Source organism: Typopeltis vanoorti, chromosome 9, assembly GCF_054136105.1.
Source record: "Typopeltis vanoorti isolate ZY-2024b chromosome 9, IOZ_Tvanoo_1.0, whole genome shotgun sequence".
Classification (NCBI taxonomy): domain Eukaryota; kingdom Metazoa; phylum Arthropoda; class Arachnida; order Uropygi; family Thelyphonidae; genus Typopeltis; species Typopeltis vanoorti.
Genome location: NC_143557.1, coordinates 102,529,999 through 102,602,087, shown reverse-complemented (window position 1 = coordinate 102,602,087; position 72,089 = coordinate 102,529,999). Strand labels below are relative to the sequence as shown.

Sequence of the window (72,089 nt, the reverse complement as noted above, 5' to 3'; positions counted from 1 at the left end):
CGACATCTCCATATTAAAAAATATACACAGTGCAACCACACACAACAGATTCCTTAGCTTGTACAGGTACACTATTATAATGCCATATATTAGTGTTGTAATTCAGAAAGTTAACAATATCACTTTCGGATGGACGACCTAAGCCATCGAAAAAATTGCCAGATAGCTTGCCAATGTTGTCCTGGCAACCAGGTCGAATCTGTGTTCACGACGAACATCGACTGTCGTTGTCTAATCAGATGTGGCAATTCATCACGAGCACAAACTCTTAAATCCACTTTACGTGTGGTGGGTTCTAATTCTAGTATGCTTACTAATTGTTCAGTGTTCATAGTCCAGTAATACAGAGCGTTATATACGTTAGATCATTTTGAAGTAAAATATATTTTCAAACATTCTATCCACCTGCCATAGAAGATATTAATATGTGTTCATATTAATGAACACACACATATTAATGATGTGTGTCACCGTTGTCAACAATTATAGTACTAGGGATATTCTCATGTAAACCTAATATTCAAAACCAAACTATTAATTACACAAAACAATTTGTGTGTGTGTGTGTGTGTGTGTGTGTGTGTGTGTGTGTGTGTGTGTGTGTGTGTGTGTGTGTGTGTGTGTGTGTGTGTGTGTGTGTGTGTGTGTGTGTGTGTGTAAATCTATTTTGGAGTTTTTGTTCAACAATACTCCTTTGTTAACCACCTTACCGATCATTAGGTATCAATACCCATTCTCATTCGCTTAGTATCCATCATATATTTCAATGTAATATCAATGGTATTACAATTTTAATATGCACTTCGAATCCATGATAACTTTGCTGTTTAATAAACGTCTTGGCCGGTAGCTTGGTTAAAATATAAAAATATATGGAAAGATTATATGAGTCCATCATTTTGCTGATAAAGATATAGGAAATATATGAAGAAATAAACTTATCGTCCATCAGTCTCCATCAATAATCATGTCACAATAAACATCAAAGTATTCACTCAATACGCGATGTCTAGCCAGTATCTTGTATGTTCCACTAATGTTATATCCGTCCTCTAATATTTCAGCGCAGTCCACAGATTTGTAATTATATATTTTTGCAGTGAACATCCACTGCAAAAATGCCAAAAAAAGAAAAAAAGGCAGTTATTTGGTCAAATCTGAATTATAGCAAAAAACGAATATTCCAGGAGCGTAATTGTTCGCCTTTTACTTGTATTTGTCATCAAGGTTTCACTGGTCTGATAATAGGTTCGAGCTATTCGTTCTCAACAAAGAGCCAGGTAATTCAATTGTTCAAATTGCAAATCCCAAAACGAACTTTTTTTGTCCATAGTGATATGCCAGAGGGGAAATGTATTCTCATAGGAGCATTTTACTGACAAAACTACGGATATCGGTTAACTTATTCTTCAGCCGACTCGTTCATATATCAGCCCCTATACAATACTGTATTTTGAAGACAGAAATCTATCTGACAGACTATTCCTGGATTCTCGGGTAGAATCGGAATTAATTTGTTTCACACACACACACACACACACACACACACACACACACACACACACACACACACACACACACACACACACACACACACACACACACACACACACACACACACACACACACACACACACACACACACACACACACACACACACACACACACATAATAATGCCCCAAGGAACACGGCCTTTTCGTAGCGGTGGGGCTTGCGTGCTTCACTCATATTGAGAGCTATGCTGGCATTAGCTTAGCTACCAGCAGATCACCCTTGTCATGTAGGCCTGAACTGAGGAGCCAGACTAACGGTGTTCCATCCTGATTTTAATGGTGAAAAGCAAGAATAAATCCATACCTGATCACTCGTCGTGCGAGTCATCGAGGACTGAGTAGATGTTGGGGATCCTGGGTATCAGGCGACCAGTGAGGTACAGGACTCGGCTTTACTTGCTGGGCAATCAGAGCAGGAAGCTGAAAAGCGACTGGAAGAAACCAAATGTAAATAATGCACTATAGAAGAAAACAGAGAAGTTATCAAATGGTTTTGTAGATCAACACCAGAAAAACGAGGTTTTTGAAAGCGTATGCATTTAATTTGGAAACAAAAATTCCTAGAATCTAAAATAAGAACAAAGACTCATGGACCAAAAGAATTACATTTTTTTAAAAAAAATCCTTAAAAGTCTGAACTTGAGCTGCAAGAGTTAAGTAATAAACCAACAACTCCAGTAACATCAAGCCATAAGGAGCTTACTGTATCTAGCTTGGGAATTCAACTCAGTAAGCATCAAACTAAAAACATATCTCGGAACGTTTTGACAGAGTATAGTGTAAAATGATATCAGGGATATATGAATATATGAACTTTATAAATCACCGTAAAAGACTACCAACATGAAAAGCTTTACATAAATCTAAGCTGAAACAGCTCCTCTCAGACACAAATGCAGCAATAAAAACCATCACAACCAACAGTATAAAGGAAACAAATCAGTTCCTACACAGCACAGCCTACATTATTACAGTGAAGCTTGGTTGCAAACCGCAAGAGCAAATTCCGACGAAACATTCTCCACCATGGAAAATTCGGTTGGAATGCAAAGTCAAAAAACTTCCAGGTGATCTGAGCAACATAAAGAGTGTTAAAGAAATACAGCTGAAAAATACTAACATATGAAAGAAACGGAATAACACATTATTTGGCCAACAAAAGAATTACTGAAGGGCTGAAACAAAAAAATATTGCGTGTGCACAGAATATTAAAATACATGAAGCAAGAATAAACCAATATGTACAAAAATACAAACGCAAACAATCATTCACCAGAAAAAAAAAAGAACCACTGAAATTTTTGAAGTCAATCTGGATAATCCTATGGAACATAATAAAGATGCCTTCTGGATTAAGGAAATTGAAACAGAAATGAAAGAAAAACAAATGCAAAATGTCATTATGACTAAAGAAATAGTCAGTGTGCGAGCTAGAAAATTAAAACAAAACGGAGTGCGCCTAGCAAAGAAGAACTACATGGATTTTGATTAAAGCATCGAACCAGTTTACATGATCGATGGGCAGAACAATTTAATTATTTGTTGTAATCAGACTCGGTGGAAGAGTTGATAATATCTGGGCGTTCTTTTCTCTTCATGAAAGATAAGGATAAGGGTGCATGCCCAAATAATTATCATCCAATAACATGCCTAGCAAATATGCTTAAGCTGTTCACTGCAATCATAGCAAATTCCATATACCACTACTTATCAGATAATCAGATTTATCCGATTGAACAAAAAGGCAATTTTCAAATATCTAGAGGAACAAAAGACCAGATCCTTGTTAATAAAATGATTCTCAGAAATTCAAAGTGGAAAACCTAACTTAAACATGGAATGGATTGAATTTAAGAAAGCATTAGATTCCCTGCCACACTGATGTATCTTAAAATCACTACACATATTTAGAATTAAGAAAAACATACGTTCGATACGTTCGTTTCTGGCTGTTGCTAGGAAATCACGGAAAACTACTTTAGTAGTCAATAATCTACGATTTGGAAAATTTAGTTTTAAGCGTGAAATTTTCCAAGGTGATTTCTTGTCACCAGTGCTCTTCACCATTTCTTCGATAACTTTGTCTATGATTCTGAAGAAAATAAACTTTGGATGCGAAATTCCTAAATATAATATTAATCTTTGCCATCTGCTGTATATGGATGACTCGAAGTTATATGAAAAATCGGCCCAGCAAATAGACCCTTTACTGAACACAGTTCGTATTTTCAGTTCCATCAAAATGAAATTTGAGTAGATAAATGCTCAATTTTATCTATTAAACTAGAAAAATTAATGACACTAGCAATTTTAATTTTTATCAAAAGAAATATGTGAAAGCAATTTCATTAAACCAACACTAGAAACATTAGAAGCCAGTGACATTCTCTACATAAACGTTGAACAATAGGCAGCAGCCGAATATTCCAGAGAAATTAGAAATATTCTAGAAACAAAACTAAATCGATTAAACACAATTGGAGGAATAAATTATTAGGCTATACCAGTTATCGGATACACAGATTTCATAATAGACTGGACAAAAGAATACCTGGAAAAATTGAACCGAAAATAGGAAACTAATGACTATGCATCATACATTACATCCACGAAGTGACGTTGACCAGTTGTACCTACCCAGAAGAATAGGTGGACGGGGATTGCTGCAAGTGAGACAGACTGTGGAAGAAGAAAAAATTATTTAAAAAAGTTACATCGACAATTCTTCTGAATCGTGTTTCAAGAAATTACACAAGAGGGCTTTCGAAAAGCAACAGGAAACAAATCCCATTATAAAAAGTAACAAAAACCCGATATGTTCGGTGGAAAAATTACTTGGTCAAATTCTTCGAGATACTGAGGACAAAACTGACGTGAGCAAGACGAGACAATGACAACAATATGGATGTATTATACATCCATATTGTAGTCATTGTCTCGAAACAGAGACATAAACAGAGGACTTTATTCTAGCAACTCAAGAAAGATGATAGAAACTAATGCAATGAAAGGAAAAAAATCTGAAATCAATTATAACAGCAAATGCTTATGCTCCGATCAGCAAGTTGAGTCTGTAGAACATCTAATCAGTGCCCGCAGCAACATAGCTCAAACCGCCTATAAATACTGCCATGATGAAGTGGCCAAAATAATTCCTTGATAGGTATTCAAAAAAATATGGCTTTCTTACCTCTGATAACTGGTGGCATCATAAAATGGAGACAGATTTTCACTCTCCATTTTATATAAAATTTTTCTGGGACTTCAGAATACAAACTGATCGGCGTTTGGAACACAATATACCTAACATCACAATTATCGAGCATGAAACAGGTTTGGATTATTGATATCGCAGTAACCAGTGATTAAGAACAATAACAACAAAGAACTGGAAAAAATTACTAAATAGCGAGATCTGGCAATCGAAATTGGCCGGATGTGGGTTTACACATACCAAAGTCATCCAAATAGTTAACGGTGAACTTGAGGCAATTTTGAAGAAGACAACCAACTATTTAGAGCAATTAAACGTCAACGAAGTGACCCCCCCCTATGCACAACAAAAAACGGCATTACTTGGAATAGTCCATATTTTACGACGCTACCTGACAGACCGAGATTCATGGATAGAGTCTGAATTGCTCTGTATCACCAGTCAAATTGTTATTTAAATGATATCTTGCTTTAATTTTTACTCTGTATCAGTTATGTGAATAAATAATAATGATTTTTTCAATTAATATCATTGGTCATTATTATACAGCGTATTTACATATATTGAATTCTGTATACTACTTACTTTTCAGATCATCATCGGATACATATATATATATATATATATATATCACAATGACTTTTACGTTTTTTTCTTGTTTGTATTTATTAAAATTAAGTGGAAATCCTTGAATTACAAGAAATATAAGCGCTCAGTGGGAAGTGGTAACGATATATATGTATAATTTGTTAAATTTATTATTGTTTGTTTGTATACCGTAATTTTTCTCTTTAAAATATTACTGAAATATAGGTGTCGCTGCTATAAAACAATTCTGCCTTATATAGCGTATTTATTTTTGAGAAGCGCCCTCTATACAATATATTACTTGATATTTCTACGATGTTGGATTTCTAAGTATTTTGGATCAAGTGAAATTTATTTAACGGTTGATGATGTTGGTTTACTCTGTTGTTAAAAGAGAAGAAACGATATTTTCCTTTCAAAGAAGAAAGATAGTCTGTAACTGAGAGGAGGTATGTATAAGGTTTTCCTAATGATTTTCTCGTTGTACTAATCTTTACGATAGTTGTGTAATTAGGTTTAGCGAGCACAGATATAACGAATAATGTAAATGCTGTGTCGTAATTGAAATTATTCTCTTGAAAGTAATATATGAGAAACTTAAATAACGAAAAATAAAATTATACATTTCAATAATGTATGCATATTTGAAAGAAGTTGAGCTTCGTGTTTGCTGTATGCCAAGTGGAAATTTTAAAATGAGAAGCCAGGTCACGTTCAGCCATATTTTGTAGTGTTTGTGTGATTACGCTTCGCGGAAAAGTTAGACTTATGTGTTTCGTTTCGTAGTATCACTAAATTTATACATACAGGAATTCTCAGCATGCCATCTTATATTAAAAGCAATCGGTGTTTACGCAAACCAAGGAATATTTTGGAAGATAAATTACTAAATGCGTTTCCTGATTTAATTAAATTTTAGATATGTTCTGACATGCGGATTTTAAGATGGAGTCGATTGTAACCCTTTAGAATTTTGCCATCATTATGAAGAGATGTTTATATTTTAACAGTCGTTACTGCTAATATTGTTAAATTCAAGAATAGATCTGCATAATAATTTTTTCGATAACCTTATCGATTTTTCTATGCCTTTTGCGAACAGTATTTGATATTTGCATGCTGATTGTGTTATCCAATCTCTTAGTGTGTCCCGGTTCCCGACTTATTCGATCTCTGGCACGGGAAGAGGGTTTTGTCACCCGGAAACTCGGATTTTCCGTCCCATAAACTCAAGAAAATCGACCATAGAAACCACACTATTTTAGGCATTAAATAGATTGTGTCAGGATTAGGGATCACGAGATGTCGGCACTTGTTGAGTCGTCTCTTAACTGCTTGGTGATTAACTTAGTGATAGCCTTGGGCCAACCATCTGATTGGCTACTAGTGGAGACTGAACTCCCCACTCAGTCTCCAAAAGTTAGATAGTGCAAAAACGGCCTTGCCTGCCATACAGGAATAAAAAAGGCATTAGTTTAGCTAAGCTGATAATTTTATCCTTTAATACAATTTTGTTTATTTATGTTACAAAAAGAAGTTAACATTTAATTAGGAAAAAAGTAATGAACTTTTAAACTTGTAAAATGACATCTGTACAAACACCGCTTGTGTATGTTTGGTGACAAAGGAATACATGGAACCTTTAATAGAATCTTTAACATAGGTGAAAATATTCATTGAGTTATATATGTGAAACGATTATTGGAAACAGGGATTTCTGATTAATTATGCATGCAAAAAATATTTAGATTGAAAAATACGAAATTGTGGTGTATATACTACAGTAAAATTAATACAGTAATGAAGAAAATGGGAGGGGGGGGGGGACTCTGATATCCAGTAATTAATTACGTTAGAAAAATATATATGCTGCTACCTGTTGAAAAAACGTGAATATAAGAAAATGTAGTGATATATCTTGACACTTAACTAAAAATTCTTGTAGTCTGAATTAGGAATGAAATACCACACACACACTTAAAATACCAAATCGTAGTGACATCTTTTAACACCACAATGAAATGAACGAAGGGAAAGAAAACAAATTGTGCGAGTTTGGGAGGAGGACCACCACTGATATCCAGTAATTATTTTAGAAAACTGCATACTGCTACCTATTGACAAGAAAACGTGAATGTAAAAATAAAAAAAATAAAAAAAAACTTGTTAAATCTCTACACACTATATTGAAAATTCCTATAGTCTAAATCAAGGGATGAAATACCACCCGCTTTAATTATTTGAAAACTCTTGCTGCCACCTATAGACATATATTTTCTCCCATAATTCCACACTCGAGCCAAAGACTCCAACACGTGAACAATTATGCTCACCCAGAATTCTGCACTCTAACGAAATCCGCACGTATCGCCATTAACTTGCATCATTGTTAGGGCATAGCCCAGAATTTTAAACTCTAACCATTACCCAGAATTCCGCACTCGAACCAAATGCACGTTGTGACGTCATAGATAGCTGGGATCCCCATGGCACTTCCCAGGATTATATACTCTAAACATCACTCAGAATTCCATACCTTATTTTGTTCATACTGACCGGGCATCTTCTGCCCTATGATGAGTTATTGATAAAGGGATGCAGACTACTCGCCTTCGGGTGTATAGGCCTACTTGTCCCAAACGTCTTCACGCAGTTTGTCGAGATATCCATGTATCTGTGCTTGAATAGTCTGCTTGCAAGCTGATCTCACCTGGCGCGTTGATTACGGTTTGCTGTTATAACCAAAAATCTGTTTTCATGCTTTGTGGAAGAGCGAGGGCAATCTCTTATAAATCCTTTGGAACAGAATTCATTCACTGCCGAAAGCCATATGAGCACGATACAATGTAAACCTGAATTCTATTCGAAGTTGTTTCCTTCTGCGTTGATAAGTATTTAAATCCGGTTTTCTTCACTTTCAGTGCGTTGCTTCTCTTAATATATGTTTTTCTAGTGAGTGAGGCAACTTACTGAAGCAATGTTCGTAGCGGTTTGGATCAATGTTGCATTTCCGCTGTGTCTTCAAAAGTGACTTCAAATATGACAGAATCATTCTATTTTTAGAGAGATCAGTGTATGACTGGACAAAACCGCAGTTAACTGTAAATATATTGTCCTATAATCTTCAATTATTCATGTGGTGGCTATTAGATTTTGATGTCTGTTAACTTTTGGTGATTTATCTTATATTTTATATGAGCACTCGCCAGTGTGTGTGTGTGTGTGTGTCAGTGCGCGCATTGTCCACAGTGCGCATATTACACGGAGCTTCTAAGTAACTGATTAACATTTACATTGATCTTTTTGTATTAATATTCATATTTTTATTTTTATTTTTACAGATATATTCACGTATTCGCATGTTAACATTCATATTTACATATACTGTATTTACATTTATTTACTTTTATACCTACATATTTTACGTTATACGAGTATAATCCAACCATTATGAGAAGTACATTAATTTACAACGAATATAAGTTGATACTTTTGAAAAAATTAAATAATTCTGAGTACTTCTACCCACTCGTCTCCAGAAGTGATTAGATGTTGTGTTTAGGGCATCCGAATGGAATCCAATAGAGTATGTGAGAGACAAACTCTTCAAGCTGTTGATAACAAATACTACATGACAATTCCAGGATATTAAATCTATTTATATAATATCTAATTTTCCATTTCCCATTATTAGTGTAGTTAAATATAAAGAGGTGACGTGTATTTTCAGCCAGAGTCCGTTTCTGATACTTGGCAGGAATTGTTTTGTTGTTGATCTGTTTTTTGTATGTGTTCAGTTCTTCCCACAGCTTAAGATCATTCTTCTGCTAGTGTTTGTATAGCTGATTCGGCTTCTTATTACTAATGTTCGTTTATAGCCTCTTTAGGCAGATGATCGCACTTTGTTTCCTGTTACCCCAAGTATGCGTATTCACCCATTTGAACTCGTATTTCTCTAGAATGAGAATCAACATCATATTTCGTGTCTTCCTTTATTGACGCTAGGTGGTTGTTCTGGTTTTTATTTGTCGCCATAGTGGCTGTACTGTTATTTTAAATTGAGAGGTGTTCAGTTTTAATTTCCGGAGATATAAAAGTGAATAAACTATAGCAAGTTGTTCTACTTGTTTGTTGGAACAGATGGAATGTAGCCTAAAAGAGCATTCTTCGTAATGGAATGTGTGTCTGGAAGGGAACAATCGAAATTCCCTTCAGGTTTACTCCCGTAAGAGAGTACATATGTGTGCTATTCGTCACTTTTAACACTTTCCTTCTCTTTAATATATGTTTCCTGTACTGGGTGAGACTAATTACTGTACTGAAGTGGAAGTTTGCTATTTATTAATTCTCTTGAATAGACTAAGTGCATTATTCGGTTTATCAGAGGTTTTTCTGGTACTTTATCAGCGAAATGTATGAGACTACTTGGCTTATATGTACTAATACCGTTGGATGATTCTTTTCCTGGTTTGCGTATGGATACAACTTTAGATCATTCCCATTATAAAGAAAACCGCCCTTTTTGATCCATTCGATGTAAATTATTGTTATAAATTATGTTATTCAAGAAACGTTAATAAGATTATGTCGCTGATTAAGCGGACGTATAGTGGATAATGTGGTTGTTGCTTTATTTTTGTTTGGCGCTAATTTATATATACAGTTCCAACGATTCCATGAGGCCCACATAGTACATTTTTCTCATGATTCTGTTTCAGCCTTTGTAATTTTGGATTGATAGCTGTATTTATCTTTATAACAATTCTGTTGTATCTCCGCATTAATTCTTCAGTGGTTAAGACATTTTATTAGAATCCTTTGAGTCATTCACGCGTTTTTAAAAAGAGGAAATGGGGAATATTAATTCGTCATTCCACCTTCTCTCTCTCTCTCTCTCTCTCTCTGTGTGTGTGTGTGTGTGTGTGTGTGTGTGTGTGTGTGTGTGTGTGTGTGTGTGTGTGTGTGTGTGTGTGTGTGTGTGTGTGTGTGTGTGTGTGTGTGTGTGTGTGTGTGTGTGTGTGTGTGTGTGTGTGTGTGTGTGTGTGTGTGTGTGTGTGTGTGTGTGTGTGTGTGTGTGTGTGTGTGTGTGTGTGTGTGTGTGTGTGTGTGTGTGTGTGTGTGTGTGTGTGTGTGTGTGTGTGTGTGTGTGTGTGTGTGTGTGTGTGTGTGTGTGTGTGTGTGTGTGTGTGTGTGTGTGTGTGTAATCAATTCCAACAAGTAGAAACTCATAATGCGTGTGTGTTAAAACACGAACTCTGGAAAATATATCAACAAAGTTAATATACTATTAACACTAATATACACAGCACAAATAACTAGCATCCCATCCATAGACAGTAATAACAGCATCATAATTAGTGAAGGCTAATCCCACTCTCTGAATAAAAGCTAACCCAAGCTTCGAAGTAGGTGGGATTAATCTGCCTCTTTCATCTACACGTAATTTACATAATCAAAGACGGCAAGTTATGTAACAATACAGTCTGTACGGTGCATAATAATAATTAAGATACTGAGATAAAAAATTATTATTATTATTATTATTATTATTATTATTATTATATTATCTATATATATATATATATTATTATTATTATTATTAATATTATTATAGAAAAAAGTTTAGAAAATATAAAAGCCAGCTTGTTAGATCTTGTCCAAGAACTATTTGATAAACAGAATAAAGAAATAACAAAAAAAATTAGCGAATATGAAGAGTTTGTTCAATTTAATAAGTCAAAAGTCGAAGAAGTCTTACAAACGGTAAAAGACATTAAAATCAGCATTAACGCATTAACTGACAGGCAGCACAAATTGATAAAAGACACATCGGAACTCCGTCAAGAATTTAATTCCCTGATACTACAATACGAAGTTTTAAACCAACAACAACATAAAGAAGACCTTGTCATAAACGGTCTTCCGCAAACGGAATCCACAGAAAATCTCAGAGACGTAGTTTTAAATTTAGGCCATTCAATTGACATCTCCCCTACAGCATAATGATATTCAGACCATAAATCGATTTCCCAGGAAGAACAGAAAACAAGGCTCGCCACGACGCGCCCCAGTCATAGTTCGTCTGACAAGCAAGGCTACAAGAGACAATCTCATAAAAGCTAGCAGACTGAAAAAAACCAGTAGTCAAGGATTTAAATTCAATCAAAATCTTTTGTACCAAGCAAGAAAAAAAAACAGAAAAAAAGTATCAATTTTTATGGATCAAAGACAGCAAAATATTCTTTAGAAAGTCACAGCTTCAAAATCTATACAAATAAAAAGCTCGGAAGATATAGACAGGTTGCCAGAGTGAAACAAAAGACTCCAACTTAGTTCAATAAGAAGATCTCAACACAACAAAAATGAATGTGAACCATCAGATAGATGTAATTACACAAGAATACATCAGTAATTGTACTTTCGAGTCGCTTGATGCATGGAAACAAAACACAATACAAGTGAGAGGTCTCTCAATCTTGCATATTAACAAAAGAAGCATCCAAAAACATTGGTTGTTATTACAGGCTTATCTGAGGAATTACTCTGCTTTATTGATGTAATGATTCTTACAGAAGTATACATAACTAATGAGGAAGCGACTGCTTTCCAAATTCCAGGCTTCCAACAACATAGATCATGCCGCCAAACAAAAAGAGGGGGTGGAATATTAATATTTATCAATCAAAAATTAATAGCAAAAGAAACGGCTTATCAGTTTGAGCATGCTGAAACCCTTTGCCTCGAAATCAGTAATACCACGAATACAGAGCATCCCATAATACTAAATGCTATTTACAGACCACCAAACCTAAACATGATAAAATTCTTACACGAACTCAATTGCTGGCTTTCAAGCCAAGAAATATGCTCAACCGAACACCTAATGATAATTGGTGACATAAACATAAATATTGCAAATGAAAACCAGAACTACACTGTACAATACCTAGACACACTATCCATGTATAATCTAATACCAACAATAACATCATGTACTAGAGAAGAAATATTCGGAAATACTATCAGTGCCCCATGTCTAGATCATATAAACGTCCGGGCACCACCAAATAGTTACACTGCATCAGTCATAAAGTGCAATGTAGCAGACCATTACTTCACCGCTCTAAACCTGCACACCAAGACAATACCCATGCAATGTCCCACAGAAGAAAAGCGACAGAAAACAACAATAGACGAAGAAATAGTCAACCACAAAATAAGAAAAACATACTGGCATCAGATTCAGCAGATATCTTATATAACAACATTAAACTCACACTGGAGGAAATATATAAGTAAGCTACAAAGAAAGTCGGAATTCGTTCAAAAACAACACAAAATCCTTGGATAACACAAAACTTAATCCTAGAAATACACAGAAAGGACGCTTTATGGAAAGAATTAAAGTGATATCCAAATAACACAGCTTTAAAAGCTGAATATAAGATAATAAGGAATCGCCTTACAACACAAATCAGAAATGCAAAAAGAAACTACTACAGAGACAAACTAACCTCCGCACAAAACAACATGAAACAAACCTGGCATCTGATTAATGAGATGCTAGATTGTGTTCCCAACACCATCGCCTCCGAAACAATAAAACACAGCTTCATGAAAGACGCAAAACCTATCCAACAACTAGCAAATGACTTTAACCAATACTTTGCAGACTCCATCTAAGAACTTCACAGAAATATTCCCCCAATCACAAAACGAGACCCTCCACTTGGACCACAATCAAAACAGACATTATGGTTCCCAACCATAAAAGAAGCAGAACGTCTCTCAGCAATACATCAAACCAAACAAAGGCCCAGGAATAGATGGTATCAGACCTAAAGATATAAAGCAACATGCAACTAGTTTAAGTCCTATCCTACTAAAACTAATAATTAAAATATTTAAAACAGGACAGATACCAAGTATGCTAAAGGCCGCCATAATCACACCTATATACAAACAAGGAAAAAAAATTTAAACAGCAATTGCAGACCCATAGCAAATTACCAATTACACTGGCCAACACAATTTTTGCTGACTTTTATATGAGACTTGTGTTTTACTAATTTGGGTGCGCTGATTTCAAATATCAAACCCATTTTTCTCTATCCCTTCAGGTTTTCCCTCTATGGCATTTTCATTTTGCTAATTTGTAAGTTTTTGATAGTTTTAAGGAGGCAGCACTATTTAGAGGATCAAAAAAATCGATTTTTTAATATTATTTTCTGAAAGTATGTTCGTTTAAAAATCTGTTCCTAAGTTTTTATCAAGAAATTCGAAAAATTCCCGAAGATATAGCCTATTATTCAAAGCGGTGCGCAGATCAGAATCGGAGCGCTCACCGCTCTCGCTTGTTAGTATACGACCTTTATAAATTGGCACGGCTATTTCATTGGAATGAGCAACTGGCCGAATTGCTGAGTCGAGATTTGGATACACAATTTTTCTCTTATTGTCACTGTCGTCATAGACGTAGTTGCTTCGGTTCTAATCTCTGTTAAACAGAGATTAGAACCGAATTTTACCAAATGTCAACGATGATACACTTCTCTGTAAAGTGAAAGTGTTTTACACTATGCTAAGATTCCACTTATACGTAAGGAGAACTCTGCCTCCCCTTTCCTTGCTATCTGCTATCACTGATTTTCTAGAAATATCCGCTCTATACTCACCCACTGTTTTGTGTCAGTCTTAGTAAATCACTTCACTAATTAAATTTCTATTATATCTCCTCTTTTTCGTCAATGCTTCTTGACTGTGAATTGGCGGTGACAAATGTCCTCACTTTGTAAGCACAACAGATACACATGTCTTACATCTAGATTTTGTCTATCCTCGATTTCAATTCACTGTCCAATATCACATTTCGTTTCAAATTTTCTCAATCTCAGAAGGCATTTGTTTTCTCGATTTGTGTAAAATACACTCTTACTCTTCGCCAAATTTATCTTGCATCCGTTTGCCATTCTATGTAATTCTCTTCTGTCCAAATCGCGTGAAGTGACACGGTCAGACTGCTCTTCCTTAACATGCATCATTACCAATGAACCCCTGTCGTGTTAAATGTAAACCTCAATTTAAATGCATTAAATATTGTATGAAGTATAAACTAGTTCTGTTAGAATTTATGCTACTCAATATGCACTATTTTCATAAATAAAAGAACGGGAATGATGTGTTCTATTATAATGCTTTTCGAAAGTGCCTACATTATTAACCATCCTAGATCATTTGGTAACAGTTATGGTCGTTTCTCTGAGGAGTTTTTTTTTTTCTTTACAGAAAATCGCTCGAATAACATGCATATTATTTAGAAATGATACTTCCTCTACTATAGTATCACGCTTATGTAAAACCAAATTACTTGACTGTAACAGACCACTGATGACCAAAATACATTTAAGGGAATAAGAGGAGATGAAATAAATAAATAAATTTCGAAAACTAAGGTAAAAATAAAACTACGAATTTTAAAGTTAAGATCATCAATTTCTGAACATCGGTAGTTATAGTTGACTAGATTGTACTCAAATTACTATAAAACTCCATATCTGTATAAACACTCTTTGAAATAAATATACATGTATGTTTTAAAAATTTCTTATTATTAAGCTTTCGTGAGTCGCATTAAGTTTTATATAACCAAATTATGGTACAAGCAAATAATCCTCTCAGTCTGTTGTACGTGGGCACAAAATAAATTTTCTCACAGAGGTAATCTCAAACGGCACTTAAAGGTTCATACTCGTGAGCAACCTTTCACTTGTGAAGTATGTGAAAAGAAATTTTCACATATAAGTAGTCTCAAAAGGCACTTGAAGATTCATGCTCGTGTTAATCGGTTCACATTGTGAGGTCTGTGAAAAAATAGCAGAGGCATGCAGTCTTAAGAGGCACTGAAGGATTCACACTTGGGAAGGTTCGTCGCTTGTCGCATCTTAAAAATATCACCTGACAATTTGTTAAATCTCAAAAGGAATTTTTTAGCGAATTAATTCTGCCATTTTCCTTGAAATGCACTGTCAGGATTCCGTTCTTGTGAAATTTAAGAAAAGAATTCAACGATTTCCCAGAAAAGGTTTAATAAAAACATTCAAGAGACACATCGTTACTTTCAGAATAAATAAGAATAGCTTGCAAAATGACTCCATGTTTCACAATCAGCATAATCCTCAACAGAATGAAGCTGCAAAGAAACCCTTCTCGTAATTGCTTCCTTCGCATTCAAGGATTCATAAATATCATATTTGTAGTTGTAAAGTCTATGAAAATATTTCAATCGTTGCGGACTCAGCATTTCATAGCTCATATTGAAGAAAGATCTTTCTGTCAAGCTATCTGTCAGGAAAACAGTAGAAATGTATTACAAATGGAATACCATCCACACATTTTGGTATTCTGCAAAATAATCTGTAATATTCTATGAACGTTGAACGTTTTTGGTTTGGTTTAAAAATAAAATTTCGGAATGTTTTGCTTCTTGTGGCGCTATTTATTGTATGAATATCCTAAATATATTTCCATTTAATATGTGTAGTCTAGTTTCGTTTTTTAATGGATGTCTGACGTTTACATATTAAGAATTTCCTTTAGATATTTTATAAGAATTAAAATATCTGAATGTCTTAGGCTAAATGATAAATTACCCGCTGTGTGGTCAGGTGTATACATTTAAAAAATTTTGAAAATATTGTATTTACATATTTTAATGATGTAAATACAATATTTACGAAATTACTTACATTATTTTAATACTGTAAGTAATTTCGAAATTTGTGAATGCCATGAATTGTATTTAAGTAATATACTTGAACGATATTACGAATAATGAAACTACCGAAATAATGTTTACATGAATACTCTTCTCTGTATCCCAAATATGAGTTACATTTTTGTAAGAAAACATTTTATTTTACAAATTTTATGGCTTTGCTAGCTTTTTCTTCGTCTATATTCTTCATGTTTCTCTCTATTATGAGAGGACATCGTAGTGTAGAAATAGATCCTGTAATATCTTTGGACTCCATGGAGAATTAGTAACAATGATTATTCGGCTACGCTTCAGCTGTAACTCGAAATATTAAATCATATTTGTTCACCTGAGGCTCTTCGAGATTAGAAATTGGTAAAGATGATCCTGAAGCTAGTGACAGGTCTGTCGACTGTCTCCTATGAGGGTAGGCACAACTTGAAGTTGCATCATATGGATAAAAGTAGGATAAGTGGAGATATAACAAAGATTTTTGAGTAGAGAATTTTGATAGAGAACTAGGTTTTACCCCTGAAGCTGAGTGATATTTTTTGCTTATAGGGAGTAACGATTGAAAGGATTGCTATAGACTGTTGCCAGTGCCTTGACAGTGAATTAGTTCAAGGGAAAATGCGATAGGTTCTGCATATATATTGGATAGTGTGGTTCACCTATAATGCATCTTGTCTCTATGGAGACAGCCGTAAGAAGAGTAAGTGCTCACTAGTTTTAATTTGTGTAATATTTATTATTAACTTACTTTCAACAGGTGATCTGCAGGTGATAAAATAAGCAAGCGATTTATCCATTCATCCACATATTCAACTTTCAGATTAAAATATTCCGATAAGCATTTTTTATCATATCATCTTGCCTATAGTGCTATATAAAACTAACATGTTCATACATTTAAGTGTATATCGTGGGATATTAAGAGACCTCAAGGATTTTCAAATAGGATGGTTTTATCATAGGATGACATATCAGCGCATATCATGTCCTATTCAGTATTAACAAAATCAATCACCTAAATCTGAATCAACATTATTATTCTTTCGAAAATACTTAAAGAGTCAGTACATTACATGCAATTCCTTAAGCCAGAGAAGATAGGACTTGCAAAGTAAGCTATCTCTTACAAACACCCAATAATCTGAAAGAGGATTAAGGACTTTCCAATAAAAGTATACGAGGACTAAGTAATTGATGGATAAATGAGGATAACTGCAACAGTTTGCAATAAAAACACGCTAGGATGAAAGTGAATAACACTCACCTAAAACATTCTTTAAAACACAAGAATCCAACTAACGTCTAACATTAGAAACGCAAAGAGACTCAAAAATTCGCAGAATTCTGTGTAAGCATGAAACAAACGCAGTCTATTCTTAGGTAACTATTAATCGACAAAAAGAAAACCTGACAATATTTTATCACCAAGAACTTCAGCCAAGAGAAGAACTAAAAGGAACTCGCATAATCCTTTAAATATTCCTTCACCAATATTATCGCACATCTCAAAAAAGACAATTATCACATTAGTCCCAATAGAAAACTATTAACTAAACATTAACTGAAAACCATATATTCCTCCCTAATGGAAATTGGAACCGAAAGAACCCGTACCATATTTAATACACTAAATAATGTAATTCTGAACCTTGTGAACATTATAGTCGATACTGACGCTATTACCAAAGAACTAAATACCACGACAATTACAGCTACTTACAAACTGGGAAAAAGAAATGATGTTCAGAACTACAGGCTTATAGGTTAATTGACTGACATCTCTAGACGTTTTGAAAAAAATAACACATAGGACTACAAAACTACTTACAGAAATATAACGTCATCTCAAAAATGTAGCAGCAGCATTTCCAGAAAACGAAAACCAGAAACATGTTATTAGATAACATTACAAATAAACTAAAAAAGCACTTGATAAAAACAAATTTACTCTCCTCATAGGTCTTGAATTAACCAAACATTTGAAACACTTGTCCATTGTCGCTTTCATTCGAAGAAACATATCCAAACTGGTTCAAAAACGAACCACCAAAAAAAAAAGGAAAAGAAAAGGTGTTTCCCTATCTCTCCCCGTCGTAATGCGAAGAGCCCGACAAAAGTTAACCTCATGAAAGCTAGCAGAATTAAAAATCCATTAGCCAATAGTTTGAATTGAAATCATGACCATACTCCAATCTCCCTGTCAAAGTACATAATATGGTATTATTAGAAATATTCTAATATACAAGGAGAGAAAAAACAGTTTATATGAATAGGATATGGCAAAATACTCCTTAAAAAACACAAGTCGCAAAGCCAACCCACCTATTTTCCCATCGCAACAATTTCAGCTTATTGAAATTATTCTGTAAGTAATGCATATCAACACCAATCCTGATTCGTGTGGACAGACTTATGTGTTCGTCGAACATGTTGTTTATTATTTTAACGGTATAATAGAACACAGAAACTAAGTAAATAATTAATTTATTGACTTGATGCTGATATTTCGCTGGTATTATAACCAGCATCTTCAGAGCACAAAAACACTGTTTGTCACAATACGCGAGACTAAAACAACATGGTGTACTTAACCAAAATTGTAGCAGCAATACAAAGACTAGAGTCCTGATTTTGGCGCCCTCTATCTGAAAAAAAAAAACTGCTATCATATATTACTAGAGTCCTAGAAAAGTGCTAGTTTTTTCTTAATATGACTGTCTCCCAGATCTTCGGCAAGTTAATACAGCCATATTTGTTGAGATTTGGAGTGTGTTTTAGGCTTCTGTCGCCTCTAAGAACAATCTCTCTGATTTATATGGGTTTCTGTGTAGTACTTTTGTGTTTTTCCAGTTGATCCTGTGTGCAGGGGTATCCAGAGCATGGTCTGCTAGGCCCGACTTCCCATAATGATATTTCCGGACGTATCGTTTATGTTCGCTGATGCGGATATTCACAGTTCTTCCTGTTTGACCGTAGTAGGCTTGATTGCATGAGCAGGGTACTTGGTAGACTCCTGGATGTGATAAAGGAGGAATGCTGTCCTTGGGTGAGCGGATGAGGGTGGCTAATTTGCTATATGGTCTGAATGTAGTGCGTAGTTTATGTTTATTGAGAATTCTTGAGATCTTTTCCGATGTGCCTTTAATGTAAGGGATGGTGACTGTTTTGTTGTAGTTCTCTGTGGTGGATGGTGGGAGGGGTTTCTTGGGAGTGTTCAGTATTTTGTTTATTTTTTGTGGATTGTAGCCGTTGGCCAAGAAGGTGTGGCGTAAGTGAGTCAGTTCAGCAGTCAGAGCCTTGTCATTTGAACAGATTGCTCTCGCTCTATGGGTTAGCGTTTTTAATATGCCATATTGTTGAGAAGGATGATGGTGTGATTGTTTGTGTAAGCATCTGCCTATATGTGTGGGTTTTCTGAAAACTGAAAATGATAAGGAACCATCTGGGAGACGTGTGATGAGTGTATCCAGGAAGGGCAGACAGTTGTTGGCTTCCAGTTCCATAGTAAAGTGGATTTTTGGATGTTGGCTATTTAAATGTGCTAAGAATGTTTTCAATGTCTCAGGGCCATGTGGCCAAATAGCAAGCACATCATCAACATAGCGTAGCCAAAGTGTTGGTTTGAGAGTGGCTGTATTGATTGCTTGTTTTTCAAGGTGTTCTATGTAAAAGTTGGCTAGGGGGGGAGAAAGGGGGGAGCCCATGGCTGTCCCATCAATTTGTTTGTATATTTTCCCTTTCCATGTGAAATATAGCCGCTCTCAAATACAGCCACTCTCAAACCAACACTTTGGCTACGCTATGTTGATGATGTGCTTGCTATTTGGCCACATGGCCCTGAGACATTGAAAACATTCTTAGCACATTTAAATAGCCAACATCCAAAAATCCACTTTACTATGGAACTGGAAGCCAACAACTGTCTGCGCTTCCTGGATACACTCATCACACGTCTCCCAGATGGTTCCTTATCATTTTCAGTTTTCAGAAAACCCACACATATAGGCAGATGCTTACACAAACAATCACACCATCATCCTTCTCAACAATATGGCATATTAAAAACGCTAACCCATAGAGCGAGAGCAATCTGTTCAAATGACAAGGCTCTGACTGCTGAACTGACTCACTTACGCCACACCTTCTTGGCCAACGGCTACAATCCACAAAAAATAAACAAAATACTGAACACTCCCAAGAAACCCCTCCCACCATCCACCACAGAGAACTACAACAAAACAGTCACCATCCCTTACATTAAAGGCACATCGGAAAAGATCTCAAGAATTCTCAATAAACATAAACTACGCACTACATTCAGACCATATAGCAAATTAGCCACCCTCATCCGCTCACCCAAGGACAGCATTCCTCCTTTATCACATCCAGGAGTCTACCAAGTACCCTGCTCATGCAATCAAGCCTACTACGGTCAAACAGGAAGAACTGTGAATATCCGCATCAGCGAACATAAACGATACGTCCGGAAATATCATTATGGGAAGTCGGGCCTAGCAGACCATGCTCTGGATACCCCTGCACACAGGATCAACTGGAAAAACACAAAAGTACTACACAGAAACCCATATAAATCAGAGAGATTGTTCTTAGAGGCGACAGAAGCCCTAAAACACACTCCAAATCTCAACAAATATGGCTGTATTAACTTGCCGAAGATCTGGGAGACAGTAATATATGATAGCGGTTTTTTTTTTTTTTTTTTCAGATAGAGGGCGCCAAAATCAGGACTCTAGTCTTTGTATTGCTGCTACAATTTTGGTTAAGTACACCATGTTGTTTTAGTCTCGCGTATTGTGACAAACAGTGTTTTTGTGCTCTGAAGATGCTGGTTATAATACCAGCGAAATATCAGCATCAAGTCAATAAATTAATTATTTACTTAGTTTCTGTGTTCTATTATACCGTTAAAATAATAAACAACATGTTCGACGAACACATAAGTCTGTCCACACGTTTAAGGATTCTTCACGGAGACGATATCGTACGCAAGACACGACGATATGGTAAGTGGAAGTTGAAATTGGCGCGGCAACTAAACAGGTTAGCCTTCTTAAAGAGGTGCCGAGACACCAAATTAATACCGAACTGTTTTAAAATCAAAAACAAGTTCCACTCGGCCAAAGCCCAACGCATCTATAAACGAGCGAGTGTAGCGCTTTTACGGGAACAAATTAACACCACTCGTCGGGAATTAGCACAAGCAAATACAACCATCAGCGAATTACGAGAATCACTGCATAATATTCTAAATACGGAACTTTGGCAGATCTTAGAGAACATCACCGACGCAACGGCAAAAAAAGAATTCGACAGAGTCAAAAACCGGCACCAAAAGAAGTTCGAAAATCTACAACAACGGAACACCATACAACGACCACAATTACAACAAGACCTCGTCGTCGTGAATCTATCGTCACTCACCTTAAGCAAAGAAGCCACGACTGCTTTAAGTCGAGGGCACAACTTTGCCATAACTCCCAAGCAAGTTCCAAAAGCCGAAATAATGGCGTCCATCGAACGAGGAATTTACGACCTGCCTCCAACAATAGCTAACAACATACGTTTAGATGTGGCCAACATCCTAATCAAGTCGAAGCCTCCAAAAAATAATATCCCACATAAGGAATTCATTGCTATAAAAGAGCTACACAACAACAGCCAGATTACCATAACAAAAGCAGACAAAGGAAATGCAACCGTGGTGATGGACACAACTGAATATGAAAACAAAATGCACACACTATTACAAGATCAGTCAACATACAAAATTATAGATCGCAATCCTACCAACACACAAAAGAATAAGGCACGAAAATTATTAAAAAAAGTCACTTCCTGGCCCAAAGACACAGTTAACAAACTCAAACCTTTCCATGTTAAAACACCGAGGATCTATGGATCACCAAAAATTCACAAAACAGGCACACCCCTACGCCCAATTGTGGACAGTATAAATAGTCCCACATAAAAACTGGCTAGACATTTAGCGAAGCTACTAGCCTCTCTCACTAACAATTCTCCCTCCTTTATCAAAAATTCAGCACACCTAAAAAGCATCTTACAACACCTCACCCTAAAAAGCTCAGACTTAATAGTAAGCTTTGACATCACTTCACTATTCACAAATGTACCACTAATAGAAACCCTCAATCTACTGAAGTCACACTTCCCCCCTGATATATTTGAACTATTCAAATTCACAATACATGCAGGATATTTCACATGGAAAGGGAAAATATACAAACAAATTGATGGGACAGCCATGGGCTCCCCCCTTTCTCCCCCCCTAGCCAACTTTTACATAGAACACCTTGAAAAACAAGCAATCAATACAGCCACTCTCAAACCAACACTTTGGCTACGCTATGTTGATGATGTGCTTGCTATTTGGCCACATGGCCCTGAGACATTGAAAACATTCTTAGCACATTTAAATAGCCAACATCCAAAAATCCACTTTACTATGGAACTGGAAGCCAACAACTGTCTGCCCTTCCTGGATACACTCATCACACGTCTCCCAGATGGTTCCTTATCATTTTCAGTTTTCAGAAAACCCACACATATAGGCAGATACTTACACAAACAATCACACCATCATCCTTCTCAACAATATGGCATATTAAAAACGCTAACCCATAGAGCGAGAGCAATCTGTTCAAATGACAAGGCTCTGACTGCTGAACTGACTCACTTACGCCACACCTTCTTGCCCAACGGCTACAATCCACAAAAAATAAACAAAATACTGAACACTCCCAAGAAACCCCTCCCACCATCCACCACAGAGAACTACAACAAAACAGTCACCATCCCTTACATTAAAGGCACATCCGAAAAGATCTCAAGAATTCTCAATAAACATAAACTACGCACTACATTCAGACCATATAGCAAATTAGCCACCCTCATCCGCTCACCCAAGGACAGCATTCCTCCTTTATCACATCCAGGAGTCTACCAAGTACCCTGCTCATGCAATCAAGCCTACTACGGTCAAACAGGAAAGAACTGTGAATATCCGCATCAGCGAACATAAACGATACGTCCGGAAATATCATTATGGGAAGTCGGGCCTAGCAGACCATGCTCTGGATACCCCTGCACACAGGATCAACTGGAAAAACACAAAAGTACTACACAGAAACCCATATAAATCAGAGAGATTGTTCTTTAGAGGCGACAGAAGCCCTAAAACACACTCCAAATCTCAACAAATATGGCTGTATTAACTTGCCGAAGATCTGGGAGACAGTCATATTAAGAAAAAACTAGCACTTTTCTAGGACTCTAGTAATATATGATAGCGGTTTTTTTTTTTTTTTTTTTTTTTCAGATAGAGGGCGCCAAAATCAGGACTCTAGTCTTTGTATTGCTGCTACAATTTTGGTTTAAGTACACCATGGTTGTTTTAGTCTCGCGTATTGTGACAAACAGTGTTTTTGTGCTCTGAAGATGCTGGTTATAATACCAGCGAAATATCAGCATCAAGTCAATAAATTAATTATTTACTTAGTTTCTGTGTTCTATTATACCGTTAAAATAATAAACAACCAATCCTGATTACCCTGCCTATCTTTGAATCACCAGAAAATAGCTGTAATTCGCTTGTCAAATCCATCCCAATATCATTAATGTACAGATTGAATAACAGTTTACTAAGCACTGACTACAGTGGTACATCACTTGTTACCTTAAATCATGGAGACTCACATCCCCCTCCCCCATACCACTTTTTGATATCTGTCACTCGCTAATATTCTATAAACCAAACCCATTTATCCAATTTATGCACGTCTACGATGCTGTTTTCTGTCAAAAGCCTTTGCAAAATCCAAAAGTATCATGGCTTATTTATTCCCCTTGTCTAGTTCAATGATAATATTTTTATAGAATGTGATCAAATTGCTAAAATATGACCTTCCCTTAGTAAACCCATGTTGCTTATTGCAAAGTAGAGATTCACTGTCAACCAATTTCTGAATGCGAGTTCTAACCAATTTTTCCAAAAATCTTCACCACCAGTCCTGTGTTACTAATTAGTCGATAGTTAGATAAATTAATTTTTGCGTCACCCTTGTGCAATGGAATTACCATACATTCCTTCCATTCTTCCCTTTTCTCACTCGTATTAAACAGCCTGGTGAAAGGAATGGCCAGTTCAGCTTAACACTCTTTCAGCACACATGCTGATATTCCATCAGTCCCTATTGCTGAATTCTTTAAATTTGTGCAACAGCTCTAAAATCTCCTCCTCAACTACTTACGTTTCTTCATCTAATGAAGAGGAAATAGTGAGCTCGATAATGCCTGCACCAGGTTGATAACTTTAAAAAAAATGGGCACTGATTAAATGAACAGCCTTTTCTGTATCTCCAACTCTCACAACATCAGCATTTAGAAGAGTTATCCTTTCATATTCATTCTTTTACTTGCAGGATATCGATAGATTTCTTGGGGGTTGTCTTCGCACGCCCAGCAGTTTCTTTTCATACCCAGACTTTACTTTCCGTACAACAGTTGTGACTGTTCTAGCCTGCTGCTTATAAAGATCATAACGAATATAATCCTTATGCAAACAGTATTCTTTCCACATCGGCCTTTTCTTAGGAATCTGTTGCTTAATTGCACATGTGCTAAAAGAGTGTTCAGGTGATCTGGCCATTCCTTTAACCATGCTGTTTGATATGAGTCTCAGAACAAGGAAGATTCCTCAGAATGGAAGGAATGTATGGTAATTCCATTCCACAAGGATATGCAAAGATAGCTGTATCGAACTATCGACTATATCCATTTGACCCCTACTCTATTTATACTTCGAACTCTCGAGATACATTCTGATATCGTTTAAGTATTGTTTAAATGCTTCCCATGCACTGTCGATATTCTTTCCATCCATAAAAGAATCCCATTCCTCTGATCTCTCAGTGTACTTCTCAGTTGGTCATAATTTCCTTAATAATTGCATTTTCATATTTCTTATGACATTCTACTGCTACCTAATCAAATTTGGATAATTAAATTCTCCCATTATGATTACTCCTTTCGCACTAATCCTTTCTATTTGTTGATGCATATCTTCATCACTAGCAACCGATCCACGTCTGTAATAAGTCCCCACTATGTAATTGAATTTGTTAGATTCCCTTACAAAAGATGGCTTCAAACTCACTTCACTTCCATATGAAATATTGATAGTAGTAGTAGTAATACTACATTCATAGGTCTCAACTGTTGAAACTCGATACCAGTTAATGTACCCATGACACTCGATACCAGTTAGTAGGTCTGATTCTGATAGCCAGGTCTCACTAATACCTACAATCTGAGGTCGCAGTATATTGTCTATGTGCTAAAAATCATTGACAGTATTTAAATAGTTACATTTGAATGTTATGAAGTTAACGACATCACTTACGTTCTAGTTAACAATCAATCCACTCATGTGGTCTTATTGGACTCTCTCTCTCTCTCTCTCTCTCTCGCTCTCTCTCTCCTTTCCGCTTCCTGAGTCGGTGTTAAATCTCTATGGCATCTCTTTAAAACCAAGTAAGAGAGAAATGGAGGTGCTCAGATCCAAACGCAACTGCCAGGTAATAACACCTTCTATTTTAAAGATTTGTACTCCTGCGAGAAGCTTTTAAGTTCGGTAAAATTAATAAACCTAACTTCTGCTTACTCTTACCGTTCAAGAACATAAAACTGTAAGTAAGATGATAAAATATCGGCGTCTTTCTGACCCAAAATCCCAAAATGATTACGACCCCTCAGTTTTCAACACAGTTGTTCAATGTAAAAGTTGCGTTACTAAAGTGTGGATTGTGCTTATTTTTCTAATGCTTTCAATCGCTACTGATTTTTAATGCGTTTACTAGTTGGTAACTTCTGGATGGCCTAGTATGACTAACGGTTACTTAAATGAAATATGATCCATCATATATCTCGATAACTGACTATGGTGTGGTAGTATCCATACACTGACAAATGGATGGTGATCATTCACACAAAATATATTATTTGTATCAATGGAAATGTTATAGACGAAAGAAGTATTCCAGTAGCCGCAGGAATAATATCCCGATGTTATTGTCGTGTGGGATTCCTCCAATTTTGCTCCCTCGACCTTCAGACCGGTTGAGCCATCCAATGAGGGCCGTTTAACCTCCCAAACGGCAAGGACGTCTATAGACGCTCAGCTAAATCTGGATATGATTCAGCCCACCTGTTTAAGTATGTATTTTTGACTTTAGATCGTTGTATGTTCACAGGCCGGTTTGTTGTTCTGAGGAACGAAAAACCCGAGTTTCTGGGTGAAATCCCTCTACCTCCGTATGAGACGTTTGGTCGAAAGAGACCAAATACAGGTTCCTCACATCATGGACGGTAATCAAACTAAGGTCTTTCGACCAAAGGGGTTCTCCTATACCGACTGAGTTGCGGAGGCTCTCCGTACCCCTATGAATACAACATGTTAGTGTGGTATACGGTTTACAATTTCAATCCAGAAGCAGTACCATTTTTGTCTATAAAATATGTAACGGAATTTTTCCCCAACAATTGGGATTTTCTCTTTTTAGCGGTAATTATTATTACGAACAAATGGGTAAACAATTGATAATTTTCACACCTTTATTTAATGTTTATGCATTGAGGTAGATCGACATAGAATAATACCAGGTGAGTAATGTATTATACGTTTCCAGTTTATCGTGAGTGAAAAATTACAATTCAGTGCTGTAGGTTTTTCTTGGATTAAGTGGAAACTCTTAAATCATAATTTATTTTTAGAGAATATTACACAAATTCCTGAAACGTTACACTACCTATAGAAATCAGAAAATTGCAATGAACAAAAGCTAGCTATTTTCATTACATAATAAATATGTATGTTAAAAATATAATAAATATAGTAATTTTTTTCTTACAGAAGCAACGACTTCCGTTTGAAAAAGTGTAAAAATTTTTATAGAAAAATTCATGATTAGGAATAATCATTTGGTTTCTTTAAAAAATAAAAATTAAAAAAAATAATTAAAAAAACAATTATTTTTAAGAACAACAGCAAAATAACAGAATTTCGATATGGCAAACATGCAACTTCTTAAACAGAAACTGATATGCTCACTTCGTATCACTTTTCCCTTTCTATTGCTAAGCTGAGTGGTTTTACTTTACTATTCAACAAAGTAATGCTTCATTTTTAACATAAATTATTAATAGTTTGTTGCTAGTATTCCTTCAAATAATTCGAAGCAATTCAACTTTATCTCGAATGGATTTTATTATCGCTTTATGATAACGTTCAAAGTGTTGTCTATAGCCACCATAAGGAAGGTTAAATCATATTCTGAGAAGACCTTAGCCAAGCAGGTCAAAAGATACAAAAGAATTCTTTCGCTACGTGGCACGTAAACGGAAGAATGGTTTTGGAAGGATGACTTTAGTGAATAACTTAACTCTTTCACACGAACGAGTATATTTCACTTCTACTGATGAAAAAACTGATATGAGAATTGAAGTTAATCAATCAGAGGTACTTAGGATCTTGCAGAAGAAATTTAAATGAATATACGGCTGTAGGTTTGGGTGGATTATCAGCTCGGGTAGTACGTGAATATGCAAAGGAATTGTCAATGCATCTTACTTGACTGTTTAAGTCCGAGCTCTGGTAAGGTCCTAATGAGACGAAGGAAGGTAATATGGTTCCATAAAGGAGGCTATAAGACTGCGGTAGAAAATTTCAGATAAATCATCGTCTCGGGAGTGGTGTTAATTGTATTGAAAAAGTTAGTTAAAGACAAAATCGAGGAATCTGTGGATTAGAATATACTGCTCTATGGGGGACAACATGCTTTTGTTAAACGTCAGTTTCGCCTTAGTAATTTATTAACTTTTCATAATCGAGTGATAGCTGAGTTCGACAAGGGGATTGGCCACCCAGTGATACTGATGGGTTTTGCTAATTCTTTTGACAGGACACCCCATGGAATACTGTTAGGAAAATTAGAAAAATATGTGTATGGATATTAAACTGGTGATGTGGATATAAGAATGGCTAACGGACATATAAAAAAAGTAATGTATGGAGGAGCCGATTCCAGAGCAGGTGATCAGTGGCGTGCCTCAAGGCTCTGAACATGGACCATATTGTTTAATGTGTACATAAATAATATAGGAAATGACTTCAAAGGAGATATTTAAATTATACAAGTTTTGGTCATAAAGTATTACAAAATAAAGATTTATTGTTACATAGACCATATATTTACAACGTACTTAAGCTCTTACAAATTGCCTACCGTTTTCGCTAGTAACTGACCAGCTTTCTCAAGGCTTGCATAGTACAAAAAAGAGGTAAATGCAAAAAAGGTTTCAAAATACAAAGCACCGTTAGTACCTGTTAGGTAGCTAGGGTGACCCGTTCGCGTGACATAACTACTCAGCATCATGAACACGCGTTACATGCAAACGTGTAATATGATTATTTGCGTACTGTAGCTCTGTTGAACTGAGGGAGTTAATTAGATTTTTCCAGGTATCGTTCAGAATGGCCCCTTGATTTCTGTTTAGGTTACTTCCCGTACGTAGTACAACTGCCGCTTCTTTAAATACTCGATGCCTGTAATCCTCGTCTACGTAGGGCATGGAGCTGTTATTCCAGTCTATAGTGTGGTTCGAAGTTGAAAAGTGATGTGGCAATCCTGAGGTGATCGTTCTGTTGTGATTAACATCGCCTATATGTTCTTTCTGTCTTATTTCCAGGCTTCTCGAAGTCTGTCCGATGTAGGAAAGACCGCACGTGTATGGAATATTATACACACCTGGATATTTATAAAATGGCACACTGTCTTTAGAGGATCTTAAGACCTGTCTTATGCTATTTGTTGGTTTAAATACAACCCTGATGTTATGTGTCTTTAACAATCTTTCAATTTTTGTTGAAGTTGAACCTATAAAGGGGATGACTGCTGTTGAGATATGCTGGGCGACTGTTCTTTCTTGTTGGTTATCTTTGTATAGAAATTTGTTGATGATGTGTCTAGGATAACCATTTTGTGATAGAGTTGTAGCTATTTGAGTCAGTTCTGTTTGAACTTCTTCCTCGTCAGAAATAAATTTTCTAGCTCGATTTCTTAGCATGTGGATAATGCTGTGTTTCTGTGACCTATGATGGTTAGAAGAGTAATGTAGATATCTTCCAGTGTCCGTTAGTTTTTTGGAAATCGATAGTTTGATGCTGTTTCCTTGTCTTTTTACTAGTAAGTCCAAGAAGTGTAGCTGTTCGTTATTTTCTACTTCTAGAGTAAATTTTATTTTGTTGTGGAGTGCATTGATTCTGTTAACAAACAGATGTAGGCTTTCTAAGTTGTCTTTCCATATGATGAAGATGTCATCTACATATCTCCACCATATAGAAGGTTTAGGAGTAATGCTGGTGAATATTTCATCTTCAAATTTCTCCATGAAAAGGTCTGCACATGGTGGCGACAGAGGGCTGCCCATGGCTAGGCCTTCTAATTGTTTGTATATCTTGTTGTTAACTTTGAAAAAATTTGATTGTAGGCATTACTCGAACATCTTTGTGATATCTGCAGGAAAGATATCTTTGATAATGTTCATTACTTCTTCTACTGGTACATTCGTGAACAAGGACACTTCATCTAGGCTACATCTACAGCTACAACTCTATCACAAACTGGTTATCCTAGACACATCATCAACAAATTTCTATACAAAGATATCCAACAAGAAAGAACAGTCGCCCAGCATATCTCAACAGCAGTCATCCCCTTTATAGGTTCATCTTCAACAAAAATTGAAAGATTGTTAAAGACACATAACATCAGGGTTGTATTTAAACCAACAAATAGCATAAGGCAGGTCCTAAGATCCCCTAAAGACAGTGTGCCATTTTATAAATATCCAGGTGTGTATAATATTCCATACACGTGCGGTCTTTCCTACATCGGACAGACTTCGAGAAGCCTGGAAATAAGACAGAAAGAACATATAGGCGATGTTAATCACAACAGAACGATCACCTCAGGATTGGCACATCACTTTTCAACTTCGAACCACACTATAGACTGGAATAACAGCTCCATGCCCTACGTAGACGAGGATTACAGGCATCGAGTATTTAAAGAAGCGGCAGTTGTACTACGTACGGGAAGTAACCTAAACAGAAATCAAGGGGCCATTCTGAACGATACCTGGGAAAATATAATTAACTCTCTCAGTTCAACAGAGCTACAGTACGCAAATAATCATATTACGCGTTTGCATGTAACGCGTGTTCATGATGCTGAGTAGTTATGTCACGCGAACGGGTCACCCTAGCTACCTAACAGATACTAACGGTTCTTTGTATTTTGAAACCTTTTTTGCATTTACCTCTTTTTTGTACTATGCAAGCCTTGAGAAAGCTGGTGAGTTACTAGCGAAACTGGTAGGCAATTTGTAAGAGCTTAAGTACGTTGTAAATACTGTATATGGTCTATGTAACAATAAATCTTTATTTTTTCAAAGGAGATATTCAATTGTTTTCTGATGATGCAAAGTTCGGAAGCGCAAAATTTATCATGCCTATATAGAGAGCTTGCAGGATGATTTACATAATTTGAGTATGGGCAAAAGAGAATGGATATCAATTCGATGTGAAAAAGGTAAAGTTATGCATTTTGCTATTGAAAGATTATTAGATGTGTATCACATTTATGGAACTTTACTCCAAGAGATTGATGAGTAGATGGACTTGAATTGTTAGTGTATAGAGAGTTGAAGCTCAGAGGGCATATTGCTAAGGTGTCAAAGATGGCTCATATGATTACTATGTTATTGAAGAACACACTGACATGCAGAGATAAAGAAATTATTCCTCTTTATAAGGCGTTGATACGTCCTTATCTGGACTATTGTGTTCAGGTTTGGTTGCCTGGATTTCTTGGAGATAACGAATAGACAGAAATGATTCAGATGCGAGTGACTAAGTTGGTGAGTGGTGTAAGGAATGCTCTCTACATTGATAGATTGAAAGTTTGTGGGTTACAGATGTCGGTTGACAGGCATAGAAGAGCGGATACGATAGAAACATTTAACTTACTAAGAGGCGTTTATAAGATTGATGGAGGGGAAATATTTCAGCAGTTGGATAGTAGTGGAAGAACAAGAGGTAATTCCTAGAAATTAAGTAATAATGTGGTAAAGAAGGGTGTGAGGTATAGATTTTTCGCTTTTATAGTGGTGAATGAATGGAATTAGGACTCCACGATGCTGTCCATTATAATAATAAATTATTATTTAATAATAATAATAATAATAATAATAATAATAACATACTACACTTTAGATTTTATTGAAATTAATAAATAATCTAACATTTATCTGTTACATAATCTACGAGTATATTAACAAACATAAAATCAACATTTTCCAATATCTATTATTTTTACTGAATGTTTAATGATATTTCAACACGTGTTTTGAGGGAACGTTCCTGGGTGTTAACAACAGCAGCTTTTAATAAAAACAAGCCAAGTTCCAAAGGAATGGAAAATGGTAAAATTGTTCCGATTCATAAGAGAGGTGACAAGACTAGCACTTTGAATTAAAGACCAGTCTGTGTGTTTGGAAGTGTGGTTAAAGTGTTAGAGAGGTTAGTCAGGACCAAAATTCTGAATTGGGTTGACAGAAAAAAATACTCTTTGGTGGCCAACATGGGTTTGTTAAAGCAAGATCGTGTTTTAGCAATTTGTTTACTTATAATAATGTGATAAATGCATAGAATAAGGGTGCTGCATACACAGTGTATATTTACATTTGCAAAGCTCTTTGATAAATTGCTACACAAGCTGGTAATTAAATTGAAACGGTGCGGTTAAGCAGTAGATTAGTTCACTGGATTGGAGATCTGCTGTCTGACAGGCATCTTCGTGTTGTTTATGGAGGAGCGATATCCCAGAAGAGGGAAGTTACTAGTGCTGGAACTCACGGGTGTGTGTTTTGGATCCATTGTTGTTTAATTTGTATTAAATGATAGGTATTAATGGTGATAGCAGTTCCTTGCAGATTATGTAAAGTTAGGGAGAGATCAAGAGTAGATCGGATGCTGTGGCTTTGAAAGAGGACTTGAACACATTGCCTAAATGAGTAAATAAGCGGAGTTTTCAATTCAATGTTGCAAAGTATAAGGTTTGAAATTTGGGACGCAGAGAGGGAATTGAGAGTACGCAATCGATGGAAATATCTTGGAATAGGAAGAGAAGACGAGACACTTGGGACTACATGTGGACAAGAATCTAAAATTTTTCGGAAATATTGCTAAAATTGTGAGGACAGCTCAGCAGATAATGATAATGATGCGGAGGGCACTGACTTGTAGATGAAAAATATTATGCCCTTGTATAAGACTTTGATCAGGCCACACATAGCGTACTGTACCCAGATTTAGATCACCTGTTCAAAAAGATAAAGATATATTGAAGACGTTCCAGAGGTGAATGATTTTGGTGGTATCTGGTCTCTGGAATTCAAAGTGTGAAGACATACTGAGAGAATTCAATTTGCAAAAATATATGGATAGTAGGAGGAGAGGGGATATGATCTAGATATAAGCTATCAATTGAGTTATTAGCAAATTAATGTTAGGATGTTTTGTACAGAATGGCTGTGTGGATCAGGATTTTTGCATGGAGAGTGGTTAGTGATTGGAATGCATTGCCGTAGAGTTGGTGAGCGCCGAGACAGTGAACATATTTAAGACGCGTTGTGATAAACTGCATGGGTAAGGGTGGGACTTCCAGCGATTGGTCTTTGATTCCATGGGGGGTTTCATAATAATAACAATAAAAGCAATAAAATGTATTTCATAATTTATATGATTTGATATTGAAAAACATGGTATAGAATGAGAAATAATTAAAAACTTCATTGAAGTAAGAAATAGCCCACTCGTTCTTGAATCTGAAACTAAGATTCAAGGTGACATTATTGTACACTACTGTACATTTACTTTATTATACGTATTACTGAATTAAATAATCACTGTCTTTACATTAGTTTGCAAATATTGAGAGCATAGCATGCATTAATTAATAATTTTAAAATAAGTTGGAACTAATTTTATTCTGACAAAATAGTCTCTCTGTGTCGCAAACACACACATACACACACACAGACACACACAAAGGACTTTATTTAGCACGTGAAATACATTAAAGCATTACTTCAAATGACAGATTAACTGCCATTTTACGTACATCTCTATGAACTGTCGGCTTTTTGAGGATTAGAGCGGTAGGACACAACGAGAGCCTGCGCCATGTGATAAAGCAAGATTAAATGACAATGTTTTGAAGATATTCATGAAAAAGAGCAATAAAATATCTGTATAAATAGGTTTTATTTTTTATAAGGTTATAATCGACGTGACCTTTTAATATTGTTTAGCTGCATATTTGTCTGATATCTAATTATCGTAAATTATTATCCCACCAAAATTATTACAGTTTTCTCCACCCATTTGCTACTGCCGTCAGTGTAACACGACACTTCAAATTAAACGTTTTCATTTCTTGTTTGTATTTAATTATTGTTTTATATTTCCAAAATCGCTAAGGTTTGGAGTCTAGTGTATATTATTTTAGCTGAATAGGTTTGTGTATGCTAATGACGATTTAAACTTGCAAATAAATTGTGGGGTTAATTTTAAAAATTTTTATTTATTTTCATTTTTTATTAAGCCCGTAGCAGTTAAAACTATGGATTTGAGGGATGCAATTTCTGATATTTGGTCTTGTCAAATTAGAATTCCGATTTGTAAACGAATGTAATCAACAACAGTGAGCTGCCCAGAAGACAGCGAAAAACAAATTAAATAAACTTACATTAAATCCAGTTGTGGTATGTTTCATTTTTGATTGGCTAGTTTACTTGGTGAGTAAATAGCAAATCAGCTCTCAGGCTGCGGGTTTGAATCTCACCATCAAGATGGTTATTCTTTAGGCAGTGACGTTTCCTACCTGGTATGCCACGATCATGGCATACCAGGTAGGAAACGTTTCGCCGACAATTCATCGCGCGAAAATTGATCGCGGGGAAAATTAATTATCGCAGGGAAAATTCATCGAGAGGAAAAATCATCGCATGGAAAATTCATCTTGAGGGAAAATTCATCGAGAGGAATTTTTATCGCAGAGAAAATTCATCGAGAGGAAAATTCATCTTGAGGGAAAATTCATCGAGAGGAAAATTTATCTCAGGGAAATTTCATTGCAGGAAAAACTATCGACGAAAAATTTGCTGAAAGCTTATTCGTTAGAAAATTGAAGTCAGTTTGGTTTAACACGTGTTATGTAAACGTGTGTGATATTTAATAATAAATTGTATCTGAGAGATACCGCGAACTCCGATGTCAGTATAGTATTGTTTTAGTTTTTTTTTAATTTGTTTCTTTTTTTTTCAATAATTTCTAGATTGTATCTGAAAATAAATAAACCATCATGTATTATACAGGGTGTTCGGGATAAATTTGACATATTTATAATTAATTATATTTTTCCGTAAGTTACATGTATTAACACACACTTCTCTTCATTTAAAAGTTTGGACCCTTCTTCATTCATATACAAGATGTCAGAAAGGATGGATAGCTGGAACCCACCTGAATCATGGAAGAGAATAACTTGTATCATGATGATTCGTGCCCGCCATCAAAATAAGGATATTACGACTGCTGCCCAATGCTCCCTGAATACAGTAAAAACAATCAGGCATGAACTAGAGACTTGCAATGGTGACTACGAGGATGTAGCAAGAAGAAAGATCCCTAGCAGACGATCTGATTGCGTTCGTACAGCAGAATTCCTCGCAAATCTGCAGGAACAGGTGTTGAAGAACCCTGGCATTGGAATTCGGGCTTTGTTCGTGGAGTTGCTAACTGTAGTCAAGCCCTGGATAACAAGGGTAGCCAATGGTAGGCCGTATGTATGGCAGCAGGATTCGGCCCCTTGCCACACCTCTGGGAAAAGTCAAAAATGGTTGTCTGAAAATTTCTACGACTTCACCAGTCCAAATGTTTGGCCTCCAAACTCCCCAGACCTTAACCCCATGGATTATTTTGTATGGGGCGCAGTTGAAAAAGACACCAATCGCACTTCCAGTAATACAAAAGCCCAGTTAATGGATAAAATTAAAACAGTTTTTGCGGCCCTTCCCAGGGAGACTGTAGCATCAGCTTGTTCGAGGTTCCGAAGCAGAATTGAAGCTGTGATCGATGCTAATGGTGGTTATTTTGAGTAAATCTTGTTGATAGTATTGTAATTAACTCTGCCTGTAATGTTTTTTTGTCAATTCATTAAATTTAATAGATACAAAGAAGATTTTCTTTTTCCTTACGAAACTGTCAAATTTTTCCCGAACACCCTGAATTTGTAGTGTTTTTTTTTTAAGTTTTATCGCATTTCAACACCTACTATTATTGAATGTATCTCTCCGATACATGCGACTTAAGCTACAATTTTTTCGATCGCGACTTCCGCAGGTTTAAAGGAGGTATCAATGTACTTATTCATAGTTGAAATACCGTACTTACTCGAACATAACTCGCCCTGGCGTATACCTCGCACCACGCCTGATTTTACTTTTCGAAAAAAGAAATCAAAAAGTTTCGCATATACCTCGCACATGAAAAAAAGCTTAAACACGTACACGTAGGGGCGATAGTAACTGCTCCTGGGGTAATCAACACGCCCCTCCCCAATAGCTACTATATTGCAGAGGCAAGAAAAACAATTGCTTTTATTATGCCAGTGAATAAGGTATGAGCTGTCTGTGTAATATATTTCTCGACAAATAGTGTAATTAGGTAAAACTTGGATAAAAACGACACTACTGAATGAATCACATGTCCCCTCATACAGAAACTATGCTGTATAGACCCAAGAAACCGTATGGCAAACACAGTATCTAACTAAAAGCTATTGTTATTAATTAGATGTGTGTGAGTTCGCATAGCAGCAAAGAAATTCAACCGAACGTGCTAAAATTCGTAAACGTATTAAAACGTGTTAAAATATACATATAGTGAATATTGTTATGGCAGTTTCACATATGGAATTCGGTTGAAGAGAGTTAGCATTTCAACTCAACTGGCGGCTTGCTTTTATCTTTCGATCGCACAATCTTTTGTTAATACCGCGTCAATCATATGCACGTCATAATAAACTGTCATTGCTGTCTGTTTCGCGTTAGGCTTAATTACCGTAAAGGGAGAAAAATCAAAAAACTGAAAAATGTTCCGGGTCCGGTGCATAAAAAAGTTCAGGGACTCTGACCCGGAGTGCCCTGGTTAAATTTAACCACTGGTTCCCAGAGTATAAAAGATGCTGTTTCACTACTACGTTGGAGCTTCTACTGTGAAAAAATTCCTGCTTAGATATTTGAAAGTGAAGTTCTGCACTGGAAATTTCAAATTAAATAGTTTTACGTCACGTGTTCTCAGAAGTCCGATCCCAGACATATTTTTTCTTTTGATAAGTGTTTAAAAGTTCGAACTGTTTAAGAACCTATTTATAAATTAATTACAATTATTGCGCGATGCCTCTGGAATTTATTTTAAGCGAGAAGATGAAGCGTAAATATTTTGATAATGGTCATTTATTTATAAAATAAAATGAAGAAAAGATTTTTTGGAAATGTGATCAGTTTCAAAAAATTCATTGCCATGCGCATATTCGAACAGCTGGTGACAACATTATCTAACGAATTAACCAACATAATCATGCTGGTAACTTGACACGAGTTGAAGCAGCGAAATTATTTAATGATATTAAAGATCGAGCCGTACAACTAGCGATAGGACTCATCGAATTATCACGGAATCCTACACAAAAATATCTCCTGCCGTCATCGACCAAATGTCGAGCAATGCCTATGTAAAGCAGTCTATTCGAAGAACCTGAAATCAAGCAGGACAGGTACCACCAAATCCAAATTCATTAAGTAATTTAATTATTCCACCTATTTATAAAATCACCAATGGAAATGAGAAATTCCTTTTGCTTGACAGAAACGGTGGCAGCAACAGACTGCTGATATTTTCTACTAAATGAAATCTACAGTTATTGTCGCAATCGGCAACATGGTATGCAGATTGCACTTTTAAAACTACTCCACCTCTTTTTGAGCAGTTGTACATAATTGATGGCATTATAAACAATAACTTGATTCCTGCTGTATATGCATTGATTCCTCGAAGAAATGAAGATACATACCGCAGAGTTATAAACGCGTTAAAACCTTTGGAACCAAATTTGTCGCCAAATTTAATCATGAAATATTTTGAAGTGGCTTCTATAAATGCGTTCCGTGAAGTAATTCCAAAGATTCAGCAAAATGATTGCTTTTTTCACTTTTCCCAGTGTATATTTCGCAACATTCAAGCAAATGGTCTTCCACAACGATACGAAACTGATTTCGAATTTGCAATAAAATGCGCATGATATCGACAATTACTTTTGTGTCATCTACAAATATTGTACGTGCTTTTGAAGTGTTATGTGAAAATAATGACTATCCTGCTGAAGCTCAGTCGGTTCGACACTTCGTAGAAGAAACCTGAATTGGCAAACCTGATCGTCGATCACTTCGTCGTCCACCTTACTTTCCCCATGCCTTATGGAATTCTTACCATGCTGCTCTGGAAGGGTTACCAGAGATAAAAACAACTCATGCGAAGGATGGCATCGTGCGTTCAGCGAACTAATTGGTGCTTCTCATTCGACAATATGGAAGTTTGTAAGAACTTTGAAGGATGAGCAACATCTCAATGAGGGAGAAAATAGAGAAAATGGAGAAAATATTGCTGGCAGTCAACCTCCTCCTGGTAAGAAACGCTATCGAGATACTGCAAAAAGACTTCAGCTCATCGTTAGTGATTATGATAATCGTGAAACTCTTGATTACTTAAGAGGAGTTGCCCATAATGTTTTATTTTGAAAAGTTTATGTCTGTGCATTCACTTTTTTGTTTCATTTTATTTTTTTCCATACTGCTCAATTTTGAATAGCATGAAATAAACAGTGTTCCTTTTCATGACTATTAAAACAGTCCTTTTCAGGATTACAAATATTAATAGAGAGATGCTTAATTGTACTGGATATATATTTCGTGCCATAATAACAACAGGATAATTACTGCTCCTTCAAGTGGCTAATAGTACAAATTTGAAGGAATAAAATGAAAACAGAACATCACGGCATTCATTCCTTCTTGGTGCACAACACTTGTTTAACGTGTTTTAGCGGATAACAAACAGTTCAAATAATTTTAATTTTCACTAATAGATTTCATGTTATCTTTTCATGTATAACATCGTTTCCGGTGTTCCTTTACCTTCTAAAAATAATTCTCGATTATTACAACTGCTGATTGTTGTCAGAAAAAAAACTGCTGATTGTTGTCAGAAATCTGACAACAATCAGCAGTTAGTTGGATATAACTATTCTCCCTAAATATTCTTAAATATGGTGTTCTTTCTCCCTCACCATCCTATCCCAGTTCTGTAACAATTAATATTCCATCTACATAGCCTGTAGTAAAAAAGAATATGAATAACTTTATATGTAAATTAAGAAAAAGTCTTTGAGTTTCTTATTCGGTTTTAAAACAATGTGGGATTTAATATTCCCTTAATTTAAATAATTAAAAAACATTTTTTTTCACATATATCTGCGATGAATTGTTGTGCGATTAATTTTCCTCACGATTAAATTTCCAGCAATGAATAGTAGCTGCGATGAATTTTCGTCCGCGATGATGTTTTCCTCGCGATGAATTGTCGGCAATCAATTTCCCGCGATGAATAGTCGGCGATGAACTGTCAGGACACGTGGTCGTTCCCCACTGGTAGCACTTGCAGTTGATTTCCTGTGCTTCCATCTCAGTACGGTATCACTGACTGTTGACCTGCGCTGGATCAGTTTATCAACAATTTGCCGCACAGTTTGTTCTACAACATGACATCCTAACACAATGTCCCTTTTAAGATCCGTTAGTTTTCTTCTCCCAGCCGTCTCACACAAACACAGTTGCACTGAGTTCGGAGCATCATATTCCTCCAATATATATCGGCTACAAACGCATGGCTTGTTACATTGCATGATGCGCTTTGTCCTTGTGGATGTCCGATAACTTATTTCCAATCAGTGTATTTGCTTTGCAAGTACAATGTAATGCTAATTGAATTTCTGTTAAATGTTGGATATATACTTTTTGATGATATTATTGAATACTTTCAAATAAAATAGAACAGTGGTTCCCAATCTTCCTCGGCCCGTAATGTATCAGGATTTTTTCACGGCGCCCAAAGTCAGGCAGGCCTACCTAACAGTTGCAGTTTGCAGTTGGTGCGGTTAGGTTGGTTAAGTTAAAACATAAATGAAACACTAATTTCAAATTCGCAAACTGTTTATTTATGTAAAAGGTATTAAATAAGTAAATATTTTGAACAATCAAATCATTGAATAAATAAATCTTAATTAGTGGGACGAGTGAGGATGTTGTTCACTGCACATCTCAAATCTTGAAATCAAACTGGACACAGCCACCTAATTTCCAGTTCCAGGTTGATTTTTTCACGATACTTGCTTTTTATCACAGTGACTGCCAAAAACCCAGCTTCTCACAAATATGACGTAGCAAATGATATTAAGATTCGCGATATTTACCACCTAGCAGCGGATATTATTCTTTTAATGATATCCAAAAGTTAGTTAGTTCCATGCTGCCAAATCTTGTTTTCAGTGTATTGTCTCAACACAGCACAATAAGATTTTATTCTTTTTCAGAAGTAAATTCAGATGTAGCTTTGCCCTGAATGGGTCTTGAATCCATGCGAACTTGTCGATGTTATCTTCTTGAAAGTATTTTTCAAACCAGTTGACAAGCTGTGATAGGTGCTCTTCAAAAACAGATTTTTATGTTGCGCGAGAGAAATCAACTTCATTGGCGATCACAAACTGCTGCAACAAGGGGTAACAATCTTTGCCACTGTCTTCATTTATTCTTCTTCTCCATTGCTGTGATTTTTTACTGATAACTGAAATTTTCTCAACCAATTTCAAAATGCGCAAGTTGCCTCCCTCCCTGCAGGGAGAGATTTAACCCATTTAACGTTTCTACGATATCACACAAGTAATGGTAGATTTACCAAAAATATCTCTGTTTTTCATCTTCAAGAATGGTGTACATTTCCTGCCATAATTCAAATGTACGGGACAATACAGGAGACAGCCATCACAAGTGGTAGTAGTACAACAAAGACGGGTATTCGGCTCCAATATCCTCACACAATTTTTTGAAAAACCTTCCTTTCACTGCCGAGTTTTATAAAGTTTACCACATTCATCACATATTCTAAGACCAAATTCAGTGGTTGACTCAGATATTTTGATGCGAGTGCCTTTCTGCAAATGACACAGTGAATCCGATCTTTTCTATAATAAGCGCCCGCAATCCTCTATAACGGCCGGACATCGAACAACCACCATCAGTGGTCGTTTAGTACAGACACCAACGCACTTTGTCCACTCCAAATTATTTTCGACCATAACTGTATCCAGAATCTCGAACAAGTTCTGAGTCTTTGTACTTGCAGTGAGACTTCTACAAAAGAGAAGGTCTTCCACAATGTCATTATCATCTACGACCCCCTACACAGCAAATCAAGTTCGCATCCTTTACTGTCCATGGCTTCATCCAGCTGCAACCCAAATTCCTTCCCTTTTATTGTTTCAATTAAGTAATCATTGAGATCCTACACCATGTGCTGGATTCTGCGACTGATGTAATTGTTAGATAAAGACCCATATGAAAGCAGTTTCCCACCAGACTCACCGATCATAATACTCACGAAATCTACAATATCCGGTAGAATTTGTTGTTCTGCGATGGTATGAGGTTTTCTATACTTCGCGGCGCTATATGCAATCTTGTATGATGCTAGCAAAGCATTGCATGGTATTGATACCTGTTGAGGAAAAGTATATTTTTGTTGTTTTAATTCTTTTAGCTTTCTGGTAAAATATTCGCGAAATTTACCAACCGCGTTTCGATAATTGGTTTCTAAATGGCGTTTCAGCTTACTTGGAAGCATGCACTCTGATGCTAAATTTTTCATACACAGTGCACACTGCGGTCTCTGTTTATCGTTGACATCTGTCTATGTAAAGCTAAAATACAATTAAGTGTCGTCATATTTACGACATTTCCGGTTCTTCACACCCCAGCAACTAGTTTGTGGTGCGTCATCATTGTTTTCATTCCTACAATGCTTATCAATAAATGCAATAAAAATATTGGTTCGATCTCCAATAAATCAAGGCCACGGAAACAGCTATTTATATACAAACACAAGTACGGAGAAAGTTCGATAAATAACTAGAATAATCCAATCACTATATTCACATTGATGCATTGAGCGACACCTGTTCCCGCAGCGGGCTGAGAAGCAACTACCTTCTGCACTGCAGTCACTAGAACAGGGTAGGCAACATTTTCAAGTGTGCGTGCCAAAATCGCCAAATCTTTGATGCAAAATTTTCTCACGCACCAACCGAAATTTTGGGGAACATATTATTTGTTGTCTTTTAAGCATTGAGAGAACCTAATCAAAAATCACATTAGAGAGGTAAATTCAAAGAATATTGTAAGATTGATTATTGTAAGTCATGTAAGATTGAGCGAATGTAAAAATTAGTTACGGAATCTTTACTTAAAAGTCCTTCTACCCTGTTGATAGCGTGGATATTATTTATATTTTCCCTTTAAGTGTAATTCAGTAATTCTTTAAGTCTAATACAATAATTCTGAATTTTTTGTTTTTTATTAAGATCAATCGGACATTAGTTTTTTCAATATATTACAGTGCACAATCTCATAATCGTTTTAGTTGACTAAAGCACAATAAAAGAAAATAAAATTAAAGATATTATTTTATCAATACTTAATCCATTACGAGCAATACATAAAAATTACAGATAAAATAAAATGTTATTTTACCTACATAATATATTAAACAGAAGTTAATCTTTACCATTTTTAATAGAAAAAGATCAAATCAAAACTAGACAATGAAAATAGTGGACGTTTTATTTATTTAGCATCAATGAGACGTCTTCTTCTGCTACCGCTGCATCACTGATGACAGATAATTTATATCAGGTTTATATTTTGTAACCTGTTGAGATATACATGCGCTACTAGTTTCATCTGTAAGGCTACTCCTATTACGAGACTTAACAAAGTTCATCACTAAGAACAATGATTCACAAGAATATGTAGATGCAAAAATGTATAATAATGCTGTTGCAAGGGTTTTTAAACATACAAAAGGTTCTGGAATAGTATTTCCAGTCCTTAGTATCTCGTTTTCCGCGCTTCTCTCTGTTACTCCCGTCTCTAGTCGCTCCTTTTCAATATTTTCCAAATCAACTCGGAGGTCAACAAATTTCTGTCTTCAAATTGAAGTACTTTGAAAATCACTCAACTTGCATTTCAAAATCCTCCATATTTATCCACTAAAACATCTGGCAAGTTTAATTCATCCAGATTTATAGTGTCTTGAAATTTAATGAATTTTGCGGTCTCTTCTAATTTTCTGAACTTAACAAATCTTAGAGAGAACTGCTCAACAGTTGACACAATGACATTTAAAAATACTTTTGAAGACATTACATTGGCGGTCTGTTTTTTCATCCATTTAGACATCATTGATGTATTTCTTTAAGTTTGGAAAATATCTAAATTTCTCACTGTCTACATCCTTCTTAAAAACCCCTAGTTTCATTTCAAATGCCTTTATGTCATCAAACATGACACCAAGAGTCTTACCAGAGCTCTGAAGTTTAAGGTTCAAGTCATTTAAGTGTTAGCAAAAATCTTCAAAAACATCAGTTTGCAAACTCACACGATGTCATTCATATGTTTAATGAGTCGAAAGGCGATTTATCTCATCCAGGCATTCAAGAAATTGTTTCAGAACAAGACCTAAACTAAGCCATCGCACGTTGCTGTACATTACTAGTCCTTCGTACACCGAATCCACCTCATTCAATAGAATCTGAAATTATCTTTTATTCAAAGCACGTGCAGAAATGTAATTAATAAACTTGGTTACTGTTTGCATCACTTCTTGAAGTGATGTGTACAAATGCTTGCCTAAAGGCCAGCTTTTGCACATAAAGTCTCCTCGTGTATGATGCAATGAAAACTTATCAGAATGTGTATTTATTTATTTAATTATTTTTAAGGTGAGCCCTCGGTTGGGTTCCAAAAAAAAAAGTCTTTGGCGTGCCACATTTGGCAGGCCTGCTAAGGGTTTCCCTATCCCTGCACTAGAACAATCCGGAGGATAATAGACTCTATTAAAATTCTGACATCGATACTAGTTTACCGATTATCGATTCTAAACCACGTAGGCTCTAAGTGTCATTTCAGTGAAAATATTGGAATATATCGCAGCGCACAGTTTGGGAAACACTGGAGTAGACATTGAATTGGCTTTTCCTGGTGAAAAACATATTTTTGTTTAACAAACGGTTAGTTTCATTCGTGAACTTCTTACAGAATTAATTTATCTTTCTTACAAGGATACAACTGTAGTCACAATAGGAGATTATATCTTTTATTTTAGAGAACAGTTAAGAAATCTTTGGCGAAAACTATGATTTTGATAATTCGATTTTTATATAGATTTTTTTTTTTTTTCAGTTGATGATGAAAACAAACCTATTACAATTCGTAATATTGGATTGGATAGTGATGCAAACCATCACTATCACTTGGGTGGACTAATTTAAAACGAACAGTGAAATCAGATTTTAATTGGTCGTTTTTAATTTGTCCACATTACCTCAAGCAATAAAATGTTCAAGCTATAATTTTGTTTATGTGATGAATAAATAACAATAAAATTTACAAAATATTTATTTCATGAAGTACACTTCGCTCTTATACAAACTCTTAACTGGACATTTTGATGAATGTGGGAATATTAGTCGAGTGCAATCAGAGCAGCTGGTTAGTTGGGAATTGCTTTTTCATGATGGCGAGATAGTCTGAAGTGTACTGGACGAATCTTCATCTCAGTAGTAGCAAGAGAATACAGATGTCCTTTCCATGTATACCAGTCCATTCCACGACGATCCCCCGTGTAATTTCCCTTCAGATAAAGTCCATTCAGATTGGAATCATGACAACCGTAATACCACCAAGCACCTTGATTTTGTTGTGCACAGCTTGTACTTGATCTATCGTTATGTCTGTCTTTGGTAGAAAATTGATGTCCATTATGTCGACGAGCAAAGGCATCACCTGTGAAAGCAAAACTAGAGTTGCAATTGAAGCACAGCATAAAACAAATTACAACAACAAAGTTCAAATGATACAACAGAAATGTAAAAACAGCATTATTTTAATATTATTGTTGTTATGTAAAATCCAGTCGTTTCTGACTCTTGTTGATGTTGTGAACAAGCGCTCTTAAACTCACTTAGTGTTTTGTCTTTTCTTTCAGCAATTGGAAGTTCAAGTTGATAATGAACAGATGGCTTAAGTGTAAATTCAACAAGAGAAATTAATGCTTCCTTACATTTGAATGATTATTGATTTTATTAATGTTTGAAACAGGCAGAATTAAATATAAGCAATATTAATATACAGGGTCACCATAAAATAACTTCCCCTCTTTGGAGGCATCTGTAGCTAAAACCAATGAATGAGACCAACTTTTATATTGAGACTTTTGAAAGCATGGCGAGATGATTTCCGTGAAAAAAAAAAGATTTAGTACCAAACTTCGTCGATAGGGGAGATTTTGGCATTGGCGGAGCCGAAAACAAGCGGATAATTACATTAAAGGCAGATTTATGCGAGATAGAGCACGGATTTCAGTAATAAGAGGGTTATTAATCAGTTCTTTCCGACGGCATGGGCGCCTAGATCTCTGGACATCACTCCATATGAATTTTGGCTGTGGGTGTATTTGAAATCCGTTGTGTATGTTGGTGGCTTTCCCAACTTGCATGCCTTGAAAGATAACATAAAACGGACTGCTATGAACATCCAAAAAGTGCATGTCGCACACCGGATGCAATTTATTGTAGATAAGAGAGGTCAGCACATTGAAAATCGTGTTGTGGTCCAGAGGACCCTGATTCTGATGAATGAAACATTATTTCCTGTGAGTTCAATTACTACATTAATTTCTGTGTCTCTCGCAAGTTGTTGTTTTAGTTTAATTATTATTATTATTATTATCATTGTAACGCGCCACATATCCAGTTGGAATGAGTGACGCTGCTGTCGCTTACACTCGAAATGTTAGTATTCCATTTTATCTGCCTTTAATGTAATTATCCGCTTGCTTTTGGCTCTGCAGCGATAAAATTTCCCCTATCGGCGACTTTTGGTACTCAATCTTTTTTTCGCGGAAATCATCTCCAAATTCCTTCAAAAGTCTCAATATAAAATTTGGTCTCATTCCGCTTATTGGTTTTAGCTACAGATGCCTCCAAAGAGGAAAAGTTATTTTATGGCCACCCTGTATATAATACATTAGTTGGCAATGACGACTATTGACCATAAAAGAAAAATATATGCTTTGAGGAATAAAACCTCTAATTAAGAATGACCTTTGTACTAGATTTGTTATTCCTAGAAAAGATTTTGCAGCATTGGACAAACAATCGCGGAATCATGATTGCTAAACAAGTAGATATATTCAGAAGCAAATATAGCCTTTGAGGATAACAATTAAAAACTGTGAATGGTCCAAAAAAATCGTCTCACATGGTAGCAAATACTAAGAAAAATCCTATCTGCCTCAAAGCTAAATATAATTCAATATTACTCAATGTTTTTATTTTTAAAGCATATCATAGAATGCTATGATATTTTAAATTTATATTTAATATTAATTAGTTGTGATCAGTTATTCTTATGCAGCCTGTTTTCAAAGACCAATAACTAATGAGAAGAAGATCGATTGAATTGGCTTTGTGTATATATATACAGGGGCGGCACGTCTATAGGGCCCATAGAGGCCGAGCCCCACCTATATTTGTATAACTAGCCCAATAATTGTAGTTTTAAAAAATATGTTTCTTGTAATTATTATTTTTGATCTATTTCCAACACGTTTCATTGTTTAATAAAAAAAGTACTGTAGTATTTTGTCGCAATATTGTATAATGAGACTTAGTACAGTCTCTGGGGCCAGCCACGGCTGGCCCAATTTTATACGTGTAGAACACAGGGCATGTATGAGGCAAGTGCACTAGCGATCGTGTTTGTTTACCTGGCGCAACGCTTATCTTGGGCCTGTTTAGTCTGGCCCAATCACTGCGTTTGTACGTAAATAGCGGACGATTCTTTCATTGTCTTATTATTAATTCTCGTTGTTGATCTGTTTTATTGTTTTTAGTGTTTAATTATTGTTGTCTTTTTTTTGTTATAATTTATTTTAAAGTTTAAATTTTATTACGTCCATAAACATTACATTTTAACTGTGAATAAAATTGAAGCCTTTGGCTCTTCACATATCTAATAAAATCGATAGTTTATTGGAAACACGTTTGTCGTTATTTCTCGGAAGTTTCGACATTGATTTATAAAATAAATAATAGAAATAATAACTTTTTTTGTTTTAACACTTGAAAAATTAAAACATTTCGTAGGGCTGCTAGGTGGAGTCGAACTATCGGCTATGAATTTCCGGTGCATTGCTCTAGTCTTTTGAGCTTCTTTTTCTCTAGTCCGTTGAGCTATGCTCGCAACTGCTAATCTTTCGAGTTTTCGTGTTATTAATAGGTTGAGCCCGTATATGTTATGTCCTAACAATTTTAAAAAGATAATAGCTCAATGCATCAGTGGATTCTTACTAAACATTATTGTAATAGAAATAATAACTATAAATCAATAATAGAACCCACTATATAAATATAAAAAAAAAGTTGTTTTTGGCCCATGGCCCCACCTGTTTCTATTGTCACAGTAACGTCGCGTGCTCATTTCGGGTGGGTGTGCTGTCATGTTTGTTACGCAACACGCGCTACAAATTTCACTTTAACTTGACCATATGCATGGCGTGCGTCCGCAGAAAATTTTCCAGGAGGAAGGGGAAAAGCTTGGAGACAAATAATTACATCAATAAACGTTTTTTAGCTTTTTTGATGTAATTATTTGTCAATGTAAACTATAAATACATTATTTTCATTTGGCATCGATTATAATGATCTTTAATTCTTGAAAAAAAAAAGGAATTCAGAATTAATAGTTTTTAGCACAAATTCATATTTAAAAACATTGACCGGCATATTTTATTAAAAATCAACTAATTAATTAATCATAAATTAAATTATTTCAGTTTAAGAGCAAAAAATCATAAAACTAACAAGTAAAATAATATTAAATTGCATACACTTATCTTTTAAAAATATATTTTTCTGTTTAAATTTGTTTCACTCTAAATTTACAATTCACACTTCATTCAGTAACTCATAAACACAGAGGGAAAACTAACCGGCCACGGGCAGAAACAGGCCAACCCATAATAAAATTTTAAGGCAGAAAAAGCATTCCCAGGGTCGAAGGTATAAGATTACATATCTCAATCAATTTGACGATTATAATTTGTGGAATTTTTTAATCGATCTCGGGGGAGTAGTGCAACTTCTCCCACTGCAGATGCCCATGACCGTGTGATTGCATTTTATCAATGTATGTAAGTTTTGAGAGGGCAGAGCACATCAGCACTCATCTTAATTGGTCCAATGCAATTAATTGCTGGATATCTTTGAATACTTCTGTGTATAGTGGGGGAACAATCTCTTTTAGGACTTATTAAAAACAACAATGAAGTAGAATGCTATATTTGATTGCTATATTTGAAATACTCAAAGATGAAAATATGTGAACAATCATTTATAAGACATGAAAATAGGAAAAAATAAGTGTGAGTAGAAACACTTTCATTAATGGTTAAGAATAACTAATAATTATCATTTGTGATAAGTGTGTCCTATAAGTTGCTGGGTAGAGCGAATATCACGATCATATAAATTCCAAACATGAATAAGTGAATTTATGATGGCATAATTAAAAAAAAACTTATGAAGAGAGAGAGAGAGAGAGAGAGAGAGAGAGAGAGAAAGAGTATTGCAGGAATAAATATGGTTTGATGGAGCAGCAAATCATCTCATAAAACTTTTTGCACATGTGATGTGAATTTCTCTGGTTTGTGTATATTTAGCTCCATTTTCTAAGAATTTTATTTTGTTTACTGAGACTCAGTATACATAACATCCGATCATTATCGGAATTATCCACACTTTCGGGAATTCCTAAATTCATTAGTTTTTTTTTTAGTTTCAGCAGTTCTTCTGTCATATCATTCTCGATATGCTGGTAGTTTGTTGTAGATCAACAACGTCTTATACTACCTAGAATATTCATTTTTATTAACGAATAGATATTTTTTACTGTCTGTTGTTTCTGAAGAAATTAAAATGCCTCTATATACCGTTTAAAAACTTAGCAACCTCAACAGATTCTATACTGCAGAAGCAAATGATAAAACAATTAGCATTTTTCTGCTAACATCCACTTTCAAATTTTCAGTTCCCGAAAACATGCGTAACAAATGTTTGTAATATACATCGGATAGGTAAAGCGCTCAACTAATGACAAGTGACAACGTTCATTTGGATTAGTTGACACAATAACCAATCACAGACACTAGGTGCTGAGTTAGCTCAACATTCTAGCTCACCCGACCGCACCATCTCAGTGGTGAGGTGACCTACTCTCGTTATTGAAAGCGTTGCCATCAATAATGGAGTCCCTGTAGCTCAGTCGGTTGGAAAGACCTGGGTTCTAATCCCTCTGCCACACAAAGAACTTTTTTCAGGGCTTTTCTACTGAACGTGAATTAGTCGGGCTGATACGAAAGTAGAGGATTTTTCCTCAAGAAACTCTGATTTTTGATTCCTCTAAGCAGGCTAATCGCCATTATAAGACATAATTTGACATTCATAATAATTCAGGCCTCTGTAATGCGACAATGCTCCATGCCATAATTCTATGCTTTTTTCGAGATTGGTTTGTAATCTGGACTGGCTGGCCAGCTCAGAGTCCAGATATCAATTAGAACGCAGAATTCCCTCTAGATCACATCGACCTCCATCAGCATCAGCAATGGAGCTCGATGTGAAAATGCATTTTTGACCACAGCTGTGTTCTGATCATCAGTCCTCAGGTAATGTTTAGCGAAATCAAATGTTATAAATGTTAAAAACTGCTACATTTTCTCCTTAGTCATTCTTAAACTTCACAAAAAACTATAACTATATACATCAAGTACTTATAAATTAGTCGATGAAGAACTGCTACTTGGTTGCAAGGAAGAGGAAGAATAGAAACTTGAGCAATAATTTCAGTGTGATAACTGAAAATAAAACGGATAACCAAAAAGATTGATAACCAAAATCTATAACTAAAAACTGGTAAAAGATAATAAATTGGATAACGAAATCGATAATAAAATCAAGAACGAAAATGATCAAAATGGACGATAAAATAGATAATAAACATAAAGTGGAGCGTAATAAACCCTGAAAATCCAAAACATTATTTAATCGATATCACTCACCAGCGTTTCCACTGTAGTCGCTAACACGGAGAGTGTAGTTCGATTCTTCGCCTTCAATCCAAAAGTGATCATACAAGGCGTATCGGGAGTTTCCTTCCAGATCTTCAAGATCAAATCGAATGGAATTCTCTCTGAGTTGCGAAATCACATGGATCTTATCGTTACCTGAAAAGAAAAGCCACGTGAAATGCTTCAATTTATAAGGGCATTAAAATATAAATAGGAATTATTATTATTATTATTATTATTATTATTATTATTATTATTATTATTATTATTATTATTACTCAAATCTGTCGATTATTGTGCCTAATGCGTTCTTTAAAACAGGGGCATTAATCGAAAACGCACTAATCGAATATAATAACTTATGGGAAAAAGTATAATTTGCATCTCAAATTTCTTTTTTGAACCTTAATTTTTTTTATAAAAGAATTTGGGTATGTCTCAGGGCCTAGTTAAAGGAAAAGCATGAAGCTGAAAGACAATAAAACATATTCAGAATATAAATTTATTATTCCGCTTCTTAACAAAGAATTGAGCTAACGTAGTTTGGCGGCATTCTGTTTCTGTTTTTCATACAATTGGGGGTATGTCCCAATTGCCTCTTCTGCAAATTTTACTTGTTCTCTCTTCACCAAGGTCGGTCTCTAAGCATTGCTGATTAAAAACTTCGATTGTACGAAAACTATTTTCAAATTGTTTCTGTGAAACCCCTTAGGGCTTGTCAGTGATTAAAAATTCTTCGTATTCTTCAGGATCTTTCCGCTGTGCATCTAAATTTAGCAGGTCGGAATCACTCAACTTCTCAGAATGAGATTTAATTAACTTAGATTCATTTGAAAAGCCTCTAAAATCATTTGCACAATGTGGAAGAATGTGCTTCCAAACGGCTCGCATATTTCTAGGTAATTTCATTTGACTTTGCGAGTTTATATCTGACTGAGATTTCTATGATTTGGTCAGAAAAGTCTTGGAAGGCATTCGCTTCCAAAAAAAGGCCGGTTTCATCGATATTAAATATTTTTTGATAACAATAGTCCCCTTCTTACACAATTTTCTTCAAAATCTCTGGATATCTCCCTATCTGCAATTGCAGCTTCGCCTGTGATTAAAACATTATGTAGGCTATTTCTCTTTTTGAAACGCTCAATCACCCATTATTATTTTAAGTTTTTCTTCCAATCAGATTGCTTTTCGAATCTTTTCACACTTCTGTTTTTTGCTCACTAATTCTTTTACTCATGATTGAAGATTAGGAAAATAATTTAAAATAAATAAGTAAGGAAAACAATTGCACGAGATATGATCAGCAAAATGCTATGTAAAGCAGACGACATGAATGTTGGCGGTAAATTTGGAACATAGTGTACATGGAAATAGTGTAGTATGCCATTAAAAATAACTTTGTAAAATGTTTCAAATCGGTAACTAAATTATTTCATCTTGGTGAGTGATTTTTTAAAATAGTTAGCCATATAAATGTATAGATCGAAAATTTTTAAAATATGTAAAATTTATTTTTAAGATGTATATAGGCGCACTAATCGACTTTTAGAGTCGAACTAATCGAATTCGGGTATCGAAAAAAAATGACGCACTAATCGAAAACGTACTAATCGGGCGCATTAATCGAGGGATTGCTGTATTTGAAAAACATTATTACTCCTCCTTCTTAATTACCGGAATCAGTGGTCCAACAAAGAGCACCACTGGAGAGGAGAATTTTATTAGCATATACTTATATCCCCCCCCCCAGAAGTCACTGGAATGACCGTGGAATGTCACACCTGCTTGACAATCACTGGAGATAATATATCGCGGCTCAAGGAAAATACAAATATCGTTTTCGAAGGTTCCATGAGACTTTATTAGATTTATTGACTTATTCATTAATTATATCATAATAGAACTTATCCTATGAAAGATGAGGGGGAACAGTCTCTCCACAGGTATTCCGCAATAAAGTCCACATGTCAAGCCGCTTCAAGGTTCTGTGGTGTTCCCAGGGATGGTATTATTTTGAATAGTTTCGGAGTATTGTTTACTATGTTTTGAGGTACTGAGATTGAACGGTGTGGTGATAGGTGTTCGTCATAAGTTAACCACTCGGTCCGTATCAGTAATATCAGCATACTGCTAGAGATCCGTAACTTTTTTGATTTTCATCAGTTATGCTTCAATAAGATTAACAAGAAAGGGGTACAAATATTGACCAACGGTATTCCATAGAGAGTAATAGTTACGACCCCAGTATCCGGCAAATAATATAACAGGAATGCGTTTGCCAGTAGCAATCCACTTTCCTTACAATGGACAAAAGAAACAAAACAAAAAAAAATCCCAAAAAGGAAAGAAACACAACGTTGGTCATTTTGTGTTATTTTTTGAATTTCATGATCGCAGAATTAAAAAGGAACGTTTTCTGTCTTCCCCCCCCCGCATCCCTATAAACACTTATAAAAATTTTCCGTTAATCAGTGTCGAAATCAAAGTTATAACTAGTTTTCTTCTGGAGATTTTTCTAAGTTTATCTATACTGTTATTAGTGATTGGGACCCATGAGAACTAAGGAGGATACGAACAGAATTCGTATCCTCCTTAGTTATCAGCAATTTAAAGAACACAGAGAAAACCCTTAACGCATGTAAATGAATAATAAAATAAACTTTTATTTTGATATCTCAAAGCAAGTAGGTGGTGTTCGTTACTCGGACGTTTTGTGCAAATAGGCTGGGGATTCTTCTTTACCGGAATATAAGTACTTTATAGTAATGCGCCATCTTATGTTCATTATCCTAAATACAATCAGTGTGAATTCTGCGGTTGATTTTTCTAATTTGTGTTTTACTGGATAAAGAGATAAACTGTCTTCGCAGAATTACAAAAAGTTCCTCCAGTTGGTAACTAAGAATAGAATCAATTAAACCTTTCTCTGGCATGAAACATTAGGGAGGTTATTAAAGTTATTGTGCCTTTCTTTGAATCTATGCCTCACTAAATAAATAAAATATAAATTTTGAAGCTACTACAGAAACTCACGGTAATGTTCGAAACAATTAAACAAAACCAATTGAAAAAAAAAAAGGAAAATTAAACTTTTTCTCAGCCAGCAGCTTTCATAATTTAAATTAAAGTTCCATTGATCTCTCTTCTTAGGATCGAATATACTTTACATAAATGAATTGTGTGACAAATTGGTAAGAGTACATATCACGTTACATTGGTTATTCCATTTCTGTTTCTATAAATGAAATGAAAACTTTGGTAAATGCTAAGGAGTTGCTGTCTGCAGGAGTAAGTGGATAAGAACAACTGGATACATCCAAGATGCTACTTGAAATTCATTTTAATAGAGTAACAAACTATTACGAGAAATGAATAAATTATATTTATTACCTAACCAGAAGTCCTTTTCATTATTGCCAAAACCATTCTTGTATTCCTCCCACTCTTTGTAGAAAAAGCTCTGAGATCTACCAAAGTTCCCTCGCCTTTGGATGACCTGAAAATATAGAAGTCCACGTAATTCTGTTAAAAGCATTCAGTAGATATTTTTTATAACCATTCAAACTTGGCGTGCAAGAGGAACGGCAACAATAGCGCATGATTTGGCTTCCTGAAACATTGATCTGGGTACAAGAGCTTACTCTGTAGTCTCTCTCTGTGACTAAATATTAGATCAAGTGAAAAGGAAAGGTTTCTAAGGTCAGTTTCGAGTATACAGAAAATGTATTTACTAAGATAAATGGATTCCAGGAGACTTGCCATAGTTAAAAGATAGTTGATGTACTAAAATACAGACATTTCAATTTTATGCAAAATAATTATAAACTTAAACAGTTTGAAAGAATAAATGTGATAAAGATTATCTTATCATTAATTTAAAACCCTTGCATCCATTTTATTGTCACTCGTTAGGTACCACTGCACTGCTTTGAAGACGTCAGAGTCTAGTAAATTAAATCCGGAAACGTACTAGTTTTTTTTTTATTTTTCCAACATTTTCATGAAAGTGAATACTAGTGATAGCATTGTACATTCACAACAGAACTAAATAAGTAAGGAATGCTACTTCTGTTTTAAAACAGATTGCCTGAAATGTTTTTTTACTTCGTTTGCTTTTTTGAGCATCCCATCAGTGGTTTAGTAAACAAACTATCACACGAGAATATCATCGTCATCATCATAGAAGACCCATTTCATATTCAGGAAAAGTCGATTATAAGATGCTATAGAAAGAGCAACAACTTCAACAATCATGTTTATTTCCTTAATTCATCACAAGAATCCAACAAAATTTGTCCTTTGTATAGAAAGACATGAGTTCTAATCCGGTCTGGTACAATAACACTAGTTATCTAGTCTCAAGAAGAGGGGGTTGAGTTATTAGTGAGTTATTCCTGCATTTGAACTAACTTTGAATTAATATATGTAAAAAAGCATTGATCTACAAGTGAGTCACAAAGGATTTATTATTATTTCGATGATTGGGGTTAATATTTTCTGATTATTATTATAGAGCCGATTTGATAAGATTCAAAATAATTCTGCATATAGCATATACTTAACGAATGTCCTCCACTCTACGAAAAGAAAAGTAGATACAATTATCAGAGCTATTAGGATTCAAAGATGAAATTTTGCATTGTTTTTATTAAACAAAACGAATGATTTAAATACTAAATATATAACGTTCTTATTAAAAGAAGAACAACTAACCATAAGCCATTCGAGTTCTTATAATTATCTGTATTATATATGAATTAATCGTAATGATACTAACGGTCCATCCGCCCCCATCTGTAGTCATATCGCAGTATACTTCGAAGTTTTCCTTAAGGAACCGACTGCGGGGCCAAATTTTATAAATTCCACTCTTGTTGAATCCACCCTGAAGAACCTCAGCACAGTCCACTGGTCTGAAACTGCACCATTCAGAGTCCACTGTAAAGAAGTTAATTTAAATTTTAAAAAAATATATAGATAACATGTAAATATTTTGCAACCGAGCATCAGAGAGCAGGCTATCATCATATAGTCAAAGCAATTAATATCCATTTAAAAGTTTTGTATGGAGATGATACTATTCTTGAGTAGTCAGACACTTTAAGAATGATGAAAAAAAGATAAGGCTTCAGTGTTTTCTTTAAATAAATTCAAACTTATGATGGCAGTGACGAAATAAGTGCATTTTGGACCATAGGTTGTTATGGTTCAAAGTTACTTTGTTACTGTGTTAAGGAAACGTGTAGCTCAGGTGGATGTGACGTTTGCACACCATTGCGCTTGACCGCACGAAGGAAGACGGGAAATTTTTCTAAGCCTTTTTTCGACCAGTTCCAGAGTTAATCGATCTCTGGCAAGTGCAAGTGGGTTTTTTTCTCCAGGAAACTCGGATTTTTCGCCCGTAAACTCAAGAAAATAGACCGTAGAACCCACACTATTTCAGACATTAAAATATTGTGTTAGGGTTAAGGACCACGAGATGGCGGCACTAGCTTGCCGCCTTCTTCATTGCGTACTGATGAATCAGTGATAGCTTTGGGCCAGCTATCTCTCTGATTGGCTACCATTGGAAATTGAACTGATCACTCAGTCTCCAAAAGTTAGATAGGGTAAACGGCCCTGCCTACTGGAACAAATAGACATTAGCTGATTTTGTTTTTTATTTATTTATTTATTTTTATCTTTTTTTTATTTTATTTTATTTTTTTATAGAAGTGCGGAAGGGAATCGATTGATTTCTTATAGTCTACCCATGTCATGTTCAAGTTACTGTTTCGTCTTTTAGTATTTCTGAGAATCATTTTATTAATAAAGATCTGGTCTTTTGTTCCTCAAGATTTTTGAAAATTGCCTTTTTGTTCAATCGGATAAATCTGATTATCTGATAAGTAGTGGTATATAGAATTTGCTATGATTGCAGTGAACAGCTTAACCATAGTTGGTAGGCATGATATTGGACGATAGTTACTCGGGTCTGCACCCTTATCCTTCATGAAGAGAAAAGTGCGCCCAGATATCATTCAGTCTTCCACTGAGCCTAACTGCAACAAATAATTCAATTGTTATATCTTTCGATCACGTTGACTGGTTAGATGCTTTAACCAAAATGCATGTAGTTCGTCTTTGGCAGGTGCATTCCAGTTTTTTAATTTTCTAGCTTTTATATTCACCATTTCATTAATGATAGTGACAATTTGCATTTGTTTTTGCGTCATTTTTAATTCTATTTCCTTAATCTTTATTATATTCAGTAGGATTATCCTAGATTGACTTTCAAAATTTAAGTGTTTCTTCTTTTTCTAGTGAATGATTGTTTGCATTTGTATTTCTTTGGAGAGATATACTGAAAGAACTGACGTTGGTTCTTTTTTTAGGTCTTGAAGTTTCTCAGATCAGATCGCAGTTTATTGCCTTTTCGTTCCAACCGGATTTTGCATGGTGCGGATTGTTTCATACTCAGCTTTTGCTCTTGCGGTTTGCAACCAAGCTTCACTGTAATGATATAGTCTGTGCTGTATCGGAACTGATTTGTGTCCTTTATACTGTTGGTTGTGATGGTTTTTATTAGAGCATTTGCGTCTAAAAGGAGCTGTTTAGCTTAGATTTATGTAAAGCTTTTAATGGTGTAGTCTTATAGTATCATTTATGGAGTTCATATGTTCCAAATCCCTGACTTCATTTTACATTGCATTTCTATCAAAACATTCTGAGCTATGTCGTCAGCTTTATTCTTACTGAGTTGATTTCGAAAGTCTGATATAGATACCTACTGACGATTTGCTGTGAATGGAGTTGTTGGTTTATTACGTAACTCTTGCAGCTCAAGTTCAGTAAATATTTTATTACGGAAAATGAAATTCTTTTGGACCATAAGAATATGTCGTAACTTTTCTGGTTTCTTCTACAGTTTCTGCTTCCTGTCTTAATTTCCCAGCAAGGAGAGCTGGGTGCTGTAGTCCACTTGTAGCCTGATGTCCAGGATCCCCAACATATGACGCAGTTCTTGATGACCTGGCCGTTGACTGATACAGAATGAAGTTCTTCTTACTTTTCACCATTACGATGGGGGATGGAGCAGTGTTACTTTAGCTCCTAGTTGAGACCTCTCTGACCCCTGCTGGCAGCTATGCTACCGCAAAAATAGATCTCAATATCACTGGAGCACGCAAGCCCCACCGCCACGAAAAAGCCGTATTCCTTCGGGATTATTATTATTATTATTATTATTATTATTATTATTATATATATATATATATATATATATATATATATATATATATACAAGAAACTCCCAATTACTGATAACTTTGGTTCATTTAAACTCACGGTGAAAGACTTGCTAAATACACACATGGAACAAATCAACAAAACATTTGAGGAGTACGAACTTTACATACAGTTCAATAACGAGACCTCTGAAGAAATGTTAGGAACCGTGCGAGAAATAAAGACAAAATTAACGATAGCGATTGAAACACAAAAAACACTCAAGGGCGAAGTGTCAAATGGAGCATGCTACAAAAAGAAAGAAAAAAAGAACTTCAAATTGAGGGAATAACAAAAGAAAATACAGAAGACTTAAGCAACTGATCGGCAAGAAAATCGGGATTCAAATCGCAACCACAGACATCACCTCTATTAACCGAGACCCACAAAAAAACCAAAGAGAGATCGCCACCAACCATCGATCGCTTTACCAACAGAAGTCTGAGAGACTCCATTCTTGAAGAAAGCAAGAAAACAAGGCCGACAACAACGATTCTAACTGACAAGAAACACCAAACACCAATGTATATAACTGAACACTGGACTTCACACTTCATAAATCGTTTATACCAAGCAAGGAACACAAAAACAGAGAATAACGTCAAGTTCCTGTGGACTAAAGATTCAGAGATATTTATGAGAAAGAATGAAAACACTTGAGTTTATATAATTACAAGTGAACCAGTCTTACACAGTCTACCAATATAATACACTAACTCTTCACATCCTTAATAACAAAATTAGAAATCAATTAAAAACTATACAATGGAGATCTCAAACACAGGCGAAGATTCCATTCAGACAATATAAACTTCATGGTCTTTGACTCTTAGAAGAAATGGTCAGACAACATTTCCACCAATACCAACTTTACTATTGTACACATAAACATAAGAAGTATAAAAAAACATGGCTTTCATTGATAACACAGCTCAACTACACCATGATAAACATAGATGAGCTAATAGTGACCGAATTTGCAATAAACGACACAGAAATTTAGGCATACAACATAAATAATTACCAAACCTACAACTTATGTAGACCAAACAAAAGAGGAGGTGGTATCGTGGCATTTATTAAAGAAAAATACAATGTGATCGAAAAACAAACTAATTTCGAACATTTGGAAACACTAATTTTGGAAATCACAAATAGCCACAACAGTATAAAATACACAATAAAAACAATATACAGAACCACATATAATCATCCACTCAGCTTTTTTCATGCGTTAGAAGAATGGATAAGCGCATCGAACCCCGTACAACACAGGCTCATCCTAATAGGAGACATTAACATAAATACTCTTGACCACGCTTCTTCAGCCACTAACGCATATATTGATATACTAAGTCAGTACTACATAAACCCTACCATTAACTCCCCAACAAGAGAAGAAATACTCAATAACTCACTAACACAATCGTGCATTGATCATATCAATATACGAGCTCCCATCCATACATGTACATCATCAGTAATTAATGTCAAAAGTGCCGATCACTACTTCGTCTCAACTTCGTTTTGTTATATTACCTACACCCACTCCCACCACCACAAAAATTGACAAAACTCGATCATACTAAAGAGCATTATTTTTTAACCAAGTAAAAAATACAGACTGGAATTGCCTACTTAAAATAAACGATCCTGTAACATCATACGAGAATTTTCAACTAAAGTTCACAGAAATATACAAAAAAGCAACAAAGCCTACACAAACGAGGCGATAAACAGACAACAATCCATGGATAAATGACGACGTACTAAATAGTATTACTGTAAAAGAAAATCTATGGAAAAAACTCAAAAAGTCACCGAATAACATGCATTTACAAACCTTATACAAAAACACAAGAAATCAACTAACATCAAAAATTCGTAGGGCAAAAAGGCACTTCTACTTCCAAAAATTCATGGAATACAACGACAACATGAAGCAAACATGGGCTACACTCAACGACTTAGTAACTCGAAAAAAGAAAACTTCAGCACAAGATTTTATTGCAAAAAGCTTCGGTCAGGACACAAACCAAGAGGAACTAGCAGACTCATTCAACCATGCTTTCACAAACAACATCACACAACTCAAAAAAGACAAACTACCAACGATCAACAAAAAACTACCGACACAAAGCCAACAACAAACTGTGTATGTTCCACCCGTAACAAAACATGAACTGAAAGAAGTATTCCTACAACTAAAACCAAACGACACTTCAGGAATAGACAAAACAAGACTCACAGACCTTATAACACACTTTGAACAAAGAGGAAAATTGTGTCAACAGTGATTTGGACACCTTACACGTAACAACCAATATCAGACCAGCACATGGTGACACATAGAATCCTGATAATTAAAAACCTCAAACACAACACGACATTAACAAGGAATTACTTCAACATCACCTATCGAAACAAAAGAGACACATATCGTACAACACGACCTACAGCAACTCTCTACATCACTACACCCTTCATCAACTCATATGGTTCTTCTGTGAGATCAAATCAGATACCAACGCAACTCAACAAACTATCAAGAAATTTAAAGTACCTAGATAACTACAAAACATTAAAAAACGAACTGTGGAAAATATACCAACAAAGTTATTACACCATTAACACTAACATAAACATCACAAATCACCAGCATCCAGTGCCTACAGCCATGCATAAACAGTAACAACAACATAAATTGTGAAGACTAAATTCCACCCTTCATAAAAGCTAACGCAAGCTTCGAAGTAGGTGTGATTAACTTGCCTCACCGATCTACACGTAATCCTTATACTCAAATGCAGAAATGTAACAAAATCACAGTAAATTACATAACAATAAAGAAGATACTGATTATTATGTGATATTATCATTAATATAATATTATTATTTAACATGAAAAAAATAATGTAATAAATTATTCTTCTTATTAAAACAACATGTAAATAATGAGTTTACATTGTATGTTTGTGAGAAATAGGAAATATAATATTTTAATTGCATATGTGTAAATACTGTTGTATAATCACTCTTTCTCAAACTTTCAAGAAAACAAAATAGTAAACTACATGTAATATTATATAACTTGTGTAACTCTGAACTATGTAATTGTAAATTATTACTGTGATTGTTATTTTAAAAGTTAGCAAAAAAACTATGTTATCATCAATATTATTGAAATGTCATTATATGTAGCACTTAGTGCTGAACCTTGTAAAATAATATACTGAATGTTACTCAAGATGATAATTGTATATATGTAAATATTTGAGAGATCAATAAAAAAAGTATTATTATTAAATAAAAAAAATATTATTATTATTATTATTATTATTATTAACAGAGACCTCCAGAGAGTCAGGGACTCATCGAGGGAGGCCACATACTACATGCACCAGTTGTCATCTTATTCTTGAATTCATTCACACTTCTTACACTCACAACATCCAATTGCAATCCATTCCAATCACGCACGACTCTATAAGAGAAAAATCTAGCCCTTACACCTTCTTTGCGGCATTCATTCTTATCTTCCAAGGATGTCCTTTCTCCACCATCCATAAATTGAAAAATTTGATCACCTGAAATCCTGTATAATAACTCTTTCAGAAGGTTGTAAGTCTCAATCATAGCTCTCCTATTTCTCGTGCTTGCTAGTGTCTGCAGTCTAAAAATTCTCAATCTCTCTTCATAATAAGTATTCCACATTCTCTTTTCACTCTCTCCGCTATATTAGAATCACAGCAGAAACCAGGAACCCAACCTGAGCATAATAGGCCAAGAATGGCCTTATCAATGCCTTGTAAAGAGACAAAATGACGCCCGTACCTTCACATGTGAACATTCCTCTCAGGATTACAATTATGCTGAAACGAACTTTTCAGTTTGCAATAATTTCAAAATTGCAATTATGCTGGTATTCCTAATTTCAGCTTCCTATCTACTAATACTCTGGATCCCCAGCCTCATCAGTTTCTTCTAGCATAATCCAACCAATTTAATACTACATTGGATATCTGATCACGCCGAAGTGAATGACTTTACATTTACTGACATTGAACTGACACCAATTTTCCCATGCCGACAGTTCCAGCCTATTCCAATCATTCTGCAAGTACTGCATATCAGTAGCTTTCCTGATTACCCTACCTATCTTTGTAGCATCAGCAAATAGCTGTATGTCGCTTGTTAAATCCTTCCTAATCTAATTATTGTACAGACTGAATAATAGTGGACCAAGTACTGATCCTTGTGGTACACCACTTGTTACCTTAAATCTTTCAGACACACATCCCCCGTATACCACTTATTGATATCTGTCAGTCAACCATCCTCTTATCCATGTTAATATTCTATAACCCAAACCCGTATTCTCGAATTTATGCAACAGTCTACCATGCTGTATTCCGCGAGAATCCTTAGCAAAATCCAAACGTATCATGGTGTATCCATTCGCCTTGTTATAGATTAGTTATATATTGTGAGCAAATTGCTAAAACATGACCTTCCCTTGGGCACTTCTGGAGGATACCCGGTGAAGTGTATTGCAAGAGTGCTTAATGCACATCTGTGAAATTCAGAGGTGGCTGAGTGTGGAAATGGTCCTAGATTAGCCTTGAAGTTCTGCTTATGGTTCCACGAACATTGAACTCCGAGTGGTATCTGTATATTCTGGAAAATGCAATGTTTCTTACTTTGTGGAGCTTCTATATATCTCTTCTGATTGTCTTTCTGAGAGAGACAATTGTCTCTCTCAGAAAGACAATGTTCCTGTTATAAGACTCCTGCTGTAACTGAGTGGTTTTTGGCCACGAAAGTCACCTCACTTTATTATCTCCACAAAGCCCTGATCTCAACCAAATGACATCTGTGGGTTGAACTGGATCGTCGGATTATATCAACAGAAGTACTTCTCACAACAGTCCAGGACTTCATTACATGGCTACAAGAGAGTTTGTGCAGTCATTGCAGAGAAAGGGCATCCTACATCTTATTAACGTCGGAATCGTGGCTTTTTGTTGCTGGCACTATTTTGTTCGTTGGTTTCTTTACAGGCAGTGTGCATAGCCACATGCATGCTGATGTAATACAGCATACATGAGGCGAGTGACTGCTCTCCACAATAAATGTGGGTTTGAAAAATGTAAAACTGTCAATTGGTTATAATTTTTTCTTAGTTTGGAAACATATTTTCCTACCTGTAGTGTTCTTTACAACAACAACAACGGTAATATTCAAATGTTTTTAAATTTTCTAACTGGAAATTCAACGAATTGTAAAGTGAACAACTTATAAAGAAAGGACACAAAGAACAATTAACCTCTTCGTTATAAATGTTAAAAATGTATCAGTTTAATATTGTAGTGATTTTAGAGGAATAATAAATTATGTTATTAAAATTAGTATCGTTGTTATTGACATCAACCACCCAACCGGCCATGACATGTGTATAGGTCAAGGATGCCATTTGTGCGAAGTGCATATAAAAATTATAATACCGTTGATATTACCTTGAAATATATGATGAATACGAAATGTAGAGGATTGATGTATTTTATCTATATTGACGGTAACGTGGTTATACTTCCCTTGATTTTTTTTTCTCTTTTGTTTCCATTTACGAGTTATATTTCTTTTTTGTGTGATAGCTAGGAATTTCATACATAGAATATAAATATACTACAGGATTTAAAATTAAAATGCGATACATTTAAATACGTAGTCTTCAATTCTTAATCTTTATTTTATATATTTTTCATTTTTTAATGTCTATTAAGCCTGTGTTTCACTACCATATCCTCCTTTGGTAAGATTATAGCCACAGGATTTTCTAACAGGGATAATTTAAGTAATCCCTTTTCAGTTCTCACCACGTCTGCGTTGTTTCCCTTCTCTTATTATCGATACCATTTATATTTTTTGATTGATATTTTTAAATTATTATATAATTTCAATATCAAATTGATCTTTACCAGATATGTATGATTATCAACTTTGCTATTCTAAACGCAACAGCGAAGAAATAAATACCATATATAAATAATATTATACATGCTTTGATTTTTTGTAATGAATACATAACCACATACCCATTAAAGAGAAATAAATGGAAAGCGAAGTGACAATTACATCTCGTACCTTTCGACAAAATATCTTTCAGTATAGCGAAACTTTCTTCAAATTTCTCTCTTGACCGAGTAGCATCACAATTTAAGTCGGCTACTGCTTGGCATATAAGGAAAAGAACAGTAATAACGAAAGTTGCTTGTTTGAGGACCATCTATGAAAAAAAAAGAGAATGGTATATATTTATTTATAAATAGAATTAAAATGAACTCCACATAATTGAATGCTGTGGAAGTCAACAGGTTTAGTACACATGTTTCTTTCTTTCTTTAAAAATAAAGAACGGATCATATTTCATAAATTATTAATTATATAAATGACAAGCTTATCTTTACATGTGAAAGTTCGATTAAGCATTGCAGTTAAAGTTTGAAATTGCAAATTTTGCTACATGATCCCTGAAGTTCAACTTCATGTCTAATAACACTCCAAGATCCCTAGTCCGATGAGTTTCTTCTAGCATAATCTCACCAATACAGTCATGCACTTTGGCGTGATATCTAATCACGCCAAAGTGCACGACTTCACATTTACTGACATCTATTTCCCCATGCTCACAATTTCGGCCTATTCAAACCATTCTGCAAGTACTGTATATCAGCCTTTAATGATTACCTATCTTTATATCATCAGCAAATAGGTGTTTGTCGCATGTCAAATCCTTCCCAATGTTATTAATGTACAGATTGCAAGACAGTGGACCAAGGACTGATCTTTGTGGTACATCATTGGTTACCTTAAAATTTGCAGATTCAATATCTTATAATCCAATCACATATTCTCCAATTTATGCAACAGTTGTTCATGATGTATTCCGTCAAAAGCCTGAGTAAAATCCAAAAGGGTCATAATATATCCATCCCCCCCTTGTCTAGTTGAATAGTAACATTATTATACACTGTACTAAATTTGCTAAAACATGATCTTTCCCTTAGTAAACCCATGCTGTTCATAACACAGTAGAGATTCACTGTCGACCCATTTCTAAATGCGAGCCCTTACCATTTTTTCTAAATTATTCGCCACCACTCCTGAGATACTGATTGCTCGATAGTTGGATACATCCGTCTTGGCACCACCCTTGTGCAATGGGATTACCATACATTCTTTCCACTATTGCGAAATCTTCCCTGTTCTGAGACTCAAATTTTATAGCTTGGTTAAAGGAAAGCCAGTTCAGCTGAACATTATTTTAGCACCTGTGCTGATATTTCTTATTCATTTTGTACAACAGCTCCAATAACTCCCTTCATACACCTGCGTTTTTACATCCAGTGAAGAGGTAGAAGTGATTCAATGCTGCGTACAACAGGTTGATAACTTTTAGAAAAATGGGATCTCATTACTTGAACAACCTTTTCTGCATCTTTCATCCTCACACCATTTGCATTCAGTAGAGGTTCTTTCATATTCATGATTTTTTACTTGCAGCATAACGATAGGATTCCTTTGCGCTGTCTTTAGCTTGCAAAGCCAGTTTCTTTTCATTCTCAAACTTAGCTTTCCGTACAACAGTCACAACTGTTGTACGGAAATGATAAGCCTGCTGCTTATCTCTGTCGTAATCGGAATTATTCTTATGTACACAGTATTCCTCTCACATCATCCTTTTCTTATGAATCTCTTGCTTACTAAGATTAGACATCGATTTGATTCTTCTCTATTTATACTGCGAACTCTCGGACACATTTTGATATTGCATCATTTAAGTATTTTGTAAATGCTTCCCATGCACTGTCGACATTCTTCCCATCTAGCAACCGATACCATTGTGCGGAACCCAGCATACTCCTCAGGTGGTCATAATTTCTTGCTTTGTAGTTCAGCATGTAACCTTTTCTGAATGGAACATTCATAACCACCTCCCAACTGGGTACTGTATGTTTACTATCACCAACCGGAGGCAGAACAGTACGGGTTTAACTGAAACACGCTCTGATACTATAATCAAATGTACCACTCTTTGACATCGAGTTAATTATTAGAACATTATCCGAATAAATCAATATTCATAAAGAACAGTTAAAAGAGGTTCTCAAATAAACATATGCTTACCTTTAATGTAGAAGAGTCACGAACTGCTTCAGAAAGAATCTTTTATAGTAATTTATAGAATGCGAAAGGGCTTATATATATATATAAGATGATGAAACAAATAGACAAAGCGCATGAGGAAGGAAGATAAAGATATAAATAAATACGTACTTCCTGTGTACGTCGTATTTCTTTCCAAGAAAGATGAGTTACTTTCTTCCGTGTTGATAATTATTCTTGTCTATGCATTACACTATGTTCTGAAAGCTATTGTAATGCTAGGCTATTTCGTATATTTCTGTTTGATAACGTCTTGCTTTCAGAAAATTTTTAACTGATGCCTAAGGGAATTTTGCTATCATATTTGCGCGTTATGACAAGGAATATTGTCATATTTATATTAAATGAAGCGTCGAATACAACCTTTGTAGGGTGATGCTTGACTTGTACGTTTCAACCTTTACATGCTAACTGAAATTGTAGACTTCAGAAAGTAATGTTCTGTGACGAAAATTTACATACGTTGGCATTGTGATATTCTGGTTCAGAGAAGTCACTAATGCACTATCATTGAGTAAATAAACTGTTTTTCAGCACTCCCCTATAATTTTATATAAGATAAGGCGTTATTTATTATTATTATATTTTGTGAAGTTTTTTCCACATCTGACTTCAGACATATGTCAGTCATTTTTAATTTCGGTTAGATGCTACAGTGTGCTCTATTTAAACATTCACTGATTCCTAAGAATCCAGCTTATGACAAAAATCTACCGGAAGTAGATCAACTCAGAAGTATGACACATTTGAAGTTTGTAAGTTAATTAAGGTTATCATTACGAAGGTGCGAGATTCAAGAACATATGAATAACCGAATAAATTCGGTTACTCATATGTTCACTTCCAGATGAGGTTTTGCTGTGTTTAGTCCAATACATTGTTTTTGTATTATGCTGCAAATATTTTAAACAGTGTGGCAAATTTTAAAATACTTGAACATACTCACCATGAATAGAGTTAATGAAATTTGAGTTTAAATCCGTTTAAGACAAGCATTTCTTTAATACACTAATTTCACCTTCTGAAACACTAAAAACGTAACTTTTTAATGTGTTGCCTTTAAAATTAATTAATGAACCGAAAATTCAAAACAAGAAAGGAAACATTAATATGCTGTAAACTAACAATGTCATAAGGAATCACTCCTGCAGTAATTCCTTATGATTTTATGCCAAATCAGGGAAAATTTAGATATTGGCCAAGTCTGAGATGCGCAGATTTGTTTATAAAGTAAGTACAAAGTAACTTAAAGAAACATACACCGCAAACATAAACCACACACCGCAGCTGTACTTTACTTTCGTTTATGCTGTAATATTCTTTGACTTCTGATGCGGTTTCCCGCAACAAACGTTGGATCATTTTCCACTGATAAAAGGAGAAATTAAAACTGAAGTTGGTTTTAAAATTCTTATCAATAGAAAACGAAAAAAAAGGATAAATATAACTGTTTAACATAGTTGTTATTGCTGCTTACACAATAACAAAATATTAATGGCTTCCTTGATTACAGTGCTTGAATATTCCGTGAACAGAGTAACGCAAATACTTAACTCCATAAAATCCTAAACATACTTTAGAGATGTTTATTTATTAAACAAATATTTATTCTTTAAACTCATTTCAAACCTGTCTAAATTTGTAGTTGAAGTACAGATCATTGTGTAGATCTGTACTCGTGACTGTTTGAAATTAGCAGGACGGATCTTCATCTCTGTAGAAGGAAGAGAGTATCGATCCCCTTCCACTTATTCCAGCAGATTGCATCGCATGTGCTACTTAAAGCTCTTTTTCCATAAAGTCCATTAGACTGGATTCATAGCAGTCTTTAAACCACTAGGCTCCGCATAACTCCTGAGCACAATGACGACTTGAAATATCGTTATCTTTGTCTTTTGTGGAGAACTTCATTCCATTATGTCCACTGAAACCATCTCTTAAGATGAAACATTAAAACTGAGTGAAGTGCAGTGCTACTGTACCACGCATACACACATATCATAAATACTTTTCTAAATCAATACATTTCATGTGAATACACTCAACAACAAGCTGTTTATCCTGCCGTTGATCAGTGGTAGTTTTGTGGGTTGACCAAAGGCTAAGTCAGTCACAAATATAGTTTGAATTCGATCCCACAAGTTATAGTTGGAGACTTGATACGCTAACCACTAGGTCAGTCATCCCAGCAAAAACGAATGAACAGCACAAGAATATGTTTGGTTTTTATTTTTTAATAAAATATAATCTACATCTCAGCCCAGCAATTAAACTTCCTCATAAACAGTATCAGACCTATTTGTGGATGTCTGAACTTGTGAAGCACGGCTAACTGTGGTTTACAAAGTTTATTTCAGGATCCTGTTGACAAGATATGACAATCAGATAATTTATGTCGTTTTGTCCTTGAAAACAAAGTTGGTATTGTTGTGGATGATGGGCAGTCGAATACTCTTGTCCAATACAAACTTGTTCAATACTCTTACACCATAATCTGTCTATGAGACAATCACGTGTTTAGGAATATATTCACAATGTAAATAGTTTATCTATGCAAATAACAATAAGTCCTGCAGGGGCGATTAAATATGTAAAAAGCTAGCTATTTCCAAATTGAAACAGCACAAAAAGCGACATAAGATAATATAATAATTATTTCAGGAGAAACTAACGATAACATGTAAACAGAGTATCATTGTTGTTTTCCTGATTTATTCAGTTTTTATCGTAATCTGTTTCTGATTATCATATTTACGAACCAAATGAAAATTTTATTGATAGTTATGAATTTCAATCTAATTTCTTCGGTATTAGTGGTAATCCACTTAGTCTGCTTTTTGGTAGAAAATTTGGATTCGATTTTTTGAGGACAGAGCACATGTTTCTTCAAAGAAAAAGAAGCAAAATGTATAATATTGTTTCATTTTCCAAACAAAAAATCATTATAAAATCAAATGTGTCTTCTAGCTAACATGCCCCCACCCCTTCCTTTAGTACTCTCCTCCTCCAACAAAACCTCGAGGAAGTTTATTCTATGTTGAAATCACTGCTATAACTTAGAACACACGGCTGCAAATAGAGAACAAAGTACGATGCAATTTTAGAGAGCAAAGGACGATGCAGTTGTCTAACACAACATCCTGTTTGCTTTTAGATCGGAAATTGTAAAATATTTCAAAGACATAACACTGTTTGATTACAGACATTTATAAAATCGCACCATCAGCCGAAACCAGTAAGCTCCGGAGATGAGAATTAGCGAAATAATTTCATTTATAGTTTATTGATCTTAAGGGAATAAAGAATTGATTCCGTGTTAGATTGATTAGTTACGGCTACTATAGAAACAAATAAAGTTACACAGGCATAAAACGTCTGTTAATTTTGTGTATTATATGCAGCTAACTGGTTTTCACAGTTTTATGAATCCAAAGAAATCAGGTGTTATCAATGACAACAGACTTACCGGCATTTCCACTGTAATCACGAACCCACAGTTTGTAACTATTTGCTTCGCCTTCAGTCCAAAACTGTTCGTACAAAGCATATCTGGAGATGTTGTCCATATCTGTTAAATCGAATCTGATGGAGTCGTCTCTCTGCTCTGCTATTGCATATATCTTGTCATTACCTTTAAAGATATTTTCGACTTTTGAATTATGTGAACTACAAGATTTAAGCAATTCTGCATTCATATCCGATCTATATGCAAAAATGATAATATAAAGGTCCTCCAAAGGACGGCCTTTATTATTATTATCGAAGAAATAACTCTTGTAAATGAATCCACATTTTATTAATTATCTATAATAATTTTTAGATATAAGCAATATATCTAATATTGTGTCTGAAATAGATTATTTGCAAAATTCTCTGCTTATAATCCAAACTTGAGCGAAGGAAAAAGTTCCATCCATCCAAATTTTAGAATTCAATTCTAAAATTTTAAAAATTTTAAAACGATTTTAAAACAGTTCTGCGTTTGTCTTCTATAGGATAATTGTAGTGTTTAACTCCTCCCCGCTCTCAGATCGCCATCGATATTCAACATCATGTCAATTTCCAACATTTTATGAATAGAATTCGCTTAAAATGAGCAAGTTTTTCATCTTGCCTCTAAGTTGAGATGAAGATTCGCGTTTTCTGGGAATGGAGCACCAGCTGACCCTCTTAACAGGACTCGTCGACTCCTCACCGTTGAAAATTCCATATAAAGATTATTCGTATCCCAAACCGGATTTTAAATCAAAATTTTTCAAGATAAAAATGAGATTTGGAGTATCAAGCTGGGGACTAGGAATAACTTGCATACTTGCGGGCTGAATAGCATGTATATATTTACAGAAGCATACAATATCGTGTTAAATTTGCATAGAAATTTGCTTTATTATTAGTCAACATTTTACATTTCATTCATTATTTTATGTGTTAAAAATTAAATCGCTTACAGTTCATATTTTATTTTGCCACATATATCATTTGTATAAAGTAATATTTGTCCACTATTTGACGAAGTCTTTCCCCATATCTTTCCATTTAATTTTGTCGTAAAATTTGGAATTTAATTGTACATAGCCATTCTGACATTCAATTTATTTAGACTTGATGTCTAACCAAAACACAAACTTCAAAATCAATTGCCAACAATTGTCAACAATTGTGAACACTTTGTTATTGTTGTTGTTGTTGTTGTGGAAAGAGAAACAAAGTAGTTAATCAAGTTGCTTATTAATGTAAATGTGCCCTAGAAAGATAAGTCACCGACAGCAATTATCCTTATCTTAAAAAAATAAAATAAAATAACAGCACACCTTTTGAGATATTCTTATCTTTTCAAATGCTACAGGACGTTTTTCCTTATTCTTTATTGTTTCCTGATAGTAATTTTAATTCGGTATTTACCAAATCAACCAAAACTGGATGATCAACAAGAGTCCCAACGCTACGTATCGAAGTATGCATGCTTTACTGAGTGTTTCTTATCAAATAATTTGCCTAATAAAGGAATTGTTCAGTCACATTAGCTCATGTACGCAGTAATACGAATGGTTATCTACAAACTTTGTTGAGATTAATTTATAAAATAAACGAAACATCATTTCCCTCAGTATTTTCTTGAACTTGTTCATCTTCATGAACTGGAACGTCTTTCTGATCGCAAAGATCTATCGTTTCTCTTCTTATAAAATCAACTTCAGTTCTAAGTTTTGCTGTTTCTTCTTGCCGCTTTGTTAGTGTGTCTTGACAATACACTCACACACACAACTCGCCGTTTCATTTCTGTTCGAATGATCTTTGATTGAATCATGTTTAGTACTGTAGAAATCATTATAATGACATTTTTGCTCAAAATCCATTCTACTTCTCCTATGGAGATAATAGAGAGGATTTTGTTTGAGTAAAGAGACAATTTTTAATACCATAAAATAGTCAACCAGATATTAAGAACTCCATAATCGACTGAAAACACAATATACTTAATCCTATACTTTTTGTTGGTTAGAGAATGATTCTAAATATATGTAACCAAAGAAATTGTCAGCAAACCGAAAAATATCATGTGGAACCACACTGTGGACATGGAGTATAAATATTCACAAATTTAATAGGAGAGTTAATTCCAGTTACGCACCTTTAAAAAGATTAGAAAAATCACCTGTCCTCTCACAGGCAATTCCTCCCCTGTCCTTCTTTAATGATAAAAATTCTGATATTAGCTTTGTTTGGATTTTTAGGTAGCTGAACTACCTAAAAAATTGTAGTGCTGTTGCTGCACTATGCAAATTTCGTCGCCCGAACAAATGTCAGCGAGGTTCAGTATCCGGATGCTCTCTGGAATGAATGATTAGTCGTTTTGAAGAAACGGGATCATTGGGAGAAAGACCTGGTAGAAATCGCAAACCATTCAGTTCAAAAGAAGTGAATTAAATTTCACTACTGTTTTGGTGCAGGTCATGTTTAAACAACAGCGTTGGTTCCTGCGGTGTACGTACGTTCTGTATCAAGACACATGGATGTGTCTTAATCAATAGTCTGGAAAATTCTACGGAAGATTCAGCACTTCTACCCATTAAAGATAACACATGAATTGAGCTCGCAAGATTTTGAAAGTCGACTGACATTCGGTTTGACATTCTTTGCTCCAGTACAGTTGAATGCGATGTGGCGTGGATGGCTTCGTGGGTAGTTGAAGCTCACTTTTACTTGATAGGAACCGTGAATGCTCACAGATACCGGATATGGGCTTAAGCAAAACATACATGCAATCCAACAACTTCCTTTGCAGTCACCTAAAGTTACTGTCTCGTGCAGGTGTTTACAGCTCGTTTATCATTGGACTATTTTTCTTTAAGAATATTCGCAAGTTGAGCCGATGACCAGCGCAGTTACTACGGAGAGGTATTGTGATATCATAAACAAATTTTTTCATGATAAACATGCTACAGCCTGCGCATGAATACAGTCGTTTCATGCAGGATCAAGCACCACTACACATCGGTAGATCCTTCGTAAAGGAGGTTCTTCAAGAACATTTCACCTACGCCACAGTGATCAGCCGTACGTTTCCACTGCATGGGCGCCTCGTTCACCTGATTCAACGCCCTGTGACTTCTGTCTCTGGGGATGTCTCAAAGACAGGGTTTATTAGGATCATCACGATAATTTGACAGCGCTGAAAGATAGCATATCGTAGTTTCAGTGAGCAACATCAGTCCCGACCATCTGTGTTATGCTGTTA

The 72,089-nt window shown here is 35.2% G+C and overlaps 1 protein-coding gene across 1 annotated transcript; it reads right to left on the bottom strand.

The window, feature by feature from the left end:
* Positions 1-44,111: 44,111 nt before the first annotated feature.
* Positions 44,112-69,045, bottom strand: LOC150103341 (techylectin-5A-like). The gene is made up of 7 exons (XM_090398451.1): positions 68,817-69,045; positions 65,312-65,334; positions 63,269-63,410; positions 54,636-54,796; positions 53,249-53,354; positions 49,850-50,014; positions 44,112-44,514 (listed from the first exon to the last, which is right to left on the bottom strand). The coding sequence occupies exons 1-7, from the start codon at positions 69,043-69,045 to the stop codon at positions 44,222-44,224; spliced, it is 1,119 nt and encodes a 372-aa protein (XP_090254577.1). The 3' UTR covers positions 44,112-44,221.
* Positions 69,046-72,089: the final 3,044 nt, after the last annotated feature.

Coding starts and splice junctions, on each gene's coding strand:
- LOC150103341 (XM_090398451.1), bottom strand. CDS start 69,045: ATGAATGCAGAATTGCTTAAATCTTGTAGTTCACATAATTCAAAAGTC. Junction 63,411..65,311: donor GTGACTCTTCTACATTAAAG/GTAAGCATATGT, acceptor TTTTTTTCATAG/ATGGTCCTCAAACAAGCAAC. Junction 54,797..63,268: donor GAAAGATATTTTGTCGAAAG/GTACGAGATGTA, acceptor ACTTCTTTACAG/TGGACTCTGAATGGTGCAGT.